Genomic DNA, 60,948 nt, shown 5'->3' with positions numbered 1-60,948 from the left:
ATAATTGTGTACAGAAAATTTGTACATAATGATGTGGCATGTGATGTGGTGGATTTTAATTGGGGTGGTTGGTGTAAATGCAGGGGGGCCATCCAATTAAAATCTGACACAGGTCATTATGTACATGTTTTTGTACACAATTATGTGCACCAAGCATTTTCCATCTACAAGATGGCATGCATGTCTTCCAACCGTAAAAGATCAAAAGCATGCCGGCTTGCAGGTTATTAACTAACAATATTTGATTTTCCAATTCCATTTGAATTTACGCCGTTTATTTTTAATCAATCCTTCGTGTAACCGGCTAGTTTCGACGAATTTATGCTAAAATTAAGTATTGCTGAAATGAATCCGTGAAATATAATAATTAAAATAGAGAACATTGGAAAACATAATTTATATCAAACGAAATTCTTGAAATGATTGAACATATGTCTCGGTCACGACACAGAAGAGTTTTCTCCCGCCTATCCATTTCAAACAGATAAATTATCATCTAAATTTGATAAAAAATTTCGACAAAAAGCCTCCATATATATATAGGTGTGTGTTATTTCGACTGCTTGAACCACGGTTAAAATACTGATTTTGACAAATATTAATTTGAATATTTGTCGACCCCAGTTGTCGTTTAGGACGAGCTGACGGACAAAGGGGCGAGAGTCAGTCGCCAATACTGAGTAGACGGAACAAATTATCACAAAAAGGAAAGAGGAACACAAACAACTTTTTAATTGAAAGGACGATGCAGGATATTAGGTTTGTTTGTTGTGTTTGGCGTTTGGATTTAGATGCACTTGGAAATGGTCTCAGCAAGTGGATATCGACTATGCATGTGACCCCTCCTCTCACATGAGGCCATTATATATAGTTTGAGTATCATAGCCTCTACAAATAGTATCGATATATCAAAGATAAGAATAAAATGGAGAAGCTGCACAGTTTATTGATATTATTAGTGCTGTGCTCAGTTGCGTCTTCTGGTGTAGCCAGAAACCCCCAACAAGTTGAAAAGTGGTTCTCGGAGGTGGCTATGGCGGAGCAGAAAGTGACCAGACTTCACTTTTACTTCCATGATATCTTCGATACCACCTCAGTCAACGTGGCGAATGCACAAATCACAAAGACTTCACCAACTAAATTCGGCATGTCTAACATAATGGATGATCCGTTAACAGTTGGACCCGAGTTTCATTCCAAGCAGGTTGGTCGAGTACAGGGCCTATTCTCCTCTTCAGATATGGATGAATTCAGCCTACTTTGTGCCATGACATTGGTGTTTACTGAGGGCAAGTACAATGGCAGTACTCTAAGCATTCTGGGTCGGAACCCAACCTTGCAGAAACACCGAGAAATGCCCGTTGTTGGAGGAACGGGTGTTTTCAGGCTTGCAAGAGGAGTGGCGCTCTTGGATTTCTATTACTTTGACGTTCCGGCGGGTAATGCTACTGTTGAGTACAATGTAATTGTTCAACATTATTAGGTTCATGTATTATTTATTGCTGTTTCTTTCTGCAGCCTAAATTTAATTATGCATCACCTGTTCGTTCTATTTTCTGACTTTTATCCATCTGTAATCACCGTATCTGATGTGCGTACCTGGCTATGTGAAGCTTTCGAGTAATACTCTGGGGCCGTTTGGGTTAGCTTAAAATAAATGCTTATTACTTAAAATAAATAAGTGGAGTAGAAGTTAGAAGCAAAATAAGACTTATAAGTGATTAAAGTGTTTGGGAAATAATTAGAAGCCCTGAAACAAAAGCTAGCATTCATAGCTTTTTTTAAGTGCTTCTTGACTTCTTACACAAACGGTACGAAATAAGTGCTTCTAACATATAAGTCGAGAAGCCCGGCTTAAAAGGGGGGCCAAACACCCACTCTCTCTGTCCTAACACGTTGTTTACGTTCACCGTTTGCACGCATTTGAGACTCTTATGAAGTATAGTTTGTTTTTTAATAAAAGTTTAAACGTCAAACTTTTATTCAGGAAAAAAAATATTATAAAAGCCTCAGAATGCGTGCCAAAAAATAAAGAAAACAAACCTTGGACTGAGGGAGTATAAGGGATTGGATAAACTTAAAATATGTGCTTATTGTTTAAAGTAAAAAAGTGAATTAGAATTTAGAAGCAAGTTAAAATTTATAAATAATTAAAGTGTTTGGAAAATAAGTAGAAGTCATGAAACAAAAACTAGTATTCCGAACTTTTTTTAAGTACATCTTGATTTTTTAAACAAACGATACGGATAAGTACTTCTAACCTATAAATCTAAAAGCCGGCCAAAAAGCCCAATGTACTCTTTCACGCCGATGAATGAGAGGCCTAAAAACCCATGCACACATTTAAGTTACAAAATCGTGTCTTCATAAAAACAATTCCAAATCATATACTCTATTTGCCAAAAAAATTGTATTTTATGGATAAATTTGACAATATACAAAATAAGAAGAGTAAACGTTGCCTTCATGACTAAGGATTTTTGATAATAAGTATAATACTTATATGTTAATAAATTCACAAATACGCATACCGTTTTCAGTAGATTTCAATAAAAAACGAGGTAAGTGTTTTATTAATCATTAAAAAAACGAGGTAAGCGGGAATAATTTCCTAATTTATACAAGTTCTAAATGTTGTAACACTCGGAGTTTGAAATGAAATCTGGTGTCAACAACTCCCAGATCACAAACCCGTGGGGGTCAGGAACGAGGGATGACAGTTTTACCCAGGGGTGTAATCGAGTCGAGCCGAGCCGAGTTGAACACTGTCAGACTCGGCTCGAGATCGATGAAAAAATTCGGGTTTGAGCTCGACTTTGAGTCCAGGAGCCTTTAATTTTAAACTCGAAGCTCGGTCCGTGAAAATTTGATAGACTCGAGTTCGGTTCGAAAGTTTGAATGATTTGGCCACATATTAACAAAAACTCGAAACATGATCGGTTCAGCTCGAGTTCGATTCGATTAAATATATAAAAGAGATATAAATATCAAATATTTTAAATAATAATATAGAAATGATATAAAAATAATTATTATACTATAGGCTCGATTAGGCTCGCGAGCCTCACGAACCGAGTAATATGAAGCTCGAACTCGGCTCGGTAAACTATTCGAATAGCTCGAGGTCGAGTTCCGCTCGATTATTTTCAAGCCGAATTTGAATATTTTACGAGCCGATCTCGAGTAGCTCACGAACTGTTTGGATAATTTACACCCCTAGTTTTACCCTACCCGTGCCGAATCGATAGTATCTATCCGAACCCGATTTTGTTGGATCTGGATCGTATCTTTAGATCCGAAAAAGTTTAGATCTGGATATGGATCTTAAGTATTTCGAACCGAGACCCGACCCGAAACCCGAAAACTAAAAACCTATTCGAACCCAATCCGATAAAAACCCGATACAAAATATTATATATATCCATGTGCATGTGTTAAATGTATAGTATATATATTGAAGTATTATAAATTATTAGTTATATATATTAACATATTACTTAATTTTATACGCGTGTTACATAATTTATATTCATTTTACCAATATTGTATTTTTCTTAATTATTGTTCATTAAATAATCAAAATATAATAAAAATATAAATGATAAGTTGAATGATTCTAAACAATTAAATTAGCATGTTTCACGTGTTTATTGTACTAAATGAAACATGTGAAGCCCCTTTTTATATTCCTACATTTTAAAAAATCAATCATTACATTTTTGATAGGTATATAATTTTTAATTTTATTTTATTAGGTATTCGAATAAAACCCGAATTAAGCCCGATCTCGAACCGAAACTCGGAAAAACCCGACAGATCGGATTCGGATCTTCATTTTAGATACCCAGATCCGAACCGACCCAAAATATAATGGATCGATCGGGTCTGAATCTCAAGAAACCTGACCCGATCCGACTCGTTGCCATCCCTATGTGTAGTTTAATATGTCAAACGGAATGACTTAAATATATTGGTTTCTCTATGGTATGCTCATGGGCACACTATAAACACAAAATTTGATAAAATTTTTCTTGTTTTGATTGTCTTAAACTCTTTAATAATGAGAGTAGGCCGCTATATCTTCCTCCAACACCCTAGCCTCCTCCACCTCTTCCACCCATCTCTATCCATCTCTTCCACCCATCACTATCCCTATCTCCTTTCGTCCCATCTCAATTCTCTAGCCACCGCTTCTCCATCCACACAACACCTCTTTTCTTCTTTTTAACTTTCTATTAATAACGCTCTTTGTTTGTTTCTTCGTCAATAAAATCGAGTTTTGTTCCACAAAATTCGGGGAAACCCATTTGGGTTTTTTCATTGTCTTCTGTCTGATTTATTATTCGTGTGTTTGAGTGTATCGTTTTGTGCGATGTGTCTCGCTTTATGCGATGTATTTGGGTTGAAAATGAATTTTACGGTGTATTGGGAGATCTGGACATCTCGCATCAACAACACTTTCGGCAGCTCTATAGCTGGAGTCCGGCAATTAGATAGCTGGGGTGCGTTTAGAATGGTAGTAAAAATCGCATGTGCTCACCTCTCACAAAATATATCTGTTCATAACATGAGGTCTCTATACTCAGTTTTTGCAACTGAGTCCTTAGAACATTACACTATCCATGAAATTACTGTGAGGGTCAATTGTGAAGCTACTATTTTCAAGAGAGATGCAGGTTGGATTGCTTAAGAAACCATTATCTTCATTTTTAATTTTCAGAATATTTGTATTCAGTTTGTTAAGCAATCCGAAAACAAAACGACTAATTATTTAGCTCGTTTATTTGTTTTTCAGCCTGGTTGCATCATCAGTTGAGGGTTTGTCCCGATTGAGTCTCTTTCAAAGTATTAATGAAATCCACTCTAAATTTTGGCAAAAAAAATTCTTTAATAATGATGGACCCCTGCATCGAAATCATCCAGATTTATAGATCTCAGTGTTTAGCATGTGTTCATACAAACACACCAGACAAATCCTAAATATATTATCGTTAGCTAAATTCAGTCAAAACTTTCATGCCCGGTTTACTACATTTTTCTTATAATAAAAACATCACATAAAAAAATAAATAGTATTGATACTTTTATCTCTATCATTTTTTCTATTTGGAATAAAATAATATGATCAATTTATATAAAAACACGAGAAAATATAGTTTATACATATTGATAAATATCCAAAACGCAATAGCATGTAAGTAGTTACATCTTTTATATAATTACATATTATGCTAATGTTAATATTTTGTTTGTATCTTCACGGATTTAAGATAAATTAATTATATTTAAACATTCAAACAATTATGAATGAAATCTTAGATAATAATATTAGTTATTACTTCTCATACTAACTAATATTATTATCTTAAGTTATTGCAAATATTAGCCTTAAACACGTATAAAACACAACTATATATTTCAAAATTTATTATTATTATTTTATTTTATTTTGTTTGATATTATTAGATGTCATATTTTTTTTTTGAATGGACAATTCTATGATAATTAATTGAAATCTGGTTAAATCACATGAAACGTTTGATTATATTTTCATTTACAAATTTAGTTTTTATAATATTTTTTATATTGTAAATCAGTAGTATAAATAGTAAATATTTTTATTATCTATTTGAGAAGATTCACATTATTTATATAAATTTTTTATTTGACTTTCTATTTGCCTGTTAATTATTTTATAATAGTAATATATTTTAATGACAGTAGGTTACTTTTTTATTTTTTAACTAATTAAATATTATATTTAAAAGAATAATGGTAGAATTTTTTTATCTTGTAATATCATGAGTGTTTGTAATAAAGATAATATATTTATTTAAATATCTATTAAGAAGATTCATATTTATTTATATAAAATTTGTATTTGACATCCAATTTATCTTTTAATTATTTTTCAATATTAATATATCTTAATGATAATAGGCTATTTTTTCAATTTTTTTAAATAATATAATATAATTAAAACAATAATGGTGGAATTTTTATCTTTTAATACATTATAAGTGTCTGTAATTTAAACTGTACTGCTTAATGATGGGTGTTGCGGACTTGTAGACTACAAATTATTCTGATGTTGGCTTATTATAGATAGTATAAATTTGCAATAAATGTTTGGGAATTTGGCAAAAATGCCCCTTTTTCCCATGTTATTTGCAAAATTACTACATGCCTTGAATCATTGCGAAAATACGTTTCCTTTGTACAATTTCAATTAGAACATTTGCATAGATTCGAGTTTGTTCTCGCGGGTTGCCATCTTCATCTTCTCATCTCATCATCGAGGTCAGTTGTCCTCTCCTCTCACTATCCTCTCGCCTTTTTAATCTCTCTCTTTCTCTCTATCCTCGCTATCTCCTCCTCCTCTCTATCTCGTGTGTCTCTCTCCACAACCTCGGGATGGAGTTGGGGGCTGGATAGAGGGAGGTGAAAATGGATTCTAACGGTGACAATAGGTAGTGACGGAGGATGAGGCCGATACTCAGCGGTGGCGGAAAGAACATGTATAGGAGGGAGGTAAGTACGGAGAGGAAGAGAAGTGTGCTAGTTGGTTGCTTTTAAGTTAATTTCTAGTATGATGCTTTAGTTGATTTTCTGGTTGTAATGCTTGTTGATTTTGCTTTTATGATTGTTTTTGTGTTATTGTTATTGGCCCTGTAGATGCCGTTATTTTTAGCCATTTGCAACTAGTTGCAACTTATTATACAACTAAACGTAATTTTCAAAAAAAAAAATTCAAAGTTGCATTTGTGGTTGCATATATGGGTGCTAGCAGTTGCAGATATGGTTGCATATGCAACCTCCGTGTTTTTACAAATATATCTTGAAATATAGTATTTTTGTAATTTGTTTTAAAAAGTGACAGTAATTTTCCAAAAGATCATTTAGACTTGGATATTTATGAAAAAAGTCCTAAATATTTATATTTTAAATCAAACATTGACCCTTATCTTGTCATAATATTTTTAAGAATATATTATAAAAAAAGTTGAGTTGCATCTTAGTGAACCATTAAGTATATTAAATTAAAACATTATTCTTGTAATTGTAAAAGAGCATGGTGATATTTTTAGATCAAACATCATGGATTATAAAATATTAAGAAGATTAAACTAAAATTCACGTGTTGATGCTAGTTTCACGCAGGGGCTTGACTTGTTAAAGTCTTAGATTAGATGATCATACAACTGCTTCACTAGAATATTGGCATAAAAAATTCTCCCATGCGTATATATATGTTACACAGTTAGACGACTAAATAACAAACCTGCGCAGTGGCGGAACCAGGACTTAGATTTAGGGGGGGCTCAAACAATGTTGTTCACGGGTCATTCGGGTACTAGGTACGGACGATCGGGTACGTAAAATGCCAGTTGTTATGAATCGGGTACGATGACCAGCGAATCCGGTTCGCGATTCGATATCTTGATCTCTTTTAGTGATTTTTCACTAACAATATATAGTCTACTTATGATTTCATGATTAAAATATTTATTTTACCCGAAAATAGAGAAGTAAGTTAATCAAAAAATGAATTTTAAGGTTACTTAATAAATGATAAGGACCTTCAATACATATTTATAAGGGGATCTAAATCTTTTTTGTAAAAAGGCATGTCTCGTGTGTCTTTTCTTTCATCTGTATCATCTTCTCAGCTCCTTTCTTTTCTTATTTCTTTTACTAAAGTACGTTTCTAAAAACAATTTCAATCAAGATAGTGTCAAGTTATCTTCCTTTGTAATATCGCTTACGTTAAAGGTGGATCGCCAAAGTCAGCGAACTCGAACGTGATCCCTGGTGATCCAGGTCGAAGTGGAATCATGTTCGAGAACATTTTAGATCGATACTTTTTATCTAGAGTGCAGGAGCATTTCTTAAGATTATACAAGCTGCTAGAAGAGGGTCCATGCACATTTTAACATATAAGAAGAATAATGTAATTATGTGCAAAGTCTTTTGAAAACAACTAAGTGACCATCATAATTCAAAAGAACAAATGTAAAATAGTTCAAAATTCAAACTCTAATTCTTGAGAAATCCAGAACCCTCAATTAACAATCTTTTTACACAAAATCACAACAGATACGAAAAGATTAAAGAATAACAATTTATCCAAGAATCAATCAAAATATCATACCTTGAAATTTGGAAAGCAAGTCTCTCTATATCTATAATCCAACGGGGGCTAAAAAAAATTATATTGACATCTCAATAACTTAGGGGGGGCTGAAAAAAAAATATACACTATTTTTTCAAGTTCAGGGGGGGCTCTAGCATCCCCTAGCCCCCCTCTGGTTCCGCCACTGAACCTGCGTATACATATGCGTGTGCAGTTATGAGGTTAGTTATAAAATCTATCTACAAGTAACAAAGTAAAGGTCTGAAAATGATAAGATGATCACTTTGCAACTAGTTGAATCAAAATAACTTCCTATTCGATCTTTGTATTTTATCGATGGAGGAGGCTAATTGGTAGTCATTAACAAGCTAGCCTCGTCTCGCATATATACAATACAATACTCGCCCGAAATGAAATTGATCACTGGTTTTGTAATTGCTTTCTTACTTGTCGTCGTGTCTTGTCAGCTCCAGACTCCAGCTTTAGCAATTAAAAAGGTAACTTGTAACTACTAGCTAGGTTTAATTTGTAACTACATTCTTCTTTCTCCGATCCTCAGTTATACTATATCACGTATATATGGACTTGGCATGCAGTCTTATATAGTATACCTGGGAGTACACGATGCCCCGGAAATCAATCTACCTGACGCTGAGCTTCATCAACGCCGAGCTCACTCACACCACCGCTTTCTTTCCTCTTTCTTGGGCGGGAGGTCTGTCTGTCTGCGATTTAATTATATATGTGGGATTTAATTCGTGTCCGTTTTGGACTCATCACATACTAATTAGTCATATTATTATATGTACAAGCTGTGCTGATCCTCATTCATTTTGCAGCCTAGACAAGGCCAGAGAGGCCATATTTTACTCGTATAATAAGCATATTAATGGCTTTGCTGCTCTTCTTGAGGAGAACCTTGCAACCCAAATGGCTAGTACGTTGTTGTTTTGTAGATTTTTATTTATATTTGCCTAATACTAGCTAGCTAGTATGATTTATATACTTGCAATGACGCTTCTAATTAGCAGCTACTCGGTTAATCCTGTATGCAGAGCATCCAAATGTGGTCTCTGTTTTCTTGGATCAAGGGAGAAATCTTCACACAACACATTCATGGGATTTTCTTTTACTCGAAAAGGATGGAGTCATTAGAAGTAGTTCCCTGTGGGAAAAGGCTAGATTTGGTGAAGATACCATCATCGCAAATCTTGACACGGGTACCTATTACATCTTCTTTATCACTCCTTTATAAGTACTTATCTCACTACTTTTATTAAACATATATCAAACCGACAAGTACCTATCCATGAGTAATTTTCCCAGCATTATGAATGTCCATTCATATAAAGTTTTATTATCTAGGCATTTGGCCCGAGTCTGAGAGCTTTAGCGGACATGGATATGGTTCGATTCCAGCAAAGTGGAAAGGAAATTGTGGTGGAATTCCTTGCAATAAGTATTCATCTCCTTAGACCCTCCTTGTTTTATCTAAATATGTATGTATATGGAATGGCACGAGCAAATGACTATAAGATATATATATATATGTTGCAGTAAACTAATTGGAGCCAAGTATTACAACAAAGCTTACAAACGGTATACGGGAAGGTTTAATGCTTCTTTAAACACAGCTCGTGATTATGAAGGGCATGGAACCCACACATTGTCAACAGCTGGTGGAAATTTTGTGTCTGGAGCAAATGTATCAGGTCACGGGAATGGAATTGCAAAAGGGGGTTCGCCAAGGGCCCGAGTGGCAGCATACAAGGTTTGCTGGCCTCCAGTGAATGGAAGTGAATGTTATGATTCTGATATCATGAAAGGCATTGATACAGCCATACACGACGGAGTTGATGTTCTTTCTGTATCTTTAGGCGGAAAACCTTCTGACTACTTCAGTGATGGAATTGCTATTGGGGCTTTCCATGCTGTCAAAAAAGGTATGGTGGTGGTATGTTCAGCTGGAAATGATGGACCAGCTTATAGAACAGTATCAAATCTTGCACCTTGGATAATAACTGTTGGAGCAAGCACTACTGATCGTGTTTTCGAAGCTTATGTTCAGCTAAGCAATGGCCAGCGCCTCAAGGTTGAACACCATTTAATTTAATAACTAAATTCTACAACAAATATGGTAAAAGTCGAGTGTTTCCAGATTAATCAATTGGCACCTTGTTAACAGGGAACAAGCCTTAGTAAACCCATGTCAGAAGGCAACTTTTACCCACTTATTGATGCAGCGGATGCTACATTAGCCAACACATCTGCAGAGAAAGGGTAATATACATCTTGACAATGCATGCCACATGTTACTTAGAATAACAGTTATTTTTCTTCTGTTTAAATGGTAACTTTTAACCTTTTAAGGTGACATGGTCTGTAATTATACTTCTTGTTCTGAATGAGGTTTATAGGCTATGTGATCTCACTTTCTGCAAATTTCCTGACATTGTCTTGGGAGGTTCCTCCCGGATTTAAATGATGTTATATAAGTTTTCTTCTCCAGTGAGCAGATTTTGGCAACTTAATTGGAGTGAACCAATAGGTTTAATCATGACAAATTTTGTACCCATTGGTAACGTAAAAGGAAGTAATACGTGGTACATGAATGCAGGAGGCTTTGTATGCACGGAACACTGGATCCTAAAAAGGTGAGTGGCAAGATAGTCGTGTGCTTGAGGGGGCAGACAGCAAGAGTGGCCAAGGGTGAAGAAGCTCGTAATGCTGGTGCTGTGGGAATGATTCTTTGTAATGACGTTGCCAGTGGTAATGATATTATTGCTGATCCTCACGTCTTGCCGGCATCCAACGTCAATTTCACTAATGGTCTTGCCATCTATTCTTACCTCAATTCTACCAAGTACAGAGTTGTTCAATTAGTTCTGTCCAGAGTTTGTTCTTAAAAGCTGTAGTATTCAGTATAACTAATTTGTTATGGTGACAGAGATCTGAAGGGATATCTTGTTCCTTCTTATACACATTTGGACACGAAACCTGCTCCCTTCATTGCTTCTTTCTCTTCCAAGGGTCCGAACGTTGTCACACCTGAAATCCTAAAGGTGACACATTAGCAAGATTATATATCAATCCAATTGTTGTGTTGTGATTTATGTTTGCTATCCACATGGTAACTCCATCATAATAAACATTACATGGTTTCAGCCAGATATATCTGCACCAGGAGTCAGCATAATCGCTGCATACTCTCAAGGAACAAGCCCCACAGGTTTAGCATTAGATAAGCGAAGGACTGCCTTTAATTCAGAGTCCGGGACCTCCATGTCTTGTCCTCATGTTGCTGGACTTGTCGGCCTCCTCAAAACACTCTACCCACACTGGAGTGCAGCTGCAATCAGATCTGCAATCATGACGACAGGTATGTAAATAACTAAATTTGATGTACATATATAATTTGATCGAATGATAACATCTGTGACATTGATACAGCCAGAACAAGAGATAACACAGGTCATCCTGTACGCGGTGATTTTAACAGGGAAGCGTCTCCTTTCAGTTATGGGGCTGGGGTAATACGGCCAAATCGTGCCATCGATCCCGGCCTGGTCTATGACTTGTCTATGAACGACTATCTGGACTTCCTCTGTGACAGTGGCTATAACAGCACAATGATGAAGAGATTCTCAGAGCACAAGGATTATAAATGTCCTCCTCAGAGTGGCGGCGGCTTTAATCTCCTCAATTTTAATTACCCTTCCATAAGTATTCCTGGGAAGCACCTTATCAACAATAGTTGCATGGTTACGGTGACTAGAACACTGAAGAATGTTGGTAAGCCAGGAACATACGCTGCTCGTGTTCGTCAACCATCAGGTTATTCCGTGGCTGTGGAGCCCAGTGTTATAACTTTTCAATATATTGGTGAAGAGAAGCGTTTCAAGTTGATTGTTGAAGCAAAATCATGCAACCTCAACAGCATATCAGAAAGTGAAGGGGCCTACACTTTTGGAGTGTTGATATGGTCCGATGGCAAACACTATGTGAGGAGTCCTCTTGTGCTGGCTGCTGCTCCTCCTCCTCCTCATGTGGTGGCTGCTGCTGCTGCTCCTCCTCCTCACCAGAGCCAGGAGTAGTAGTTTCCTCTGCTGTCTGCACCGCACGCTCTCAGCCTTTTTGCAGCCCGCAACGCCCAACACTAAATTAGAGGCCGTGTTTGTTTCGGATCAATGCTCAGTTTCTCACTAGTCACTTTTTTCTTCAAATTCATAAGTTAAATGAAACGTCAAGTTGAAATTTCTGCCATCGACCTTTTTTTTAAATTTACAAATATGATTTTATTAAAGTATATAGAAAAATTTGTAAATATATCCATATTTTTAAATTTATTTTCAAAAATACGATTCAAGTTGCCAATGAGATTGTAGCGTTTAGTGAAAACGGTTGATTTCATGTTAACGGCAAATGAGGTTGCACGGTATATGATCACTTTTAAAATGACTAATTTGTAATTTGTAGTCAATATTAATAAAATGAAACTGAGATTCTAATTTATTATTTTTAATGTATGAATTTAATGAATTATATATAAAATGTCACCCAATTAATATAGTCTTTTTAAAATTTAAACACAATTTATTCAAAAAAAATAAAAATTTAAACACAATAATTCAGAATCTCAAGAATTTTGATAGATTTCAAAAAACATAAATACTTTAAACAATCACAAAATCTATCATTTTATAAAATCCAAAATAATCTATGAGCATTTGAATATCATCAGATTTTAATAGATTTAAAAAATCACAATTTAATATCATCGAACTTTTAAGTATAATTTAAAATTCTATAATTGATACCCATCTAATTTTGTAAAATAATTTATATATTGATATCTCAAGATCTTGATACATCATTTAAAATATGAATTGAATTCACTCGAATTTCATGAACAAAAAACAATTATTTAAAATTTAAGTAAAGTGCATTTTGTGTACCTGCACTTTTAGCGAGACACCACTTGTAACATTGCATTTCTAAAACCATCACATGCAATATCACAGTTTATAATTCGATACAATTTATGCAATCCTGTCTATAATTAACGCCGTTAACAAACAAAGGGGTACTTGTGTAATTTCATCTCTGTAATGACTATTTTATGCTTCTTTTTGCTATTTAACGAAGCTGCAACCCCTTCAAATCATTATACAGCCTCACGTAATTCTAATTTTCTCGTAGTTGTCTCATACGCTAGCTAGAAAATTAGGGTCATGTGAGGCTGTAGAATAATTTGGGGAGTTGCAATTTCGTTAAATGACAAAAAGAAGCAAAAAAAACCGTTACAGATGTGAAATTATACAAAATACCCCTTTGTCTGTTAATGGCGTTGAGAATTATAGACGGGACTGCATAAATTGTATCGGGTTATGAACTGTGATATTGCATGGAGTGGTTTTGGAAGCAAGTAGTGTCTTGCTAAAAATACACGTACACAAAATACACTTTACTCTTAAAATTTCAACTAAATACAATAATACACCCCCCAAATAATAACTATAACAACTTTGATAATGCGACAAAATTAGCATTTTTTAAATAATAACTATTTTCATCGACAAAATATCTGGTCGTTAATATTATAGAAATGGAGGGAGTATAAATTAATCTCTACGCGATGCATAAGCAACAATTAGTACATGAGCTTAATGAAAAAACTGTCCCGCCCAGTTTGGATTCAGGCATCATTAGTGCAGTCCAGTTCCTGACCAAGTAAAGATCAATAATTTTCTACTTCAGGATACAAGCTACTCTATTAAATTGTGTACATATAAATAATCTATACTACTAGATAAGAATTGCATAGTGAATTGGATTGCAAATGTTCTTCATCAATGACCAGTGCAAACAGAAATAAGTTGTAAGAAGTGATTATAATTCCGCAATGCATTTTCCATCGAGGTAATAAACAACTTGGGAAACTGCTTCACCAAGGCCAGCGGTCACAGCAGACAAATTCTCCAAGTATTCTTCTGAAGTTGGTTTGTCACCATCAACGATGTCAGTGACAGCTTTCATAAATATTGCAGGGATTTTCAGCAGATCCGCCACATATGCAACTGCTGCTCCCTGCCCAAAAGTGCCACTAAGATATTATGGCCATGTTTCATGGGATTATAAACCCATGGATCATAATCTCTCAACTGTTATATCCCAAGGATTATTAATATTTAAATTATCCCATCATATGTTCACTTTGAATAATTAAGTTTAAAATTGGATTGTAACCCTTTAAATTTTATCCTATGTTTGTTTGGAGGGATGATACATGGAATAGGATTATCAAGTGTTTCTTTGACGTTGAATTACATTATAATCCTTCTAAAATAGACTTGATTGAGATGATTAGATAAAACCTCCTTCAACCAAGTATTACGGAGGATTAGAGCATCTCTAATGATACTAAATTGGACATGTAACACATTGAATAAAATTTTGTCGAACTTGTAGGACATTGTTTTCCGAAGGAATTGGCTATTTTAAAAATTGTATGTTAATATTATTCCAAGTTGTTATAAATAGAAGATATTATTTAATATGGTAATAGTTTTTGCAGAATCTTACTAAAGGTATCAGGAAGTTCGCCAAATATAGTCAATTGACCCCTCGAAATACAAATTTTTTCATTTACATATTATCTATATTTTCTATTCATGGCATGCTATCAGGACTTTGCTAAGGGTTTTCTAGCATTGGATATGCTCTTATAATCCTATCATTTACTCCAAAACAAACATGGGATTGGAAAATTTTAAGGATTATAATCCTTGGATTAATATCAAATAAAGTTTTACAAAATAAAACATGGGATTTAAAAATTTAAATGATTATAATCATATCCCATACTTTATCCAAAAGAAACAAACATGGGCATAGGCCATGTTATAACCATAAAAATTTTGCCCACAGCAAGCAAATGCCTCCTTAATCAACAACTTGGAGGAAGATCTCTTTATAATAACATCATTATAAGATCACAAAATGACAAGAAAACACCTCCTTAATCAACTTGTAGGGAGTTCTCTTTATAATAACATCATTAAGATCACAAAGAAAAGACATCATTACGTTTTACATAATATGAATTATGTTTATGTTAGTTGGTCATGTTCTTGGAAACAAATAAAGAAAAGGTTGATCCCAATTGTTTTTGCCAAATTCAAGTATATAATAAGGAATCAGGGCTGAGGGCACCATAAAATTACAAGCACGTAATTTAAGCCCAAAGTCAATGATGGAATAGAACCAAGGAAGTCCATATATAAATCAAGGGAGATGGTACAGGGAGACTTCAGGTAGCCATTATATATATTTATAATTTATAAAAAGACAACATTATGGGATCCAAGGTAATGTACCATGGTGTATACTTTTTGCAGATGATATAGTTATAGTTGCTGAGACTGAATGAAAAGTTATAATAGAGAGTTACTGTAGAGACACGAGATTTACGTATAAGCCGTTCAGAGACTGAGTATTTATAGTGTAATTTTAGCAGCAGACCTAGACCTAATGAGGGGATAAATATTTGTGTTGGGGAACAAGTTTAGTAGACCTACTGAGGGAATAGATGTTTGTGTAAGGAAACAAGTTTTATGTCCAAAGGATAATTCAAATACCTAGGTTCCATTATTCAAAAAGAAGAAAAGATAGATGATGATGTCATCCATCGTATTAATTCAGGTTGGTTAAAGTGAAGGGCGGCTACAGGCTTATTGCGTGATAAGAAAATTCCATTAAAATTAAAATGAAAATTCTATCTTTTAGCAGTTCGGCCGCTTTACTTTCTGGGTCTGAATGCTAGGCAACCAAGAAGGTCCAAGAACAAGGGTTGGAGGTAGTAGAAGTGAGGATGTTGATAAACTTATGGATGCACTTTGTTTAATGGACTGTCAATAGATTTCTTCTAAAGTAAATTACATGTTGCCTCTATTTTAAATAAAACAAGCGAAGGCAAATTGTGACACCCCTAAACCCAGGGTCAGGGATTTAGGTCGCCACGAGATCCTTATTCACAATTACCACACTAAATCTCATTTCCCAACCATAAGTAGCATGCTTATGACCCCCCCCCCCCCCCCCCCCCCCCCCCCCCCACAACACACACAGAGGTTATAGTCTCAGAGATGATATTACACTTAATTTACATGCATAAATAAAAATATCAGTAGTTCATTACAAACCCAAAAGTATTTAAGTATATCACTAGGTTGGTTTCTAAGTGAAACTACAATAGTGATCTGGTTGTTCAACTAGTTGTTCAAATTAAAGGTTATATGTAATAACCCCAAAATTTGTACTAGTAAAAGACAAAAATAGATAGTGACTTTTGTTGATTCTCAAAAACACTTTCGACTATGCTATATAGGGATGAATAAATAAAAATTCCGAAATTATATTATTGTTATATGAGCAAAATTAGTGTATGTAAAGCTCGAAGGATCACGAAAATTAGCAAATTAAAATTTCTCGAAATACGGGTCGATATGAATTATATGGGGAAATTATTAATTGAAGAATTATGATCAAAAGGCAAAAATAATAGAATTCATGGATATTATAAGAATGAAATTTCCCCAAAAGATTTAATTATCTTGGATATCCCGGCAAGATCGATCGATGAGAGAATGACAGAACAAACCACAATATAATCAACCGGGAATGCATTAATCAAGCAGATTAAAACAAGCAAACAAGCCTTAAGCTTGTAGATTAAACACTTACAAACTATGGATAAGAATCCAATATTAGCTAATGGGTCTAGGTCCTTGGCATACGTATGTCAGGGACCTGTTAACCAACAATCAGTTTCCTGGCCGTTGGATGAATATCCAGCGACCAAGATTAAAACAAAAGTTTAATATGTCCAGCGCTTTTTAACCTCGTCCAGCGGTTAAAAAGAGCTGGACAGACCTCGTCCAACGCTAAAAAAGCGTTGGACGTAGGTTATAATCCTGGCCTCTGGATATTCATCCAACGGCCCACGAATTGTGGGTTGGGTAAATATGCCAGGGACCGCTGCCCTTAGCTAATAATCAAGTGACACATGTATTATATACATACATATATATGTGATACAAAATTATCTACCTAAACTTGATTTAAAAACCACCAAACCACTTGTTTCTTTCACATAACACAAGTATCCAAATTTTCAAAATCTCTCAAGCTCAAGAACACTTCACTTCGGTCCAAGCTTTTTCTTGAAGAAGTGAAAATCAAAACTCAAGCTACAAGCCTCCTAAAATCATGTTTCTTAACTGAAAAGCTTCTTATGGATTAGATTAAGACAAGGTAAAATCCTTATCCCCATCCAAGCTTATTTAGTTGATCAAATCTATGATGGAAGATGAGCATGAATAGTAATGAATATTGTCTAACATTGATTTTCTTTGATATCTTGAAAAGATCCAAGCATTCTAAGTAGTGTCTAAGCTTTCTTTAGGCATCTAAGCTACCACCAAGTGATTTGCAAGCTTAAGAAAGGTATAAAAACATCCTCCCTTCCTTGATCAAGTTTATATTATGCATGGGTGTAGTTATATGGATGTTTTATGGAGTTGTAATGGTTAGATCTTGCATTTGAAATGATTTTAGTATAATACTTTGGTGTGTTGGTTGCAAAGATAGATCTAACCTTGTTTTGGATTGTAAATGGTATAAGATGATCATGGTATGAGTTGTGTTGATGGATGAGTTAGATTATGTTGGGTTATGTTGATTTGTGTTGGTTTTGGTTGGTTAGAAATATGAAATCGTTGCGATATAGCGGTTATAATGCTTATTTTATTCAGGCAGTTGAGAAGAAGTTGTCGAATCATTGAACCACTATAAATGCATGAAACTGTGCAAGAGCAACAAGATCTTAGTTATAGTTTGTTTCAGCGAAAAAATCACGTCGTTTTGACTTATGGTTCAAAAGATATGCGAGCTTTCGTAAAAGACGTTACCGAGAAAGCTAGTGTGCAAAAACGAACTTCGACACGATAATCGAACCACTTATAAGCCGTAACAAGTTGAGGAAAATATTTCATGGACAGTATGGTCAGTTGTGAGTATAATCTAGAAAGAATCACGTTAAAAAGTGAAATTTCCGATTTTATAAAATTACGAGAAACAAGGATGCGCAAGAACTATAACTTTATAGTGAAGCAACGAGCACCACGTTTCAAGTTAGGGAGATGTTAGACCCCACAACATACTAGGTAGTTCAAGTAGGTTGTGTTATATGTAGAGTATGGTAATTGGTATAGTCTCAATATATGGTTTAAGTAATATTACCAGATTTGCATGATTGTTAGGATAATTTTGATAATGATAGTTGTTTATTGGTAATCGATAAAACTATTTACCGTGGTTGCACAATAGAAAGATAAGTTTTCCTAAAAAAAAATAAAATTTACCATTAAAATTTTGTTGGCAACAATAAGGATTTTGAAAAAGAAATTGTAAATACAAGGATTTTTTGAATAAAATTTGAAAAAATAGGGCTTGCAACCATTTTCGCAAAGAGAATCAATTATGATAAACCACAAATGCAACTTCAAAATTTTAAAACAACTGAAATTGTATTTGATTGCATAACATGTTACATAACAAGTTGTAGTATATTAATCCAGTCAAAACAATTAAAAAGAAAAAACAAACAAACACGAAGGCAACTTATTTACGATTTGCAATTATATTTGCAACTTAAATCAACCATAGATACAACTTCAACTTTAAAAACAATTGAAAAATTACATAAGATTGCATAAGATCAAGTCCTAAGTTAAATAAAATTAGTGATACCTATTGCTATAATACGGCACCAAAAAGCGATTTTTTGTCCTAATATAGGACTTAGGACTTGCACTCCAATGATAGTTGCATTTTAAAACCATATAATTCCAAATATAACTAACTCTCAATCTAATTTTTTTCACTTTTCTTTATACTACACATACTTGCATTTCATTTAGAGGTGACTAATGATGTGGCAAGATTCAAATATGCATAACCAATTATGCAATTGGGAATATTTGCATTTGAGTATGCAATGGTGAATTTTTGCATTTGGTGCTAAATTATAGCAATGGAACCAAGTATAGCATTGCATTGGATTTGTCATTGCATAACAAGTTGCATACTTTTAATCAACCAATTCTGCTCACATCTTAATAAAACAACCAAAATAAACAGGATATTTGTAAATCTTATCAAATAAACCAAAATAAATTATATTCAACTTCGCTAATTGAGAGTCGGTAGTCATACACACAGAATCACAGATATATACACAAACTGATTGGATTTAAAGAAAGGTATAATCAATTAAATCCAATTAAATTTAATATCATTCACCAACCAGATTAAAACAGGTTCATCATAAATATCTAATCAGATTTTAAGACGAAGAAATGAAGAAGAATAATAGCTGGAAGCCCTAGTGTTCTAGCAACTTACTGCAAATAACAAATATGTAAGTTGATAGGAAGATCTAGTGGTGGGAGAGTAAAATTTTGAGCGTGGTCTAGTTATGGAACTGAAGTGCAGACGAAGTGGGATCAGTTTAAAAGATGAGAAAATTGGGTCGGGTCCGTAAATGTGCAATTTAAGTCAGCTACGAATGAAATTGATAAACAAAGAGTTAGTTTTCTAGAAATATTACCTCCATGTCCTTAAGTGTGGCGTCATTTGCAATAATAGATGATTCATCCATTGGGCACATATCCATAGAGTCTCCAGTAGACAATTTGCCGGCCTGTAACAAACAACATATACCTACAAATGAGGCAAACAACATCCGATGAAATTTAGGGTGATCCAGAACAAAGCATCAAATGGTTATATGAATACAACGTAACACCAAATATGATAGAAATCAAGTAGACCTTCTGGAAGTAACAGTGAGAAAGTAAGCTGAATATAATGCAGAACACTATAGTTATTCAGTCTACCATACAACTCATACATAAGAATATTTCTGATGTACTATGTGTCGCTCATCCAATGTTGGGCAGTTGAACGGTAAACACTATAGACCCTAGACAGAGCTGCTCAGGACTGTCTCAACTAAATTTCAAGCCCTGAGCGAGATTTTAAGGGAAGGTCTTTTTTATATATAAAAAATATTTTATTTTATTTAATACATAAATTTAATATATAATGTATAATAAATTATCATGTAATATTTATTTTTTTCATATTTGAAATAGTTTATATATTAGGTTATTATAGAAGTACATAAAAATTATTTATGATAACATAATAATTATAATTACATTTTACACAAAATTTATACATCATTTTATATATTGTTATTTTTATTTATTGTTAGGTTAATTTATATATTAATGTAACATTTGAGCTAATTAAATATTAAAAAAGTACTATAACACAAAAGATAAAAATCACATAATTTATAATAACGTAAAATTTATGAAAAACAAAAATAGATATTAATGATTTAAAAATTAAGTTTTATTACATTAGTTAGTACTTACACATGTCACTGAAAAATTCAAAATCATTTGATTCATCTGATTTTCGTTTTTTTTAAGTTAATCTTATTTATATTTATTAATGTTTTATATTATACATATCTTTTCAGAAGTACAATAATTCATATTTGTTTTAGATATTTTTTCATAAATACAAATAATAGTTTAACTATTATAACTTAAGTGTGTGTGTGTGTGTGTGTGTGTGTGTGTATAATTATAAATAAATTGGCACCCTTTTAAGGTTGGTGGCCCTAAGAGACCGCTTAATTAGCTTTATTGTTGAGCCAGCCCTGGAGCTACTAGCCATATGCTCATGTAAAGACATACTCCAGTATGCTTAAAGCATTATAGAAGAAGACAAACCGGCCAGGAAACGCAGACGGCTAGTTCTTAAAGATACCAAAGGATTACCAAATCAAGAAATGCTATCTTAAGGACACATAAATAAGATGCAAGGTACAATATGTGATTTTTGATACTATGCTTCTTTGGAGTGGTGACCTTTAGCTTGATGTCCTTTGACATATTAGGTGTCGAAAAAGCCTGTCGCTGACCGACTCCATAAAGATCAAAGAGCTGCAATACAGAGAGATGAAAGATGATTTACAATGTTAACAAAAGTTGGATATAAATACCAAAGCAATATAGTATAAGATCCTGGAACAGGCTGGGTGATAATAGTCTTACAAAATGATTCAAAGTTTTTCTAAGACGGATGCTATTTTGTTACACAGACCCAATGTTTTAAAAATCAGATAATTCAATCAAAAAAATACAAGAGAGATAAAACATACTGGATTGAAGGGCTTATAAGAATTGAAAAATAAATCAAACTGTGTGAACCACAATCTATTTATGAATAGATTTCAATCGTAGAGAAGATGTATATTAAACTTACAGGGATAGGTATCCTCCTATCATGAAAAGCTACTTCTGACACAAGGAACACGTCTCCAATGCAAGCTCCTTTCGCCTGAAAATATCTAAATATCAATATGAAATTATTTATCAAGTTAAGTGATCTATTTACAGTCAACAAATAAAACCAAGAATTAACTATCTACACAAGAAAATAATTTTCAATGACTCATTTAAGATATTGCATGCGCCAATAAGGTCTTTCAACAAGATTAGGGTCCAAATTTTTAATTTCATAGGAAGAAACTACAAGAATAATAAGGTTTGATCAATGTGCTTTGAGAATGTTCTGGATGCAAGGCCTGAAAAGAAGCATAAATACATTGTGTTTAGGATATCCAAAAAGGTATCTTATAGAATGCCCCTTACAAAGCATGCTCTACCTTAAAGCCACCTGCGGTTCCGGCATTGATAATAAGATCTGGCTGTAATGCCTGAATGGAAGCATACGTGATGAGCGATGCACAAACTGTGCCTACATTGTCAACCCCTGGAAAAGAGAAACTCAACGTGATTGTAGTTTAAGGGGACTATACATGTCAAAATGAAAAACTGAAAGCCCGAAATTGCAAATACAGTACTTGTTACTTAGACATATATACCAATACCAGCGCCAGCTCATAAGCTACTTCCTACCAAGAAAATCTACTTAACCCATGATACTCACTTAGAACAGCACCAGTCACCTCAAGTACTTGACTAGCACAATTTCTCAGCTTAAAATTATTAAAGCCATGCTTAAACCAGAGGACAAATTGTGGATGAGCTTAAATTCTCAGTTAACATATGTGTTCAAATCTGTATATGAATTCAAATTTGAAAATGACCATTGTTTTACGTGCTTCTATGTCTCATATATGTGGTAATAAAATCAAGAATTCTAGTTAAATTGTTGACTCAATCACACATTTCAATTAACATATAATGTACACTTACCAAGAACTACGTCCTTCCCTGGCAGTACAATATTGATGTACAGATCATTGTAAGTACCATGATATCGCACCCAAGGAACCCCATTCGGAAATCTGCATTACGTAGGAAATAAAAATTAAGTCCATGTGTCCATAAAATAGAGTGCAAATAATTTCCAAAATACAAGATGAACCACATAAGCACAAACAAAACAGAATTTTCAAGGAAAAAGCATAAGAGCTAATCAGCAAAGAGAGATTCACATCAGGAAACACGGCCTCTGTTCGAAAATAGCAGTCTCCAAATTAATACTTTTGCTTTCTTTTCTTGAATAAAAATTTAGGATTCAACTATTTATTAAAGTTGAAAATTAATAAATAATTATTGAAGTTATCATTAACACACTGAAAAGAATTCAAAATGACTGGTTTCTGGAACATAAAGCGTAATTATTAGCTCCAGAGAGAAACAAACAAGAATAATTAAAAGCCCTCTGAAATGAAAAAGAAAAACTTACAGAGAATCTAGAGCCAAAGAGAGATGAAATTTATCGATTAAAGGTAGAGCTTCAGTCTGCATAGCTGCAAAAGTCAACTAATTCAACTAAGGTCAAACAAGTAGAAATCTAGATACATAATAATGAAGAAAATGGGGTACCCATAATAATGGCAATGGTGGAAATCGGACGTTTCGAAGTGGGCAATGACTCTGCCGGCGGAGTCATGACAGTTTTGTCACAATGAGTTATGCATCTAAATTGCAGTTGCACAATCCCATCTACTACAATAATAAAATGCCCGTGATTATGACAAAAATAATAAAGTTAAAATGCCTGTGAAATTACCAGAATGTCCCTAAATTTCTTGAAATAACGTAATGCCATTCAATATATAAACCATCTATCTATCTAGGGAAAATAGATTTTTTTTGTCACCCAACTTATTATTTGTTTAGAAACCTACCACTGAACTATAATTTTTTTCTTTTTTGTCACTAATATTAGGTTCGGACTTTTTTTTGTCACTAACGTTAGGTTCGGATTTGATTATTAACACTATGTTAGTTTTTTAGCATTATTAAAATATAGTGTTAGTCTGCAATATAATGGCGATCTGATATGTGTCTATATCTTTATATGTAGTGTCGTAGGTAGTTTACCTTGGAGGACGAGACTTATATACGCATTTTGAGACTCAAAAAATTTCAAAAATTATTTTATTTTATTTTTTCTGAATAAAATTTAATGTTGGTTTTTTTACCTTAAAAAAACATTGGATTTTTTTTTGTCACTAATGTTATGTTTTGATTTGATTATTAACGATGTTATTTTTTAGCATTATAAAAACATAGTGGTAGTCTGCAATATTATGGTGATATGATATGTGTCTATAACATTATATACAATCATCTATATGTCCCCTAGCTAGTTTATCTTGAAGTACGAGAGTTTAACATGCATTTTAAGAACTTAAAAAATTTAGTTTTATAAATTATTTTAAGACTCCACAAAAATATAGTATCACTTGACTTTATAGTTCTTTACCACTACTTGTCACGTATTTTAAGGTTACCACTTTTTATAAATATAGTTCCATAAGTTAATTTTAAGATTTCCTTTCTGAGTAAAAAAATCCGTACTCTCGTCCTCCAATATAAACCTAGGAGTTAGGACACATATGGAGTACTACATATAAAGATATAGACACTGATCACCATTATATTGCAGAGTACTGAAAAATAGATTTCTAAAAAATATCGTTTACATGGTCGGAAAATTTAAATAAAGGTTTGATTTTAATTAAATATAATAAAATTTCCCAAAATGCCCCTGCAAAAGTTAACGGTAACGGCAGAAGATAACATAAAGGATGCAAAGTGTCTACGGGTTAAAAGTAAGGGACTGCATAGTGTTTATTCCAAAACTATTAGGTACAATGCGCAACATGCTGAAATTAAAGGGGTGCCAAATAACTCTAAAAAGAATAACATATTGTTAATAATCCAATCCGAACCTAACGTTAGTGACAAAAAGAAAATCCGAACCTAACATTAGTGGCAAAAAAGAAAAAAATTATAGTTCACTGGTAGGTTTCTAAACAAATAATAAGTTGGGTGGTAAAAAGATCTATTTTCCCATCTATCTATATTGTAACTAGTATGTTTGCCCGCGTTGCGGGTGGAACAATTAAATTCTTTTTTCAATACAACAAAAAAATTTATATTTATAAAACAAAGTTTTTATAATAAATCAATAATTGTATATAATTAATTAATAAATTGATAAGTAACTTCTATGTTAATAAATTGTTTGTTTTATTTTTGTTATTATTTTTCTTTTTCTTTTTCTTTTTTCGTTCTTGTATTTTGCAGATAAGTTTTTATTTGCGATTAGAATTTTTGTTTTCTGGTTTTGAAATATAAAGAATTTAATATACATTCTATGCACATTCATATCGAAGTGATATTTGATACGTAATTCTCCTTAAAGAAATGTCACACCACACTCTCATATATCAAAGAATTAGATTGCTAAGCAAGTATTTCTCATAAAATTAACCTATACCTTCAGGGTCTCTCTAACTTCGTCATTGAACTTTTTTCCCCATATACTGGTCCTACCTTTGCCCGTACCTGTAATATTTGATATGTAATTCTCCTTAAACAATGTTTCATTGAAATATTGTCCCATCATAGTAGCCGCTTGCACAGATTGCCAAAAAGTTCTGCACCACAACGATTAGGATAAGCATGTCATCTATGAAACAATTTATCTTATAATAGGACAATTTATCTTATAATAGGAAAATCTGTTGACCTTGAGTCAAAGATATTACATTTAGGACTGAACTGAACAGTTCATCTACTTCCTTTAATTACCGCGCTTCAGGAAATAGATTTACTCTTCAGAAGAATTGTCATTTTATTCTTTTTAACAAACTACAGAATTATCCTTCCTCTGGTCTTTAGCAGGTCTATTGCACCAACAATCTTTTTCTAGATGCATTGACAAATAAGAAAAAAACTAACATATAGTTAACAAAAACATATGCAAATGACTGCTCCTTCCCCACTACTCAACTTCATCCTTTTCCTCACTTCATTTTCTAGGTCTAGTCCGGCATCCAGGACTTCAAAGTTCAATGCAAGATAAAAACATGTAATGCAAGAAATATGTACAACAACTTATACACATCAGAGGATATGCATGCTTGAAAGTAGGGACAGAAGAAGTACTATCATTAATTTGAATCCTCTCGAGAAACTCCAAAAATGTGATTAGTTCTTGCTTTTCCAAATGCAAAGTAAAACATGTCTGAAGTTTAAAGAGAGACAAATACGTATATACAACTTGATGCAAACGATTATAAACTAATAGTTAAGTCAAGTTTACTTATTTCCAATTCCTTGAATAATAAAGTATATCCAAACTCAAAAATCCAAGAACTTCTGGATGTGACAGTGCATTCATGGATGTTACAGATATATGCATGATATCCAACAATTACGAATCGAAGAAGACAACCAAAGGAAGATAAGATTTTTTGCGCAACAACTACATCTCAAACACTCCAGAAACGAGAATACATACAACGAAATGAGGCATTCATATTAGACTAATAAGGTGGGAAATAGTCAATGTATTACAAAAATGAATAAATCAACATGTCTATACACTCACAAACATCCTCTTCTTTTAAACACATCACCATATTTTCAACTTAAGCAAACCTTTAGTTTCTAATTATTAACTAAACAAAGCAAGCTTGAAACCAAGATTTATTTGTTTGTCCAAATCCCACACTAATTACAACTACAATTAAACCTCGATTAAGTAATATCCGATAAAGTAATAACCTCGCTTAAGTAATAAATTTTGTCGGTCCCAACTTCGGCCAATGTCGTAAAGTAATATTTTCGCTAAAAGCATAAGATAATAAAAATTTAGAAATTCATTAAAGGCCATGTAATATGTAAAGTAATAATTCATATATATATATATATATATATATATATATATATGAATTCAAAATTCAGTCCTTTTTAAAATATGAATCTATAGTAGCTTGTTTCTTCTTTCCACCAAGGCAAAAATTAACCTTATCCTTGACCTTATGTAAAGGATAAATAACTCCGGTATGTTTTGATCATGTTGTAACGTGTAAACTCTATCTAGTGCATGCATGAATTTAGTTTTCACATATGATTAATTATTATAAAAGTAATTTTAAATCAAATACATTGCATTTGACTGATTCTTGTTTTTAAAAAATATTGAATTATAATTTACAAACATATAGAAATTCGGTAAAATAATAAAATATTACTTTATCGATAAAGTAATTATATATTATTATATAGATAAAATAATAAATTCGGTAAAGTAATATTTTTTCCCGGTCTGAGGGGTATTACTTTAAAGAGGTTTAACTGTATAATAAACCATATAAACATAGCAGCATATGGGATGTCATAAATTAGTTATGTTCTTGCCCCCTTTAAAGTTGACATTTTATTAAAATAAATATAGTAAGATACACACACACAAATTTCCAACAAAGTTTAAATAATACAAACAAACAGTATAAACTTAAGGTTCTTATTACTTAAGCAAGCCTTTAATTTATAATTATCAACTAAACAAAGAAAACTTGAAACAAAGATTTATTTGTTTGTCCAAATCTCACACTAATTACAACTATAACAAACTATATAAACATATATCTATAGAGTTAAGTTCTATGTAGTCCACATATTTACTGTAGTACCGTAGACCACGTATGTTCTGCAACTATAGAATGGCATAAAAACATTGCAAAATGTATGAAATTTGTTATTTTGTGAAGTACATTCTATAAATATCGTCATTTCATGAAAAATATTGAAAATCATTTATGTTCGACAAGTAGAACATATATGTTCTGTAATATGTAAATATGTTCTGCAAACTTAACATGTTTTGCAGAATAATATGTTTTTTACTATTTAACTTGTAGAATGTTTAGGATTGTCAAAATTTTTAACAAAATAATGATGTTTATAGAACATGATTTGCAAAATAACACATTTTGCAATGTTTTTATGTCATTCTATAGTTGCAGAACATACGTGGTCTACGGTACTACAGTAAATATGTGGACTACATGGAACTTTGTTCTATATCTATAATATAAGCACCTGCTGCCTGAATTGATCAATCTGTGCGGCTGTTCAGCTTGCTTGTTGGGGACCTTCAGGTTCTGTTTTTCCGTTTCTCCATGGCTCGAGGTGCTAAAAATTTGTTCGAAATTTAAAGTATTTGGACGCTAAAAGATTAAAATCTGATCGAATGTACATATAATTTAACGGTTTCTTAAATTCCTGAGTACTTACCGAGGTCCATTGCTTCAACTCCTTTCATTATGCGCAAGCGCTTGCAAGAAGTAACAAACATCCTGTAGTGAGTTATTCTTATCTCAGATATACATAATTTTTATCTTAGATATACATAATTCTTATCTCTTCTTCCAATCCAGTCTACACTGAAGGTATGTTTGAAACACTTTTATCTTCCATTGACATTTTTTAATAGTATTATACGTGATTGAATCAAAATGTTATACTTGTGAAGCCATCATATGTACATTTGCATGTTATCGCAAGAGATCAAAACTTAAATCAATATGGGATGGGAAAAATAAGCAGCTTAGTTCTGTATTGCTTTGACCAAACTCATTCTGCATTAAAAAAGAGAGCAAAAATTGTTGAAATAAATCTGAATAACATAATGGCAGAAAAAAGGTACATTTATACATAAGCAAACATCATCTGTGAATAGCATATATTCCCAGCCTTCAGGCCATATTTGAATAGCATATCCAAACTCCACGGTACTCATCTGAGTGCAATATTTCATAATTAAAAAAAGGCAAAATAATATTGTTCGTATTAAAGAAAAGTGAAAAAAAACATTAATTTAGACAGAATGTATAAATCGACTCCTATGTATTTCTGGAAAAAAAACTTAAATGGAAACCTTAATATTATACCCTCATAAAAATTAATTTGACCATACTGAAGAAAATAAATGGAAATTTATATGTAATTCAGCCTATTCTTCCCTTTAATTCATACAGAATAACACATCTAATAAACCAATATTTATCATATAAACTTATTTGTGCAGGAATTTATAACTCTAGGCAAATACGGATAGCACAAATTTGTAGGTTTTTAGTACGTTTCATGTCGGGTATCAAGTAAAATTTTGGAATGGTTAGAATCTACATGTTTTATTTCTATGGTTAATCTTTTGGTGCAGAACTATAAATACTGGTCAACAACCAACACTTGAAAATCATGTAGGCCCCCTGTTACTCCAATTAATATACTAACTACATAACTGAGTAGTATTCATGAAGCCTCCCTTTTTAATTAGTTCTTGGTCATTCATTTTACATATTATCATACCTCAAGTATTGGGGAATACCGAGTAGAACAGAGATCCATCATAACCTGCATTGTGGTGACCACCCATATGAGGTATCTTTTACACATTTTTGGAGTTGAACTAAATTCATCACCAAGCAGCCCTGCAGTCTTTACATGGTTAAGCGTTGTTTCCTGCAGAAATGATTCGAAACTGTAAATAAGTAAAAGCCTTATGCCTAAATATGAAAGATGCTCAAATCTGTGATACATGTCAAGATTTTCAATTCTGACCATGGGGTTAGACTCCATCATCCATGTAGCATACAGAGCATTAGAGGTGTAGCATATAATACAATACATTTAGTTCTTTATAGAATTACAAATTTACTAACAGGAAGTGCAGTCATTTTTACTGACCGGTTACATAAGAACAATTTGATATTAACACTTAACATTTCTACCTAATTATTGAAGAAAGCAAATGGAAGATATAAGAGCAACAATCTTATGCATAAGTATTCATGATACAATGCTCTTATATAATATTAAGAACTTACAATCACACAAATTAGGACAATTTAGGATGCCAAATCAAGAATACAAAAGTACTTCACTATTTATGAAGTAACAACAAATTAAAAAGGATGTCAATAGATCATCACTTGATGCATAATAAGCTTGTCTGGCTCAAACTTGAAGGGAGGAAAATGTGGACTATATTGAGCATGATTTCCATGCTGAAAAATCAATCCAATCAGTGTAAGACACATCACAATGATAAATTATGAAATAAATACAATGAGACATATGAATTAATGTGCAACCTATCTTTACCTAACCACATTCATTTCAGTGCAGACAAACTAACTAAAGGAGTAAACCAAAAACACGGAAACAAAATAAATACACGACAGGAAGAGGAATCAGAGGTATAGATGGGTCAGAAAAAGTTACCCAAACCTCGACCCGGGGAGTTCATAAAATTAGAATCGCGCTCCGAAACAACATCACTTAAATCAGATCCATCGCCGCTTTCCATCAATCACAGCACAGACAGCCACAGCCGAGAAGCTACACAGATTGAAGAATGATGCAAGAGATCAGTACACTTAGATTGTCGATAATAAACTCAAAATCATGAAGAAGCAAGAAGGGGTACAAACTTTACCCCCAAAACCTAAGCGCTGTTTTCGAATGAAGATTTTGAATCGAGGTAGACGATTTCAGCAGATACAAAATACAGAGAGAGGAATGAGCAACCCGTGGGAGTACAGAGATGGAATGAGCGTCTTGCATGTGGTAACCATATAGACAGGCGTGGTTCTTATAGAGAGAGAGGTGAGTCGAGTATGGAAGATACAGATGGGTAAAATGGTCATTTCAATGGTATTTTTGCAACATGCTTTATAATATAGATAGAAGCCTGTTGCATAAATACGTTTGAAATGACCATCTCACCCATATATACTTCACCTATTCTCACCTCAGCCACTGAAATACGAGTATGAATACGTTAACACAATCCAAGCCTCTCATTTCCTCACCTATCTCCCACGTGTTGATCATCAGTGTCTCCGTTGTTGTATGAGACAAAAGCACGTGTGTAAATTCAAAATCTACATTCAAATTCAGCTCTTATGTTTTCATGTCTACCCCCTTCTCGCGACATCCCGCTTTTCAATTTATTTCCGAGTCTGCATATGTACTGATTGATTGCATCATTTTTTGATTTGTCCGGCTTCTCAGTTTTGGTTGTTTGAGCTTTGATTGATGGATTCTATGGAAAGGACTGATTTGAAGTCGGTTGTTTCGGAGCTCGATTGTGGTATATAGTTTTTCAGTTGTATTTCATGGATTCTTTAGAAAAAGCCCTCTCAAGTCGCCGGCATCTGAGTCGGGTAAATTTTTGTGATCCATCTCTTCCCTATATAATTTTGTATAGATTTTGCTATGTAAATGTATGTGTTGTTTGCTCCTGTAATTACTGTAGTTCGGCTATATTTGTTATTAGGTCAAGATCAGTTTGAATTTGGCCACGTTGATTGTAATCAGCACATTGAGCTTTGTAACTCAAGTGGATGGGTTTGGTATGGTCTTATTATTTCGGTTATCTTGTTGGTTATTTATCTTACACAGTCTTATTTTAATACATTTACAAATTTATTGCAATGTACATGTTCGATCAAAGATCTAAAAGGAATCTTTGTGTTTGATATTTATGCATTAAGACTTAAGTTATACTTCACGTTTTTAGAAAATAGATTTCAATATTTTATAATTAGTTTATAAGACTTTGACTCTGATACAACCAGTGGAGATATGTTCATTGTTTACATAAATAACATTTATCGGGAATATGGGTTGTAAATGGATATATTAGATACATTGACTCATGTTCTGTCTCTCTTAATTTGCAGTTTCTGGGAAATCATCCAATACATGTCCAACTTTCAAAATCTTCCATGTTTAGTTCTTTGCCGCTCTTTAATTAGTCTAATCCAAATTAGTCGGAGACTGAGTTTTTAATCTCTTCCTCGAAGGAGCTTGCAATAAAATTGCTTTTGCTGGATACAAAATGGTGGTTCCTGAATTTTTTGATGGAGGATATTTTAGAGTTACAAGTGACAAGAGGTCTCTTGCAGACTGGGTGAATTGAATTCCAACAGTGAGTTTCTAACCTTGATAACTGAGTTTGATTTTCATTTCTTATATAATTTTATTTTTAGGTAAATATTATGAAAACTAATCATGTGAAGACATCATAATAATTTATATGACAAGAGAATGATTTATGCGCGTGCATGACATTTGTAAATGTGTGCATGTACAGTACATAATACTCTTCATATAGGCTAAAGGGGGAGGAGATACTTAATCGTTCGCATTAAGTTGTATAAATGTATTTGTCTCTTTTTAAACTGCAGACATGTTTCACTTTGCATTTGGAAAAGAATAATGCTCTGTCCCAACAGGTTGGAAAAAACTACTTAAGCAGAGAATGGAAGCAAGAACTAATCACATTTTCTGAGTTTCTCGACAGGATTCAGATCAATGACAGTACTTTTTCTGTCCCTACTTTTAAGCATGCATATTTTCTGATGTGTATAAGTTGTTGTATAGAATTCTTGCATTACATGAATTTATTTTTGGATTAATTTTATGTGGGTCTGATATTAAGGATTCCATTTATGTTTGATTCCAAACAAACATAGAAACCAGATATCTTAATTTAAGCAAGGGAAGTGGGCAAGAGATGGACTAGTTCTAACCTGATCTGTTATAAGGATAAAACTAAATGTTGTACAATTATAGCTGGGTAATTCTATAGGGATTCCCTCCCAACGTTTTAGGCAAATGTAACAAGGTACTTTTTTTAATATACCCAGATTTTAATTTAATCTTAATATATTAGCCTTTCGCTTTCTACTCCTTTAGTGAGAGTATATCTACTCTCTGTCATTTTGACACAGTCTATTGCACTACATGCTGGCATGAAAGATGAAAAGACGATCGCGAAGCCCAATTGAGACGAAAGATAAACTGCTTTTTAGGTCCCATAAACGGACCAATATATAATCCAATTTTTAAGTACTGATGTAAATAGGTGTGATCTCAATAATATTACCCATGTTAAACTCTATGTTTATATATATTCAGGGACAAAATCAACAAAAATAATGATCATATATATATATATATATATATATATATATATATATATATATATATATATATATATATATATATATATTTCTTATTTGGGATATAGTTGAATTCAACTCATTTCACGAACAAAAGAATAGCTAATATTTGAAATAACAATATCTCTTCAAAAGAGCTAATTAAATACATGTGTTCTTATTTGGGAGTACTTGATAAGCATCTATACATGTGTTATGTGAACCTTTTAATTTCAAAGAGAAAAAAAATTGTATCAGTTAGTATTACATATATATATATATATATATATATATATATATATATATATATATATATATATATATATATATATATATATATATATTGTCTCTTTAGGCCTTCCTGCCTTTCTGGTGAAAAAATAACACTTATGGAAGATGAGAAGCAGATTAAAAAAGCTTAGGCTGTTGAGGGAGGTAGATTGGAGAATGAGAATTACAAGCCCAAAAGGAAATTGGGGCGGCATTAAAAGATTTTGCAGTAAGGAACTTTACATGTTTCTTGGGACAAGAACATATATATGAAGTTTAAAGACTTGATCTTGTAGTTACATGGTTTATACTTCGTGATTATATTTCATTTGTGAAGTTATTAATCGATTGTGTTGTATGATGCATTTAATTTTTAAGTGAAACTTTTCATGTTTTCAGCTTTTCACTTCCCTTTATAATATGGTTTACTTCTTGAATGTTCAATTTGTATCTATAAAATAGTTTAATGCTTCTGCTTAAGATGATAAGATAATACTAGATTATAAATTAAACAGATATAAATTTATTATTGACTATGTTATATTGCCTGCTTTAACACTTTGCACTTACTGGTAATTTTTAATGATGTTACTTATCTTATTGATATTTTACATCGAAAATTATTAGTTTACTTTGCCAATAAATTTGTTAGGAATCTGTAAATTCTAGTTTGTTTACTTGCTGCTTCATGTCTTATGTGTGCGGTGCTATCTTGAATACTTGGAATTTGAGGGGAAAACGCTATCAGAAAGGCAAATTCTTGTGGTACTTCGGGAGGTGATCATCGAAACATCAAATACTACCGTAGTGGCAACTGAATGGGCCATATATAAACTTGCTAAAGATTTAAAGCGATAGGTTGGTTGTATATTCACTTCTCTAATGTAAGATTTTATGAATCGAACTAATTTCTTTTCAAACTTCGGGTGTGTGGGTCTAAGAAAATCACGGAAAAGAAGTTGCCTCATCTTCCTTAACTTTATGCTATTTTTCGGGTGTGTGGGTCTAAGACCGCAGCAGAATCTTAGTGGTTCTCTGGTTCTATTTTAAGTACTAGTTCTCTCTTGAGCATGACCCAGTTGTACTAATCACATTTAAATTATCGATGTATATAGTTCACACCGTATGGTATCAAAATCTGCCCGACAACTTTCTATTACTTTTGTTCTATTCGCAGGGTATAATTATTGTTGAAATACCCCCCGATTATAAGGAACATAATTAGGAAGAGATGTGCATTGGACGTCAAAATTAATGAATACAACATTGTCCGTGGGTACGAAGATTATGCCGTGTATCGTATTAAGCCGTGCGAGCAGACGAAACACGCTTATGACACAAAGACGTCAAAAAAAAGAAGTTGAATTGAGTCTCTCCAACAAATCACTAAATGTCATACTGCAAATTCGAGAAACATCATCAACTTATCAACTGTTCTGTCAAACAATATTTAACCATATTTGACTATGCATTAGATCATCTACTAATCATCCTTCATGTCTATTTTACCCATACAACAGCTTGCACATTTTAGGTCAATCATATTATTACAACTTATGCACAGTTTTGTTCACTCAACAAGAAGCCGGTTAAAACTATCATTTTCATAGATTTTAATATATTCACTGCAATCGGCAATTTAATACTCACACACTATTAATACAACCTCATACATCATGACTTATTAATAGATAGTGACTATTCAAAGAGTGAAAATTAAAAGCAAAATAAATTTTTGTTAGTTATACCGCACATCTACCTTCTAATCACTGAATTAAGCTATATAGGAACGGGTCTTCTTCTTGGGGTACAGGATGCACATTTTAATCTTTCAAGCCTTTTTTTACCGCTGCTCATTCTTGAAATCCCATAAACAAAACTACATTATAATTGAGACATTGATATTTATTCATAATTTTATAATATCTCACTATGATTAACAATTGATTACTTATTTCTTTCGTTAATAATTTTAATGTTGTCAATAAATTTTCCCTAACAGTGTGAATTTCCACGCATGGCCGAATGCTAACAACAAATGTTTTAAAATAATCATTTAATAAGATGACAAAAGATAATAAAAAAATATTGATAAAAAATTTATCACGATATAAATTTAGGCATATGCCTTGCACGGGTTTCTATGCTAGTTTATATATGAACTCCATTTTAAATTTGGAAATTTGTATTGTAATTAAGATGGTTAATTTCATCTATCTTTACATTTTATCCTAATTTTCAATTTCAATATAAAAAATTTGTAATAATATTCTATGCGAAAATATACCGTCAATACTTGATCTAACTAATAACTCTATGAGTTAATTGCACTTCTATCCCCTAACTTTGCTCCAAACGCAGTTTAGTACCTGGACTTTAAAACATGACAATATGCACTCTACACTTAACATTCGCTTGCAAATTGTAACCCTTACTCACATTTTCGTTAAAATCTCCGGTAAACGTTAAGCTTCACATGGACATTATGGGTAAGATTTGTGCATGACCACTAATTTGAACATAAAATATTACATCCAATACAACCCCAACATTCCAAAGATTCCAACATTCAAGACAATACAAAATTAAAGGTCCATTGACTGTAAAGTAAAATTGACTATATCAAATGTCATCAGTTGACAAAATGATATATCTCAATTTATATTCCAGAAGCACCTAAACATGGATTAACTCTATCCAAAAATAGTTGACTTAGATAATAAATTAACCAAAAGACTAGTATTCCTCCATGTGACTCAAAGTGCTTTAGGTTCAGTAGAGGTATGTGAACTGCCTGGATTGGATGAGCTACCATTGTGGATCTCCCCATAGTCCAATAAGTTTTCTTGTTGGAATGCCTCGTCAGATTTCTATAAATAAAATACACACCGAAATCACTCTCCAATACAACAAATAAAAAAGATCCAACTGTAGAAAATTAAAGAGAGAAACATATTCTTAACAAGCATGATCTTCTTTTGTGTCCTGGATTTTTGCAGAAAATGAAGAATGATCGTTAAACAACTTTTTTTTGCCACACAATCAGCATTCAATAAGCAACCTGTTATACCAACTAAAACGCAAAGGAGTAAAAGAGCTTGCCTGCATAATCAGGACATTCAGAACCCTCTACTCATGATCGATCATTCGAACTCGAAGTCGTCCTCTCATTTTTTTTTTTTTTGCTTTTGCGATCCTCTACTTCGGGTTTATCAAAAAATGGGGGAAAACAATTTCTTCTCAGGTTTATCAGAATTTGGGGGGAAAAGAAATGGGGATGGGAGGGAAGAAGTGCGAGTTGTGTAAGGGTATACATGAGGTCCTTTATTTCATTTCCAAAGTCATGTCCTTGAACTTAATGTGAACAAACATATTTTAACGGAAAAGTGATCAAAGGGTACATTTTAGCGGCGAATGTTAAGTGTAGAGTGTATATTTTCAGGTTCTGAAGTCTAGGTATTAAACTGCTTTTGGGGCAAATTTAGGGGTTACAAAATGCAATTAACTCTAACTTTATTAATCATGACTCGCGTATTCTGAGGTTTAACTATAATTTATATATATAATATTTTTTATTTAAATTTAATAAGTCATCGTGCTTTCTTGCACAAAAATAGACGAAAGTAGCGTTCATTGAATAAGAACTTGTTGGACTACCGATCCGAATCGCGTGAAGTGATCCTACAGGGAATCTTTCTTCTGTATCTGTCTTCTTTTTTGGACTCAGAATAATAAGACACATTTAAAATAGTAATAAGTGACGAAAACTAGACGTGGCAATTTCGGATAACAAGTCGTGTTCGTGTCAGCAATCGGGTCGATTTCGGGTCAAGTTGAAATCATTTAAAATTAAATAAAACTGAAAATTAAAACTTTTAGAAATGAAATTCTAACACTAAATGTCTTTATTGAAAACAAGCAATTTATCCAAAATGCTAACAAGCCTTGTATTACAAATCCAATAGAGCACTTTTCATTTGAAAGTAATGAATGTTGGATCGAGGATATAAATTATCTGTCGCCTTCTGGAAGTATAAACTCCAGTCCTTTGATTTCGTTTGTGCGGTTGACGGTGCTTGGGGTAGGAATGAAGGGGGTGACATTGGGGGTGGTATGGGAGGTTTTATTAAAAATAATCAGGGCATCATTCTTCTTCTTTTCTCTGGCCCTTCTTCCGCATCTAATGCTGAGGAAGCGGAAATATTGGGAGTGATCTACGTGCTTCGGAAAGTTATTGAAAAGAAGTATCATATGAAAAGGGTAGTCATCTGTTCAGATTCGAGTGTTGTGCTTGGTGCTTCCAATAAGGGGCTGGACAACACTTATCTTCCTAATTTCTCCTTCCAGCCCTTTATACATGTTTCAATCTTTGTCCAATATGTACCTCGTACTCTAAATGATACAGCTGATCTGCTTGCTAAAAAAGGTATTTGCAGGCCCAAAATGATAGATTACTGGGCTCGACCTTAGTAAGATTTGGGGTCGTAAATATCTCTAATTAACTCATATATTTTGGAGCATGAAAATGTGACCGTTGATTTTGGACTACATCTTCTGGTTTGCTCAGTGTGGCTTTCACTAGGCATGTGGGTGCATGCTACTGCCACCAATTCCAGCTGCCGTCATTCTGCTAGTTAATGCTCATTTCCTCTGGTTACTTCCGGTGCCTGGTGCTTAAATATATGGGTTCTTCCTGAATATTTGTCCTGTCTCAGATTCTTCAACAGCTTCCAAAGCCTTTGTATCTTTCCTTGGGACCTTGTTTCTTCCTGCTTACAGATGACTCCTTTGACTCTAGAATGGCACTTGGGGAGCAAACTTTTGGAACACAAGCATTGTGAGTACTTGCTGAGAAACAACATTCCTGCTGATGGGTTGATGAAGGTTGATCAGGTGTTGGATTTCTTGGGGGCAGGCATTCTGCTTTCCCTGACTTGATGCTCTCTTCTCTCTGTGGTAGTTTGCTAGGCCTTGTAACCTATTTGTAGGTCTTTTGTTTAATCCTGGCTCTAGTTTAGTTCGTGTTTGGTTGGTAGGGCTATGTCTCTTTATTTCTTCTCTTTTGCTCCTCAGGAACGTAGTATTCCTGCTACTTTGCAAGACTCATTGAGACTTGATCTATATATTTCCTTGCTTTTCAAAAAACATGCATTGATTTCGAGTAAAAATTAAATTACCCTTTTCATAAAAGAATATTACATCAGTAACTCCCATTTGACAGAATGACTAAATACTAGTAATGTGCAAATCCAACATCAGTTTCATAATTACATATTTACATCAGTACCTAAACCCCGCTCACAATTCATATGCACGAACACTATCATATATATACTAAGAATTGTGAAATCAAACAGCTATAAAAACATTCAAAATGAGAAACAATACAAACAGAAAATTGCAGGATCCATTACTGAATCCTCCTCCTTGTTTGGAGCTACCATTTGGCAGCATGGGAAAAGTGTCTGGAAGAGCCATCTCGCAGTTGTCACCATTTATATATATCTTTCTTGGGAATGCCCACCCATTACTTAATGTAAATGATTTCATGTCCTTCTCCAATAATATATCTGTTGTCACTGAACCAACCTGTGTTTCACCAGCATTAAGTATGTCACTGTTGTAGTGTTCTAGCCCCCAAAAAAGACTTACATCATCTGCATTCACCACACATCATCATGGCAGTGCTACGAGTAATGATATATATTATATAAACACAGACCCAATGGTTGGTTCTGGAAATGACATGGAAGTACCTGGAATCCCAGCAGTTGGAAGCAGTGTACTATTGAAGCTATAAGTCAAGGCAGGCCTACTAAAGCCAGGATGTTGAATCAACACATTCCAATCTGGGTAACTTCTATTATAGTTATAGTTAGATATGGTTAGTTTCACCCTCCAGTAATCTCTGTAGTTGTTCTTGACATGCCAGTGGACCCGAAGAGGGCACATATGATTAGTGCATCGCACTATATCAGGATTAGCAAGAGAATTTGATTGGGATAATGTTTCGTCTTCTCTAAACAACACGCCCAAAAACACAAAGGTGTAGATTAGAAACGATTATGCAAAGCTCTTGGTATCATCTGTCTGTTTTAAGAGTAGACGTGACACACCTCACACATGTTGTCGTATTCTTCTGCCCAGCTGGTCGGCACCCACAGGTACAAGTTGGGCAAGAACTAATGGTTGGACTGTAAAATGTTGAAAGTGATGCACAACAAACCGGTGATTTGTTAGCAATGTACCTAGAATACGTACATGTGGACTTCCATGTTCCTGGAACCAATGAAAGAGACTATAAGTTTTTAGAGCAAATTTTGAGCAATTGCACAGTAGTTACTAGGGATATAGCTCTCTCTTTCCGATGCTGGCTTGCTTCTGATAATATGTGATCACATTGTAATAATCTCTATCAAATAAAACTTGACTATATATACTTACTGAAAACCTGTTCTTCTCTCCTTCCTCCAATAACAGAGGAAATTGTGGGATCTGTCTCCTCAACAGTGCCACAAGTGTATCCTAGTCCTGGTGCTAATAAAGTGAGATTCAGTGGCTTGCCCTCTGTAGAATTTCTATCCAAGTTTCCGACCCTGATTTCAAATGATGAATAGGACTCGAAAGGATTGATAGCCCTGGCAGCTAAAACACCACCATGACAACAGCCGTCTGACCTGTTCTGGGGTGCAGCTTCGGGTGTGAGATCTTCAATAGAGGGGGTTTTCTTGCAGCAATGTGGTTGCTGATACTTGAAGGCTGAGCAATCCCCTTGTTGAGTAGCAAAAGCACCAGATATTGACCACATGACCTCATCTTTAGCCCACGTCCATCCTAGCTTCCAGCCAGGCCTGCCTATGGAACGATACTGATAAAAGTTTTGGATTGTCACCCTTGCCTACAGGAATTAATCATGTAAGACTAAAGAGTAAATAAATTATTTAAGAATTCAGCAATAGGAACAATTTGTATAAACATAGTACTGTGATAGTGTAATTAAGCATAGTGTGATAGTATGTAATTATGATCTGACCACACTCATGCTAAGAGAACCATAACTCTACAATATTATGATATTTTCCGCTTTGGGACTAGCTCGCATGTATTTATTTTTGGGCATCTCAGAAGGTCATGTATATTCTAATGAGGGAGTTATTTTGTTGGCTTGCTAAGCGAGGCATAACTCTACAACAATTGTATGATATTGAGGCCTAGCCTACACGGATTTATTTTTGGACTTTCCCTAGAAGGCCTTGTATACTAATAAAAGTTATCTTGCTGCTTATATTCTAGTTATATGTCTCTCCCACCGCTGATGTTGGACAGCTCCTAATTAACCTAAATCATGTACATGTATATAAGTCATGAATCATCATCAGTGGTGGACACAAAAGTGCTTCTGGAATTTCTCTAAAACTGATCACCAAGCGTGAGAAACAGGTAGGTGCGAGATGAAATATATATAGACCAACTTGGATATATCAATAGAACAGTGTACTGAGAGGAGTGGTGGCCTATATAGTAAACATCAACAGAATGTTACAATGAAATCCAGATGACTAGCTTTAAAATAAGATACAAAAGTGTGTGATGATTGTACCAACCATATAGCCATCATCTGTATACTTGAAGATATCAAAAGTAATAGCGATATTTCCATTTGGATCGAGGGGGTCATAGCAATCTGCAAGCAGCAAAAGAATGAATGAGTCATACCGAAATTATAAGTTGTGGTGGTGAAGCTGTTACCAGAGAATTCCGAAGAGAAAGCAAGATGCCTGCAAAAGTGGAGTTGCCAACTAACAACAACATCAGCACTAGATAAAAGCGGCACAGCAGTACTAATATCTCCAACTCCATATCCCATTCTAACTTAGCATACTGAATTGGTATAAACATTTATATTGAATACGAGACAGACAAAACTAGGATCTTTATAAAGTTCATTACTGACAAAAGCAACATCTTGATGATTTCTCGAATAAACCTACGGATAGCCTTATATCCAGGTCGAACATGAACATTCTTTGATAGCTCAAGCAGGTAACATAGGAAACGTCACTAAAATATATATATACGGAGCAATACAAGTCAGCACGAAGACCAACTTTTAGGCTGTTCCTACGTCTTATGCAGACTAAGCAACACAGCAGTAGCATCTAGATGGCCTACTAATTAAGAGTATCATTTTTTATCTTTCCATTTGGAGGGTGATACAAGGCTGCTCAGATTGACTCGCTCAAGTAAATAAAATAACAAATTCAAGGGAACTAATAGTTTCCTACTAACAGCAACTTATCAAATCCATTATATTTTAACCGAATCATATCATCTTTTCTTTATAAATTATAATAAGTGGTCGGTTACTTTAAAAAAAAAAATAAGTGGTCGGTTATAACTTTTTCTAGTTTTACTGGTTATTTCGGTCGCTTATTAAGTTCTTCTTTAACATTGGTTGATATTTTTTTTTTTTGATAAAAAGGAATCAAGTCATTAATTAAAAGCCATACGGCATCTACAAATACAATCAAAATTGGACAGACGCTGAAAAATATCGCTGTTGAATCCTTCCTTCTTGGAGAGGCAACTGAGCGATTTGAAGATGATTTGAATTAGGGGTGATCGCGGTGCGGGCGGTGCGGTTTTTCGCTAAAACCGCGAACCAAACCGCGCATGCGGTTTGGTTGGAAACTCAAACCGCAACCGCACCACGCTAGCATAAAAACCGCGTAAACCGCACCACAAAAATGCGGTGTGGTGCGGTGCGGTTTGTGCGGTTTGTATGCTTAAAAATATATATTTTCAGTTGAAGTTCGAAATAAAATTTAAATATACAATAATTGAAATCTTTTCTTGTAATAAATTTATATGATATTTATTATTTCAAAACTAAAGCTACTACTAAAAAACATAAACAAAAGTGTATATATGATAATAAATACGTGTACTAACTACAAAGAGACATATTATAATAATATAATCATTTCATACAAATTTGGTATAATAGTAATGCGAGATTGATAAAATAATAATTAACTATTATTTGAAGAGATTTAACAAATATATATAACATAATTATAAATAATATATTTGTATACAATATAATTTTATTTGACAATCACTAATATATATATATATATATATATATATATATATATATATATATATATATATATATATATATATATATATATATATATATTATAATATCGCGGTGCGGTGCGGTTTGAACCGCACTACTAATATGTCAAACCGCAACCCGCACCGCACCACGCGGTTTGTGAAAAATTCAAACCGCAAACGCACCACGAAAATTAAAAACCGCGTTTTGTGGTGCGGTTTAGTGCGGTGCGGGCGGTTTATGCGGTTTGGGCGGTTTTCTGATCACCCCTAATTTGAATATACACACTTGTTTCCATCTGATTGGTTTTCACCTGAGTGTTCTGAACAATCGACCATAGATGTGATCCCATGATAACCTTCAAATCTGAATCAAACCCATGAAAATCATGCCGATCTATAACCTCGGTCATGAAAAACATCAAAACACACCAAACACAAAACAAACCAACTCTCACAAGAAGGAGAGACTAACAAAACCCAAATAAATTGGGAACTTATTGAATGAGAAATAAGATTTCAAAACAAGAAAACAGGAAAAAAAAGGGAATCGGGGCTTTCCACCAGTGAAAACTGATGGAAGCCCCTTCAAAAATCTTTGACGGAGGCTAGGGAGGCTAGGGTTTTGAGAGAGAGAAGAGGAGGATTGTGACTTTTAACACAAAATTAAACATTGGTTGATATTGAAAATGTATTTGAAACATGATTTTTACTAACACTTTTCACAAAAGTGATCATTTCGGAACGGTGAGATCATAATATCAAAATTATATCCTTATATATAAAAAATAAGTATAATTTAGTTGTTTGGTATGATTGTTTGATATATTACGGATCACATATATGACAATTTCATATTATTGTTTGTTTAACGGTTGAGATTATACATAATAATAAAAAATATTTATGTATAATATTTAAATATAGAATAAAATTTTAATTTTTTTATATTCAAAGAAAATAGAGGTTGTTTTTTGTAAAACCAATAAAAGCGGGTTTATTAAAACTAAAATAGAAATAACTTTTGTAAGTGAATAAAACTTTTATTGTTTATATGTTCTAAATATCACACTATAAATACGAATAGTTAGATTTTATTTGTTACGTGTGTGTGGTTTCCGATTTAAACTTACAAACTTTATGCGTTCAATACATATATAATTTGAGTTCAAAATTTTTTTAACATATTTTATTGAATATCGATTAAAATTGTGTTGGAGAAGTATATAAACTAATTTTTCAATGTAAGAACTAAGTTAAACGTATTATATAACTAATATTTATGTTTCCAGACCCTAACCAAACCCCAAAGGTATAGTTTAAACATCTTTATAGATATATTCAACATAACGATAATTAGTGTTCTACACCCGATAATGAACCCCAATTAGTTACAAATGTGTTGAATGCATGATTTATTTACGCGTTATTTTTAAAAAAATATGATGTTTTTTGAAGAATTTTCAAAATGGATATTTTCTATAATTAAGGATTAATATGATGGGTGAATAAAAAAGTGTTTGTAAGTTTGTAACGTGTGTGTGTGTATATATATATATATATATATGTATGTATGTATATAATTTTTAAGTATGCAAGGAATTCATATTCTTGATTGTCTAAATCAGTTAGAATAATGTTTCATAAATACAATATGTCTATTCTTTTTGTGTTCTAAACAAAATGCAAGGATATTTTATGGAAATAAAAAAAATAATGTGATTTTTATTCTTCTTATGTTTAAAATCATGTAAAAGGAAGTTTTATAATATTATATAATTCTTAATATAAAATGCTGAAATATTAATAAGATAATTACAAATAAACTATATATATATAATATTCTATATTAATACAAATATATATTTTGAAAATAAAAGTACAGAGTATATTATGATTAAAAAAACACGGATTATAATGTCGCTTACATGTTCATAATGTCAAACAATCTTTTCTTTCCCTTGATCATTTAACAAGTGTTGCCGCTTCCGAACAGCATTAGCAGTTTGGTTTGGCCGGCAATCGGATTTGACATTTCTGTTTGGTTTAAGTCGCCATCAGCTGATTACAACTTCGGAATTTACATACATTGTTACTGCTTGTGCGGTCCCGGCCATTTGTAATTTTGTATAGGTTCATTTTATAGGCATTTCGAGATTATTATAAAATATTGTTACATAATATTTTTTTAAAATTTTTGTTTTGAATAAAAGTTTAAAAATCAAATTTTTATTCATGAAAAAATGAATTTATAGACAATATTAGGACGCTTTCAAAAAAAATTAAAATATTATGGAGACTTTAAAGAAGTCTTTAAAAGCGTGCCAAAAACAACGTATACAATTGAACGAGACAGAAGGAGTATTATTTTTCAGAGCCTCTCCAATGAGATTGTTAATAATTTCATTTTGGCTAACAATCGCGCTAGAATTTATAATTTATGACAGATATAAAATATGATTTTATTGTGCCATGAAGTATTATAGTAGTATTATTGATGATGGTTGATCGGTGTATATCATGTATATTCTTATGAAATACTACTTTACGACTCGTGTCAGGCATATATTTAAATTATTTTTTTAATTTATGTTTATCATAATTATAATATTTTTTATTTGATTACATTATCATCTTCCTAATATACTTTTTTACATTGTTGTTGTCTAGATATAAAACTTTCTATGTATTGAAATTAGAAACTATTTTAAATTTTGATTTTTTTAAAAAATTATTCTCAAATATGTGATATGAACTTATTTCAGAATGATATATTTTATTTTAGTAAAATCCTTATATCGTTTATAATTGTTAAAGAAATGAAAAAATATTCTGCAAACAGCAAATATAAGTTGGCTTATAAGCTCTTTAATGTTTTGTAAAATTTATAATTATTGTAAAAAATTTATAAGTCAACGTTAAAATTAATTTGTTATTAAATTTTTTTGATGAAGTGTTATTTTCGATCCTTTTATCATATGTTGTAATATGGAAAATTGTTCTAGTGAGAGTGATAATAGTTAGAGTGACATTATCATCTAATAAGTTCTTCTTAACCACCACCTTCTTCGTATTTATCACCATCATGTGAAAAACATGAATTAAATTTTGTAATAATATAGATTTTGTTAATAATATCAGTATGGACTATTTATTTATTAGATAACTAAGACATTGAAATGTATTTTTATAGCGTTTGAGTTTTAAGAAGTAAGACGAACAGTTTGTTGGCCGTACAATTCTGTTGGTGGGATAGTCATTATATTCTAAAATGCTGATCAACTTGAAATTTTTTCATAATAATATAATGACAAGTAAAATTATTAAATAAAAAAATATATGATGATCCTAAATTTTAGTATTTTCGTAGTTCTGATGTTATATGGATATAGACTATTTATTTATTTGATAACTGCCTGCGACACAAATTTAATAAAGTTAATTGTTTAAAAAATTAAATTACAAAAGTGGTTGGAACCATTCTCACTATATCCATCATTAAGTCTTGAATATCATAATATTAAGAAATGGTCCCGACTATTGTTTATTAATTCATGTAACGTCTGGGATATTCGTCAAAACGTTACATTGTCAAAACGTTACATTGTCCGACGTTTTGTTAGGCTTAAAAAAAACAAAACAACTGTCTGTTAGGGTTAAAAATACAAAACGTTCTTTTAAGTAACGTCCCTCATCTAATGTTGTAGACATTTAGATATCGTGTAGCGTTTTGATGGGATTTAAACAATAAAATACTTTACGATGTCTAAATGTCTCGGTCGTCTACCTGAACGTTGCATGGTAAATTTTATTGAATGAAATATCCATGGTGGCTATTGTTTTCAGATACGGTTCTTCCCGTATAAAAAATAAAAATAGCCCTGCTTCATTGTATAATAATCGGCAACACAAAGTATAAAGCAAGATAATCAAATTAATTTCACTCGAGTAATAAAGTTAAGCAACTCATATATCCCGACTCGTCAACCTAAGACCAATACTTTCCCTTAAACATTATTGGCAACAATTAATTAATTAAAAAGATGGTTGTAAGCTGAGTGTAGAGGCAGCGGTCAATGGCTCATGCAAAGCTGAATTTGTGAATACGGAAACCAGATATCCCTCTAGTTGGAGCATTACACTCCCTAATACTTATGCCACCAATTTGTTGAACTCTTACTCTTTAACAATCTTACCATCTTCTGCATCCATCATCTTTAGGGCGTCTGCGATAATCATGTCAATCTGCATATAGACTATAGTCACTCAATACAAAATCAGTCACTCTGGTTTCATATATATACCCGGAAGTAATTGTACCCCAAAAAGTGAAGTATGGAGAGTTTAGACAGAAGAAATCAAGATTATCAAATTATTTGCCCTACTTCATCCGCTGACCTACATTCTCAAACTGTTCAGTCTTGACTTGGAAAACACTCAACTCTCAAGTCTTGTTCGTATACTAATCAATCTACTAAGAAAATATTTGGGGTTTGATATGCCAATTGATAGAGCATATATTTATATATGCTTTTATATGATTTTATTCCCATAATTGTAGTATTTTGTAAATAATCGGGTTATTACTAATTGATTTTAAGTGTTTAATGGCAGGAAAATAAATATTCCTAAGTTGGATGAAACTAGCTTATTTGGGCTTGTATTTGATGGAAATTCGGACTTTATGGGCTACCTGCGCAGCAAATCTTGTTTGGGCCATAACTTGAGTTCCGGGCGTCAGAATTAGACGATTCAACAGCCCACGCGAAGATATCGAAATTTTCTACGAGTTTAAAATGGGCCATCAATCAAAATCCAGCTGTAGCAGTCCATAATCAGGCCTGAAAGTCAGCCCACGAATTTTGTCTCAGAATCCAACTTGTTTTAGGAAATCGGATTTGTTTTTCGAGAAAACCATTAAAAACATTATTATTATTATTATTAGGGTTGGTATCTAGAGAGAGGTATCGAATAGTGTGTATTGAGAGATAGAGAAAGCTTTGGGAGATAACTTGAGCAAAGATTGAAGGGATTCAGTCCAAGTTCGAGAGATTTCGTCAAGTTGTATTTTCTTCACTCTTGTACTCTTTTGACATGATTTCAGTAATATATATATTCGTGTTTTCTTTAATTGTTATGGGTAACTAATCCTCTAATCTGAGGATTGGGGAGTATTTGTTGGCTTAATATGTTTGTTTGATCTAAGATTGTGGTTTCTCTATGTATGCTAATCTGTCATTGAGCACGTAACACAGTTATAGGAGTCGCGAACCTGTAATTGTATCTGTAGGATTTATAATGAATCGGGAGAGGATTTATATTTCTTGTACATGATATGACAGACATAACTCAAGTAATTAATCGGGAGATTATTAGGTGAGTTGTGAAATAGAAAATCCTTGGTTCGTGATAGCTTATAAGTTGGTTTTGATTGATCATGGGAGTGACTTCAAGATTAAGTTATAGGTATTATTTTGTATCTTGGGAGAGAACATTATAATCAATAGAAGGATTGTTTTTAGCAGAGTGGAGACTTGTTTATCACAATTGATTGACATTCATTGTAGCCAGCAAAGAAACCTGATTCTTGGATTGCTTTTTATCATCGTTAATTCACACTTTTAATTGCTTTATTAGTTTAATTTAGTTGATAGTAAAAACCACAATTTATTCTCTAAACTTCTAAATAGAAAGGAGTAATATACTTGATTTAATATTGTATTCAGTCCTTCCCTGAGAACGAACTTTACATAATTTCACTGCAACAAATTGGCGCCGCTGCCGGGGAAGGCAGCAATATTAAGTTTAGGTTAATTATTTCTTATTGTTTAGATTTTATTAAATTTGTTTCCAAGATCTATCTCATTGGTGTTTCGTTTCAGGTACACCTGATATATGCGTAGATCGAAAAGTGTTGGAAATTTCGAACCAGATCCGGAAATCGAGCGCACTTTTCGAGTTAGAAGGCAAGAAGCAAGGAAAAAGAAAGAGGAGGCCAAGATGACTGATAACAATAATGCAAACGAAAATCTCCATGTTATTGTTCCTAATGAGTCATCCATTCAGGATCATGAGACTCCTAATCCTGCTAATTGCATGTACAAGACTCCTGCGATTGGTGCAACTCAATATAACATCAATCCCAGTCTTATTCAGATGGTGAGCAATTCTGCTTTTGAAGGAGACATTGAGCGAGAGGATCCACACCGCCATCTAGAGCGCTTCGTGCAAATGTGTGGTTCTTTCAGAATCAATGGGGTTACTGCTGATCAAATTCGTCTTCACATGTTCCCTTATTCTATAAAGGGAAAAGCTTTGGAATGGTTTCAACAGCTTTCAGATGCTACTCTAGCTACTTGGGATAATCTTTCTACTGAGTTCTTATCCAAATATTATCCTTCTGACAAGACTCAGCAAATGAGAGCAATTATTCTTACTTTCAAAGCACAACCAGGTGAAGGCTTGTATCAAGCATGGGAGAGATATAAGGCATTGTTGAGAAAGTGTCCACATCATGGTTACGAGGAGTGGATGGTTCTGAGCACTTTCTATGGAGCTCTAAATTCTGATATTCGGCTGAGTTTGGATGTTGCAGCTGGAGGAAATTTTAAGAAAGCACCTGTTACTCAAGCTAAGGCACTTCTCGAGGAATTAGCCTCAAATAACTATGCTTGGGCACCTAGTGGTACAAGCTCAGTGAAATCAGCACAAGACACTGAGATGATGAACTTGCTCACTCTAAAATTGGATGCTCTTACTCAGGAGGTTCGTGGACAAAGGGCAAATGTCAATGCTATTTCTACTCCAATGGAAGGGTATAATGATCCTGGTACTGATCAGTACTTACATGCACAACAATTTCCAGAGGAAGCAGCTTTCATCCAAGGAAGACAATCATGGCCTGTTCAGAATAATTCTTATTACAATCCAAATCAGAGGCCCAACAACAATCTTTCTTACAACAACAATCATGCTGTTAATCCATCATATGTAGCACAGAAGCAGCAACCTCCCGGTTTCCAACCACGTCAGCAGTATCCAAATCAACAACAGTTTCAACCTCCACCAAAGGACAAGAAAGAACCTGCTGATTGGGAAATTGCACTCAGTAAGATGATACAAGGGACGACTGGAGCTTTTGCCAATATGGAGACCAAATTTGAAAAAGTGGAGTCAAGGCTTGATCAGATGGCTTCATCACAAAAGATGTTGGAAGTTCAAATTGGGCAAATTGCTAATAAGGTTGGTGTTCGTGAGCAAGGATCTCTACCTAGTCAACCAGATTTGAAGGGTAATGAGCAATGCAAGGCTATCACTTTGAGGAATGGAAGAGAATTGCCCGAAGTCGAGGCTGTCAAACGTAATGAGAAGGCCCCTTCAAAGAAAGACGAGCTAGTTGAATCTGAGGTTGAAGTTTCAGAAAAGGAAAATGATGAGCAGAAAGAAGATGAAATTGCACCAAAGGTACCAGTGAAACCATATGTTCCTCCAATCCCTTTCCCACAAAGGCTGCATAACAAGAAGTTGGAGAAACAATATGAAAAATTCTTGCAAACCTTTCGACAATTGCATATAAATATTCCTTTTGCTGATGCCTTGGCACAAATGCCATTATATGCAAAATTTTTGAAGGAGATGTTGTCTAGAAAGCGGAAACTTGAAGATGTGGAAACTATTACTCTCAATGCGGAGTGTAGTGCAGTTATTCAAAAATCAATTCCGCAAAAGTTAAAAGATCCCGGAAGCTTCTCTTTACCATGCACTATTGGAAAGATGGAGAATATTAAAGCCTTATGTGATTTGGGGGCTAGTGTAAGTTTGATGCCATACTCCATTTGCAAGAGGCTTGGTCTTGGAGAGCTCAAGAAGACAAGAATCTCACTTCAGTTGGCAGATCGTACAATCAAGCATCCTTTGGGAGTCATAGAAGATGTACTTGTCAAGGTCGATAAATTCTTTATTCCTTGTGATTTTGTGGTGTTGGATATGGATGAAGATGTGGAGATGCCCATAATCTTGGGAAGGCCATTTTTGGCTACTGCTGGAACCACGATCGATGTCAAAGCTGGGAAACTCACACTGAATGTTGGTGATGAAAAGGTTGAGTTCGATCTCAACAAAGCACTGAAGATGCCTTCAATTGACGCTACATGTTTCAATGTTGACATAGTTGATGAGATTGTGAAGAATTGTGAGGTAGACTTGGAGGAAGAAGAACAAGCTCCAACTGACAAAGAAGGTGAGGACAAACTTGCATTAGAGGTGCAAAAACCAGGTATGCCAATGATTGAGATGGCATTTTCAATTTCAGAGGCACCTTAGGTAGAACTCAAACCTCTTCCTTCTAATCTAAAATATGCTTTTCTTGGTGATAATGAGACATATCCTGTGGTCGTATCTTCTTTACTTGATGATGATGAACTTGAAAAATTGTTAAATGTGCTTAAAAAATTTAAATCATCAATAGGTTGGACAATTCAGGATATCAAGGGAATTAGCCCCGCTCTTTGCATGCATAGGATTGACTTAGAAGATAATCATAAACCAGTGATTGAAGGACAAAGAAGATTAAATCCTAACTTGCAAGATGTGGTAAAAAAGGAGATAACTAAGTTGTTAGATGCGGGTATTATATATTCTGTTCCACATAGTAAATGGGTTAGTCCTATTCATGTTGTGCCTAAGAAGGGTGGGATGACTGTTGTGAAAAATGAAAAGAATGAATTAATTCCCACTAGAACTGTAACAGGTTGGAGAGTCTGTATTGATTATAGGAAATTAAATAATGCTACTCGCAAGGATCATTTTCCCCTCCCATTTATTGATCAAATGTTAGAAAGACTTGCAGGTAATGAGTATTATAATTTCCTAGATGGTTTCTCAGGATATTTTCAGATTCCTATTGCTCCTGAGGATCAAGAAAAGACAACCTTTACTTGTCCGTATGGCACATTTGCTTATCGTAGACTACCCTTTGGTTTGTGTAATGGCCCGTCTACGTTTCAACGACTTATGACGGCTATTTTCTCTGATTTTATAGGAAAAACCATGGAAGTCTTCATGGATGACTTCACTGTATATGGTTCTTCCTTTGATACTTGTTTGACTAATCTTTCTCAAGTGTTGCAGAGATGTGCAGAAACTAACCTTGTTCTTAATTGGGAGAAGTGCCACTTCATGGTGAAAGAAGGCATTGTGCTTGGGCACAAGATTTCTAGTAAGGGCATTGAGGTGGACAGGGCCAAAATCGAAGTGATTGAGAAATTACCCCCACCTTCTTCTGTGAAGGGGATTAGAAGTTTTCTTGGACATGCCGGTTTCTACCGTCGTTTTATCAAGGATTTTTCTAAAATTTCTCGTCCTCTCTGTAATTTACTTGAAAAAGATAGCATATTTGTTTTTGATGAGAGTTGTCTTGTGGCTTTCAACAGGTTGAAGAAGGAGCTTACTTCTGCACCGATAATGTCAGCCCCTGATTGGAGCTTACCTTTTGAACTTATGTGTGATGCCAGTGACTATGCTGTTGGTGCTGTTTTGGGACAGAAGAAGGACAAGCGCATGCATGTGATTTATTATGCGAGCAAGACACTTGATGAGGCACAGGTCAATTATGCTACCACTGAAAAAGAGCTCCTTGCTGTGGTTTTTGCTTTCGACAAGTTTAGATCGTATCTTGTGGGATCTAAAGTGATTGTTTATACGGATCATGCTGCAATCCGTTACTTGATGTCAAAGAAGGATGCCAAGCCTCGTCTAATCCGTTGGATACTTCTACTCCAAGAATTTGATCTTGAAATTCGAGACAAGAAAGGCTCTGAAAATCTAGTAGCTGATCATCTTTCAAGATTGGACCAAGGCGATGGAGTGGTAGATGATAATATGCCTATTAATGAACTATTTCCGGACGAAGCACTTTTGGTTGTCTCTATGTCTACACCATGGTATGCAGATTTTGTCAATTACATAGTTAGAGGTATTGTGCCATCAGAACTTAATCATCAACAAAAGAAAAAATTTCTTTCTGATGTGAAACATTACTTCTGGGAAGAACCTCTGCTCTATAAAGAATGTGCTGATGGGATTATGAGAAGATGTGTTCCTCACGATGAGATTCCTAATATCCTTAAGCATTGTCATGCTTTGGAGTGTGGTGGGCACAATAGTAGCATGAAAACAGTGGCAAAAATCTGGCAATCAGGATTCTATTGGCCTTCAATGTATCAAGACGCGAGAAATTTTGTTTCCATTTGTGATAGATGTCAAAGGACGGGAAACATATCGAGACGGAATGAAATGCCTTTACAATCTATTCTTGAGGTGGAGATATTCGATGTATGGGGGATAGATTTCATGGGTCCCTTTCCATCATCTTATGGAAACAAGTTTATCTTGGTGGGAGTTGATTACGTCTCAAAATGGGTGGAGGCAATTGCTAGTCCTACCAATGATGCTAGAGTGGTGAAAAAGTTCTTACAAAAGCATGTCTTCACAAGATTTGGAGTGCCCAGAGCTATTATCAATGATGGAGGGTCCCACTTTTGCAATAAACTGATTGAAGATCTTTTGAAAAAGTATGGTGTGACTCAAAAAGTTGCTACACCTTATCACCCTCAAACGAGTGGGCAAGTGGAGATTTCAAATCGAGAGTTAAAGCAAATTCTCGAGAAGACAGTGACGAGTTCTAGAAAGGATTGGTCAAGAAAACTGGATGATGCTTTATGGGCATACCGTACAGCTTTCAAGACACCTATTGGAATGTCTCCTTATAGGTTGATTTTTGGAAAAGCTTGTCATCTACCAGTAGAATTGGAGCATAAAGCATATTGGGCAACAAGATTCTTGAACATGGAGCTAAAAGATGCGGGACTAAACAGGTTGCTGCAACTCAGTGAACTCGATGAATTGAGACTCCAATCCTATGAAAGTGCTGCAAGTTATAAAGAAAAGACCAAATTGTGGCATGACAAGCATATTCAGAAGAAAAATTTCGAAGTTGGACAAAAGGTTCTTTTGTTTAATTCGAGACTTAAACTTTTTCCTGGAAAACTCAAGTCACGATGGTCTGGACCTTTTGAAATTGTCAAAGTGTATCCATATGGTACTATGGCAATTACTCGAGAGGGGTCAGAAATTTTTAAGGTAAATGGTCAGCGCCTCAAGCCATATCTGATCGGGAAAGAGTCACAAGGAGGAGATCATTATCTTCTCACTGATCCTACAAGTTGATCCAGAACAGGCGTCCGGCTAAATGACGTTAACGACAGCGCTTTTTTTTGGGAGGCAACCCAATATCTCGGTTAGTTATTATATTATATAATATAATTTTTGAATTATTGTAGAAATATATATGTACATATATTATTATTATTATTATTATTACTATTATTATTATTATTGTTTTTAACTACCACATGGTGCCTTGATAATTTTTGTGAAGTGTTGCAGGAATATAGAAATAATTTTTAATAGCTTTGGAAAAAAAAAAAAAAAGAAAAGAAAACAAATAAAAAAATGAGGAAAAAGTTACTGATGGCTGGTGGTGCGTGCCTGGGGTGTGATATTTGTGTTGGGCGTGCATTAGCTACTGGAGGTGCATGCGTTTTTTTCAACATTATATCTGCTGACCGTGCAGAGTATTGCTCTCCGTGCGAGAGCTACTGACTAAATCCACAATTTTCTCAACAACTTGTACGCTTGATTTTCTTTGAAGTGACTGGGCTTTAATTCTTCACCTTCATCTCATGCAACCATTCAGAAAGCCTAGTCCAGTCCTTGGCCCAAGTGTTGTGGAAGCAGCCCAAGTGTGGAGGCCAGCCCACATGTGATCCTATGCTTTAACAAAAATAATTGGTGGCAGAGGGTTTCGAACCCTGTACCTCAACTTTCACTACACAAGCGCATACCGCTTAGCCAGCGCCCACATTACTTCTAAAGCCAGGACAAATATATATGGAATTGTGCTGCCGACCGTGCTTTAACAGTGCTGACCGTGCGAAACCTACTGACTAAAGCACCTTAATTCTTCAGTCTTGCTTTGAATGCATGCGTGAAAGCCAAGTCCGTGGGCTCAAATGAGGAAGCCCAACATCTCAACAAATACTCTGCGTATGCTTTTGTTTAATAATGGAGGCACGGGGTTTCGAACCCTTAACCTCCCGCATTGTCTAAAGATGAGCCAACCACTTGGCCACCCACGACGCTGTTTCTAAGCCCAGGAATAATGTATTAAGCTGTTGCCTGGCGTTCAGCTTTGCTGCCTTCGGTGCAAAGGCTTCTGGTAGTGTGCGGTTTGTTCACCACAATAGTACGTAACATATATCAGTCCTCTGTTATATTATATTAAATAGACTTTTGTACTATAATAATAATATATTTTCTTTTATTAATAGATTTCTGTTAGCTAATTATTATTTTATATTGCTAATATTGTAAAGTTTGTTAGATATATATTAGTATTATTATTAAATCTATTATTATTATTATTTATATATTATTTTTATTCATACTAATTATATGTGCTTTGTATAATATAACCTGTATCTTGTGTTTGTGTCTAACCTAAATCCTGCAGCACCTAGAAATTTTTTTAAAACAGGGAAGAGAAGATTTTCCAATTCATACTCTTCTTTGGATTCAAGAAATTACCAACTCATAATCCTCTCTGGAATCAGTTTTGTGAGATTGTATTTAGCCAGCAAAAGAAGGGTTTGTAGGCTTCAATATTGTAGCTCCGCTTATCAATATCTTGGTCAGTTATGGGTCGTGGCACTGCATCTACTCCTCCTCTGCGGAAGAAACAAAAGCTGGGGGTTGACTCAATTCAACCCACCATTATCAAGTATCCTGCAGTTAAGTTTAGTGGTGAATCACAACGGTCTCTATACACCACATTGTCACAGCGTCCGGTGTTCCCCAATAAATATACAGATATGGATGCTATTGATCTCTTAGGTATTATTCCAGAATTGAAGCATAAACTTGCTAAAGTCGGATGGAGTGATTTACTGAAGATGGATGACCCTTCTTATGCCACTCTTACTCGTGAGTTTCTAAGTTCTTTCATGGTTACTGAAGATGGCTTGTTGTCCTTCCGAATTGCAAATCAGAATCACCAGATTACAAAGGATACATTAGCCAGCATGTTCGGTTGGAAGCTAATTGATACACAACCTCTTCCATCGGATTTTGCTACTCCTTTTTGGCTTCGGATTACTGGATTGCCTGCAACAGAAAGATATGTAGCTCAGAATTCTACCACTTCAAAAATCACGAGCTACTGTTATCGCTATTTTTTGCGACTCCTGTCATATACTATATATGGTCGTGCTGAAAGTAATAATAGGATTCAAGCAGGTGAGCTTGCGTTGTTGTACTACTTTGATGCAGAAATTCCAGTTGATTGGACGACTTTGTTGATTACCAGATTTTTGTATCAAGCAAAGCGACCCAAAGGTGCACTTGTTATTGGTGGCTTTATCACACGTATTGCTACAAAGTTGGGTGTGTTTGATTGCAAGATGACTAATTTAAAGGTTGCGGATGAGTGGGCATCAACTCTGGACGTTGAATATGTGATTGGTATGCATATGTTACATCGCCATTGCAAAATTGGAGGGATAAATCGGGTGCACCCAAAACGTGATGTGTTACATTCGGAGAAGCATGATGCAGAGCCAGTTATACCTCTTGAGCAGCAAATTGCGGAACTAAGGCAAGGCCAAGAAAGGATTGAGAAACAGTTGGCCGACATCTCTGCTTCCCTAGAGAGATATTTTTCACAACATGCATCTTGATATCAGGGCAGTTTTCTTCCTTCTCCTTTTAGAGTAGTTTTTGTGTCATTGAGGACATTGACTCATTTAAGTGTGGGGATGTGTTCTCAAGGCGAATAATATTATATTAAAAATATATATAAAAAATAAAAAATAAAAAAAATGAAATAATAAAAAAAAAAAAAAATTTGTATATTGCCTTGTCTTAAATTTAGGCTATTCATGATAGTTGCATTTAAATTAGAGCATATAGTTATTTAATTTAGCATGCATATTTTTTTTTTATTTTTTATTTTTATTATTATAATATTTTCTTTTTAGTTTGCATTTGCACAATTCCATGAATGTTTGTCGACCAAGTCAATTTCCTATGATGAGTTTATTTGCATAATTTCTTGGCTAGTAATCTTGATCATATGTGATGTCTTGCATGCTTAGAAATTGCTTGTGCGGTAACTTGTAATTACATTATAACTGTTCTAGAGGCGAGATTTAGACTAGCTTATTTCTTGAGTCTTAGCTATGAGCCGGGCGTAGAATTTTGACTATTCCCTTTTGAGCTTGGAGTCTATAATTCTTAAGTGAGGGGGAGCTTTGGGATATACATGCCTTTTTAAAATTAAAAAAAAAAGAAAAAAAAAGAAAAAAAAGATACATGTATTAGCAATAAAGTTCACAAAAAAAAAATGGTGGTAGAATTGACTAGGTTGGGCTCATTAATACTCGAGTAATTAAGTCTGAAGGGACTTTGTGCCTAGTAACCTAAAGCCTTTCATGGTTTGGGATTGCTGACCCAACACTCGCTAAATGGGTATTAGTGCATACATCTTTAGGGATCTCAACCATTGCACGGTCAAATAAGCCACCTAAAGCATGTGTGAACAATTTGGTTGGTGAAGTCTTATGGTGGTCGTACCTCACTTACCCTGAGAAGCGTCCCGACCTTAGACCGAGCATGTACACACCAAATAATAGATATTGAAAAAAAAAGAAAAAGAAAAAAAAAAGAGCATATATAAGAGAGGCATGGAAGTTCCTTGGTGACCCTAAGCTGTAGTTGACTCTAATGTAACGAAGTGTTTAAGCATTATTCTTATTAACGACTCATGGCTAAGATTCTGTTGAAGTTTGTTGGTCTCTATTTTGTTTCATTAGAGAGCATGTTGAGCACACACGATGCACTCCGTACTTGCAGTGAAAGAGTTGCACGACTAATATGTGTGATAGATGAAATCCTTGATTGTTGCATATTCTGAGGATTATATGTTGACAAGGTTGATAAGTTCATGATTGGGATCTATGCATATTCATTTAGTTTGCATTAATATTAGTTGCATTCTTAAGACTTGGCAGAAAAAAAATGAATTTTGTGGGTACATTCGCTATAGGCCCTCACGAGACCTTACTCGTCCACTAGGGCTGCCTAGGGGTTTAAAGGGCTTGTTGCATATGCCAAATGCAACCGTGATCACCTACGGAAGTGGTATATATCTATTAGGTGTTAGCTAAATTTTATTTTATTTGCCCGAGGACGTGCAAAACACTAAGTGTGGGGATATTTGATAGAGCATATATTTATATATGCTTTTATATGATTTTATTCCCATAATTGTAGTATTTTGTAAATAATCGGGTTATTACTAATTGATTTTAAGTGTTTAATGGCAGGAAAATAAATATTCCTAAGTTGGATGAAACTAGCTTATTTGGGCTTGTATTTGATGGAAATTCGGACTTTATGGGCTACCTGCGCAGCAAATCTTGTTTGGGCCATAACTTGAGTTCCGGGCGTCAGAATTAGACGATTCAACAGCCCACGCGAAGATATCGAAATTTTCTACGAGTTTAAAATGGGCCATCAATCAAAATCCAGCTGTAGCAGTCCATAATCAGGCCTGAAAGTCAGCCCACGAATTTTGTCTCAGAATCCAACTTGTTTTAGGAAATCGGATTTGTTTTTCGAGAAAACCATTAAAAACATTATTATTATTATTATTAGGGTTGGTATCTAGAGAGAGGTATCGAATAGTGTGTATTGAGAGATAGAGAAAGCTTTGGGAGATAACTTGAGCAAAGATTGAAGGGATTCAGTCCAAGTTCGAGAGATTTCGTCAAGTTGTATTTTCTTCACTCTTGTACTCTTTTGACATGATTTCAGTAATATATATATTCGTGTTTTCTTTAATTGTTATGGGTAACTAATCCTCTAATCTGAGGATTGGGGAGTATTTGTTGGCTTAATATGTTTGTTTGATCTAAGATTGTGGTTTCTCTATGTATGCTAATCTGTCATTGAGCACGTAACACAGTTATAGGAGTCGCGAACCTGTAATTGTATCTGTAGGATTTATAATGAATCGGGAGAGGATTTATATTTCTTGTACATGATATGACAGACATAACTCAAGTAATTAATCGGGAGATTATTAGGTGAGTTGTGAAATAGAAAATCCTTGGTTCGTGATAGCTTATAAGTTGGTTTTGATTGATCATGGGAGTGACTTCAAGATTAAGTTATAGGTATTATTTTGTATCTTGGGAGAGAACATTATAATCAATAGAAGGATTGTTTTTAGCAGAGTGGAGACTTGTTTATCACAATTGATTGACATTCATTGTAGCCAGCAAAGAAACCTGATTCTTGGATTGCTTTTTATCATCGTTAATTCACACTTTTAATTGCTTTATTAGTTTAATTTAGTTGATAGTAAAAACCACAATTTATTCTCTAAACTTCTAAATAGAAAGGAGTAATATACTTGATTTAATATTGTATTCAGTCCTTCCCTGAGAACGAACTTTACATAATTTCACTGCAACACCAATCTTCTGTTATGAGGTTCAAACTGTATTTAGTTACTTTTTAGTTATCATTACATAAATTCAGAGATAATTGATAACCTAGCAAGCTAGTGGATTTGAACTTTCTTCCTAGAGATGGTAAAACAACCTGATCAACAGCACCAATTGGTGGCAAACCAGCAGATGGAGCCAGGAAGTCGAGTACAACGCGATGATACTCCTTGGATATTTTCCCACTCTGATCCTTTGGGACAGATTTTATAGCTGCATCAAGTATCTAATAAACAGATCGATCAATGTTAAGGAGTACGCAGAGCATAATTAGTACATCCGCTAGAGCTAGCTAGGAACAAAAAGTTAAAGCTATAGAGTTGTTTCATGGGACTTGATTGCTTGTTCAGTGGCTTGGGTTGGTATCTAATTTTAAGCACAAAAATGAGAAAAAACTTAAGACTAACCTTGTCTAGTCCAAATTTGTTAGATAACAGTCTTTTAATGCCGCTTCCATCAAATGTGCTCTCGCTGTGAGCAACAATCACTGGTTGTTCCCTTAGATGCAGAGCTAAAGTACTCTCTGCTACCTTCTTAAACCTGACTCAGCATTAACAGCACAGTTTCGAAGAACTGGTTCAAGTACATTAGTTATTACCTGCACGAGACAAGTCACCAAAGATGAGGAAACACATGAATTAGTAAACTACAATATATTGTTTATCAGTCTGCCTTGAGAAATGAGAATCTTCCGGTGTGCGTGTATATAAATGCAACTTTTCTCCAGGACTGGCGTAATAATGACAAAGTCAAATATGGAGGTACAATTTTTAGTGCCGCAAAGGTCCATGCAAATAAATTGCTCTGCTTTATATATGGAATCTTGTTGCTACTAATTGTACTTGAGGAATAATCTGATGAAATACTAGGAATTCAAAGAATATGATATTGAGAATAGGGAAGGTAAGTCAACTTACTTATAATAGAGGTGAGGTAACTTAACAAAACTTTCATCCTAGAACAAAACTAAAACTACATATTGATAATTCCAGATCCCGTTCCGGTACTTTCTCCGCCGTGTACAGGTGTCTCGTGGTGCAGCTGCTTGAAGGGTAACTGCAAAACATCGCCGGAGGGGGGTTTGAGCCCCGCGGCGCCTCCGGCGTGAGAATGAGTACAGGCTTTGGAAATAGAGAGACGGAAAGTGAGTTATCTAACAATGTAGAGGGTGAGTGTCGGCCCTTGGACTTGTATGGGACTCCGAATATGGGGTGGATAGGTCGCGACCGGGTCTGGACTAGTATCCGGATTGTGTTTCCTGGTAAAGCTGATGAGCACGGTCACCCTGTGTGGCTTGATAATCTATCTGGGTTGGAGGTCTCTTTTAGGGTCCGGATTCCATCAATCCGGATCGTACCTTATCACATATAACTATAAATAAAAACAGAAAAACGTAACAAGTTGAGAAGATAATCAATAAACATAGCAAAGAACAATAATCAAAACAATTAAACAAAACATTACTCCTACGTGTTCAGGAAAGGATAACGAAAGGAAGGATTGGACTAGCTTGTCGCGCTCAAGTGGTGAAGCGGAGTATATTGTGTTTTTGTTGCTTGCTTTTGGCTTTTTGGATTAAGACTTAATGATCTGAGTGTGTGGACTGACATCTTCAAGGTTTTGTTAGTTGAGCCTAGATATATAATCATTTTGATTATGCTGGGGATGGGGTAAAATAGAGGAGTACTACAGGGCAAATTTTTAATAAGCTCCGGTGTCGGCAATCAGAATTTGCAATGAATTCAGCAGCAGCAGCAGTACTTCTCTAAGTTTGCGTGACAGATGAAGTAGCTAGCTAGATGATACACAGTACTCATCCTTCCACTGTAACTGAATAATTTGGTCTCGTTCCTGCTTTGTCCCCTGGTAGAAATGTGAGGATGGGGAATGATTGAAAATTCATCAACACCACGTTCTTACTTGATAGTCTACGGATACAACTTACAAGACAATGCGAAGTTAACTCTTTAACAGTAAATAACTAGAATAAAATCTATGGACTTGCTGATGAATAAACAAGCAATATTTTTAAAAAAATATGAATTATTCAAGTGGGATTGAACGTGAAGTACTAAATGAGAAATTTAACTATTTATAAATATCCTATAAATCGGCAGGACGCAGGAATAGTAAACCGCACATGGTTGAGAGAAAGGAATCGTCGGTGGGCCGACCTGGATTAGACCACAGATAAGAATTAAAAAAAGTACCAATGGAGATCCAAGCACGGTTTGCTCAACATTAAACAAAGGATCGAGCAATTCTCTCTCAAAATTAGAATTTTGAGAGTCAGCTATCAAAATTAGCCGTCACTTTTCCATTCTTCACCTTCATAAAATCGAGTGTTGCTTAAACCTCGGAAATTCCAATCGAGT

The 60,948-nt window shown here is 34.1% G+C and overlaps 5 protein-coding genes and 1 pseudogene across 9 annotated transcripts; 2 read left to right on the top strand and 4 right to left on the bottom strand.

Annotated features, from left to right (window-relative positions):
- Positions 1 to 925: 925 nt before the first annotated feature.
- LOC108202114 (dirigent protein 21) lies at positions 926 to 1,483 on the top strand. Its single transcript, XM_017370495.2, has one exon. It carries the CDS (start codon positions 926 to 928, stop codon positions 1,481 to 1,483), a length of 558 nt encoding a protein of 185 aa, XP_017225984.1.
- A 4,732-nt stretch (positions 1,484 to 6,215) lies between these two features.
- On the top strand, positions 6,216 to 12,396 carry LOC108200951 (subtilisin-like protease SBT5.4). 2 transcript variants are annotated; one of them, XM_064084097.1, is made up of 12 exons: positions 6,216 to 6,300; positions 6,471 to 6,531; positions 8,731 to 8,849; positions 8,974 to 9,071; positions 9,190 to 9,354; positions 9,500 to 9,593; positions 9,692 to 10,226; positions 10,320 to 10,414; positions 10,752 to 10,997; positions 11,082 to 11,196; positions 11,300 to 11,513; positions 11,585 to 12,396. In XM_064084097.1, the coding sequence occupies exons 2-12, from the start codon at positions 6,484 to 6,486 to the stop codon at positions 12,226 to 12,228; spliced, it is 2,373 nt and encodes a 790-aa protein (XP_063940167.1). In that variant the 5' UTR covers positions 6,216 to 6,300; positions 6,471 to 6,483; the 3' UTR covers positions 12,229 to 12,396. The 2 variants fall into 2 exon arrangements, with proteins under 2 accessions (XP_063940167.1, XP_017224714.1); XM_017369225.2 differs by lacking the exons at positions 6,216 to 6,300; positions 6,471 to 6,531 and adding an exon at positions 6,538 to 8,631.
- Positions 12,397 to 13,797: 1,401 nt separating this feature from the next.
- On the bottom strand, positions 13,798 to 23,287 carry LOC108200450 (5'-methylthioadenosine nucleosidase). Of its 2 annotated transcripts, none has more exons than XM_017368605.2 (8): positions 23,128 to 23,287; positions 22,988 to 23,051; positions 22,492 to 22,583; positions 21,939 to 22,045; positions 21,536 to 21,610; positions 21,139 to 21,213; positions 19,803 to 19,915; positions 13,798 to 14,221 (listed from the first exon to the last, which is right to left on the bottom strand). In XM_017368605.2, the coding sequence occupies exons 1-8, from the start codon at positions 23,192 to 23,194 to the stop codon at positions 14,188 to 14,190; spliced, it is 627 nt and encodes a 208-aa protein (XP_017224094.1). In that variant the 5' UTR covers positions 23,195 to 23,287; the 3' UTR covers positions 13,798 to 14,187. The 2 variants fall into 2 exon arrangements, with proteins under 2 accessions (XP_017224094.1, XP_017224093.1); XM_017368604.2 differs by having other exon boundaries at positions 19,803 to 19,895.
- Positions 23,288 to 38,068: 14,781 nt separating this feature from the next.
- On the bottom strand, positions 38,069 to 40,985 carry LOC108202188 (COBRA-like protein 4). Of its 3 annotated transcripts, none has more exons than XM_064084159.1 (6): positions 40,578 to 40,985; positions 40,433 to 40,512; positions 39,273 to 39,726; positions 38,945 to 39,107; positions 38,585 to 38,847; positions 38,069 to 38,485 (listed from the first exon to the last, which is right to left on the bottom strand). In XM_064084159.1, exons 1-6 carry the CDS (start codon positions 40,693 to 40,695, stop codon positions 38,178 to 38,180), a joined length of 1,386 nt encoding a protein of 461 aa, XP_063940229.1. In that variant the 5' UTR covers positions 40,696 to 40,985; the 3' UTR covers positions 38,069 to 38,177. The 3 variants fall into 3 exon arrangements, with proteins under 3 accessions (XP_063940229.1, XP_063940228.1, XP_017226061.1); XM_064084158.1 differs by having other exon boundaries at positions 40,783 to 40,985; XM_017370572.2 differs by having other exon boundaries at positions 40,607 to 40,980.
- Positions 40,986 to 45,877: 4,892 nt separating this feature from the next.
- Positions 45,878 to 59,118, bottom strand: LOC135149220 (uncharacterized; the record flags this gene model as incomplete). Its single annotated transcript, XM_064084250.1, is given in 3 exon segments — positions 45,878 to 46,193; positions 58,671 to 58,799; positions 58,981 to 59,118. Coding segments are annotated over 3 exon segments (477 nt in total), but the record flags the coding sequence as incomplete, so codon positions are not given.
- Positions 48,355 to 48,469, bottom strand: LOC135149819 (small nucleolar RNA R71; annotated as a pseudogene).
- Positions 59,119 to 60,948: the final 1,830 nt, after the last annotated feature.

This window comes from Daucus carota, chromosome 9 (genome assembly GCF_001625215.2).
Source record: "Daucus carota subsp. sativus chromosome 9, DH1 v3.0, whole genome shotgun sequence".
NCBI lineage: Eukaryota > Viridiplantae > Streptophyta > Magnoliopsida > Apiales > Apiaceae > Daucus > Daucus carota.
The sequence above is the reverse complement of the archived record's forward strand: the minus strand, read 5'-3'. Positions and strand labels throughout refer to the sequence as shown.

What these genes read in the sequence shown, in the direction of transcription:
- LOC108200951 (XM_017369225.2), top strand. Translation starts at nt 8,545, where the DNA reads ATGAAATTGATCACTGGTTTTGTAATTGCTTTCTTACTTGTCGTCGTG. An exon ending in AACACATCTGCAGAGAAAGG is followed by an intron (nt 10,415 to 10,751) that starts GTAATATACATC and finishes ACATGAATGCAG; the next exon opens with GAGGCTTTGTATGCACGGAA. An exon ending in TCACACCTGAAATCCTAAAG is followed by an intron (nt 11,197 to 11,299) that starts GTGACACATTAG and finishes ACATGGTTTCAG; the next exon opens with CCAGATATATCTGCACCAGG.
- LOC108202188 (XM_017370572.2), bottom strand. Translation starts at nt 40,727, where the DNA reads ATGTTTATACCAATTCAGTATGCTAAGTTAGAATGGGATATGGAGTTG. An exon ending in ATACAGATGATGGCTATATG is followed by an intron (nt 39,727 to 40,432) that starts GTTGGTACAATC and finishes TAATTCCTGTAG; the next exon opens with GCAAGGGTGACAATCCAAAA. An exon ending in AATACGACAACATGTGTGAG is followed by an intron (nt 38,848 to 38,944) that starts GTGTGTCACGTC and finishes CGTGTTGTTTAG; the next exon opens with AGAAGACGAAACATTATCCC.
- LOC108200450 (XM_017368604.2), bottom strand. Translation starts at nt 23,194, where the DNA reads ATGACTCCGCCGGCAGAGTCATTGCCCACTTCGAAACGTCCGATTTCC. An exon ending in CACCATTGCCATTATTATGG is followed by an intron (nt 23,052 to 23,127) that starts GTACCCCATTTT and finishes TGACTTTTGCAG; the next exon opens with CTATGCAGACTGAAGCTCTA. An exon ending in GAACCGCAGGTGGCTTTAAG is followed by an intron (nt 21,611 to 21,938) that starts GTAGAGCATGCT and finishes AGATATTTTCAG; the next exon opens with GCGAAAGGAGCTTGCATTGG.
- LOC108202114 (XM_017370495.2), top strand. Translation starts at nt 926, where the DNA reads ATGGAGAAGCTGCACAGTTTATTGATATTATTAGTGCTGTGCTCAGTT.